A 62,184-nucleotide genomic window follows, 5' to 3' on the forward strand; every position below is an offset into this window, starting at 1 on the left:
TTACTGTACTGTAAGTAGGAATAACAAGATTATGCTAACACTTTTTACACAGTTATACTATTAAGAGTTAATTTCAATACATTACTTTTTTATTGTCTTATATATTTTTGTAAACACAGTGTAAAATATACTTGTATTATTTGCACTGCATGGGGTTACAACATGTGAGACAGGCAAAGGAGAGTCTCTGTTCTTCAGGACAGATCAGGATAGAACTCTTCAGGATAAGGTTATCAATGCTGGGGTGCTGTTTACAGGAGTTACAGTTGCGCACAACCTGACATTATCAGTGGCTAACATGCAGGTAGTTTGTTTCGCAAGATGTTTGCAGGCAGCGAGACAGCAAAGCATTAAGCCTGTTCTTACACAAAAACATTTGCCATTATAAATAATGCACTTGAACCAAAGTGTTTCCAAAACCTGTTCAGCATATTCTGTCAGAGAATAGACTGTATAGTCTTATGATAGATGAGAGTAATGACACTGTGAAAAAAGAATGCTATCCTTGCAAGGCACTTTGATGAAAAGAAGGATCAAGTCAGTGTAGGCTTTGTAGATATGTTTATCTGTAATTCAGTAAATGCGGCAAATATATTCAGCTATATATCATCATCACTGGAAGGGAAGAGAATCTTGGGCTTGGTATTGTTGGGTCCCTGAAATCAATATCATAAACTTGGGCTGTCTGTATTGTTGGGTCCCTCAGACTGTCTCCCTGAAATCAATCTCATAAACTTGGGCAGTCTGTATTGCTGTCATTTGCCATTATAAATAATGCACTTGAACCAAAGTGTTTCCAAAACCTGTTCAGCATATTCTGTCAGAGAATAGACTGTATAGTCTTATGATAGATGAGAGTAATGACACTGTGAAAAAAGAGTGCTATCCTTGCAAGGCACTTTGATGAAAAGAAGGATCAAGTCAGTGTAGGCTTTGTAGATATGTTTATCTGTAATTCAGTAAATGCGGCAAATATATTCAGCTGTATATCATCATCACTGGAAGGGAAGAGAATCTTGGGCTTGGTATTGTTGGGTCCCTGAAATCAATATCATAAACTTGGGCTGTCTGTATTGTTGGGTCCCTGAGACTGTCTCCCTGAAATCAATCTCATAAACTTGGGCAGTCTGTATTGCTGTCCACCCCTACAAATTAGTGCAATTGGGCACTGACGCTTCAAAACCATGAATTGCTAAATAGGACCCCTTCTTTGACCCTTATTAGTTACAGTGGTAAAAACATCAAAGTTATTATTATTATTTTTGGTAATATTATTTGCTTATTTAGCAGAAACGTAGTAAAGAACAGTAAAGCAAAGGCAATCATGGCAAAGCACAGATAGCTATAGTTAACCTGTAAAATCCAAGCCCAATAAAATCCAACCATAAGAAAAGCATGAACATTTACTATGTGTTACTTTGTGAAGGGGTTGCGTTTACTAATGTTATATTTAAGCTCTGTTATAGCTCAGGAAAAAAATACATATTGGATCTCCATTTTCCACATACTATTTTTTTAATTTTTTTAAATCAATTAAATTAAACTTGACTGCAAAAGCCTGTCTAGAATCTTCATAGAACTGTTCTTTTGCGCAATGAAAGGGAAGCATAATCTTGGTAACGTACAATGTTCTTTATTCAATTTGCTGTTCAATAGTGCTGCTACTTAGTTTTAGAAATGTAGTATTGTGCATGGTGTGTATAATGAAGACTCTTTCCTGCAATAAAACTAGCAAGTAGGCTTTTGAAATTGTTTTATTTTGCATCTTAGTTATACAATTTGGGATCATTAAAATAAATTGTCAAGAAACTGTTCAGTGGTTATTCAAAGTAAATTCTGAAAACATCAGTTGTAAATCAGTCAGTTTTCATATAAATATCTAGCAAGAAACACAATTGATTTCTTAGGTGGACTGACGCTTATTTTGGTTAGTTAATTTTGCATACAGATAAAAGATTCATCCTATGTTTCCTCAATTATCAGTGACTGCTTAATTAGTTGTGTTTGTGTAAGATATAGGAAAAGGAAATCCATACAAGTCCTTGTGCCTCCCCCATCACCCCACACACAGTTCTTAACCTTGATGGTGTCCGCACTATCGTACATCTTGTCCCAAAATTCTTCACTTTGCCCTGTGACTGAGGTCAGAGGCAACTGTAAAGGTCAGAGCCTAAACCTTCATGCCACACTCACTTCAATAAACCCACTCTCTGAATACAATTAGTCACATCCTGGGACTTTAGCAGCATTGTTCATGTCAGCAAGAAGTCTCTTTTTGCACTATGGATCTTTCCATTATTTCCCTTCTTTGCTATAACATTGTCAACGCAATGCTATTCAGTAAACAGAAAATGGAAATCAGGTTAACCACAAAACCAAATCTCCAAATACAGTACAGCCTTGCTGTACCGGACAGTGTTGGCATGCTTTAAATAGTTTTCTAACAGGGTGTTGCCACTTAGCCTTGTCATTAGACAGACTGTTACATCTATAGTATTTTAACTGTTTGACATTAAAAACATACTTTACTTACACAAAATCGAAAACAACTGTCATATTATCCCACCATTTCTTCTTCTTCTTCAAAAAAATCTTTATATCGCATAAACACCCCTGAACTGGAGATAAAACAAACAAAAAAAAACAATTAAAATCCTTTGTGACAGATATACACCATTAAATCATTTCTATATCACATTAAACAAAACCAAATTCTTTTCAGGTAGCTACCCAAAGTTTCAATATCCATAGTTTTATATTTACATAATTGAGATTGACCATTCTCAACTATGCTTTACTGCACTTTGCTATATTTTAACCATGGTACAACTAAGTAAACTAATAATATTATAATATTTAAAGATTTAGATATTGAAACTGTGAATACCATAGTGAATATGGTAGAAATTCCTAGTTTAATTGGCTGATTTCAATTCAGATTGTTTAGTACAGTTGAGTTGGCAAGTTGAAGTCATATTCTAGTTTAACATTTCCTTTTCGTGGAGGAAAATAACATCCAAGGTGTATACATACGGTAGTACAGAGGACATAACAAATGGCAAACTTTAGAAGCATATCTGTACATATCTGTAATTTTGAAAGTGTATAAAATGACATGGGTATCTCACATCTATAATGGTAAATCCAGTAAAAAAAAAACAAAAAAAAAAAAAAGAATGTATATTCTTACATGACTCCCACTAAAGGTAATACTAACACCATACATTAAGCAGTAAAGGTAGGTCACCATAACCATCCACCAAGCTCTCATAATAAATAGTCATGCAGTTTAATCAAATTATGGCAAAACATGGTTCCCTAAGATGGAGCCTCTAGTATTTCTGCCATTTAACATTAACCAGTGATATACGTTCATTTTATGTGGAAGAACTACTAACTAATGCATAGTTTCAAATCAAAACCAGTTACCAAGACATAGCCTGCAATGCAGGGGTGCGGGAACAAGGGGTGCTGGGGGTGAAGTTAGTAGTTGGAACATGCCTGTATACAGTAGAATCATATTCAATAGTTTTCAACTTAATTTGCTTACAGGCTTCAACATAACACAAGCTTCTGACTTTTTCCCCCCACTTTTTTTTTTTTTTAGATGCCTGGGGTTTAGTGACACGAGTTTTGTGATTTTAACCACCCCCAGTTGATTATCCACACCACAAACCACAATATGGTAACATTCTGCAGAATGGAGGACTGTGCTTCAGAGGCCCTGTACTGAGTGGGGTGTTTGGTCAGGTTTAAAGGTTGCTTTTTGAGTTTTGAAGGGAAGTTCCCATGGTGCCTTCTGGATCTGATCCTCACCTTTCATGAGCTCTAAAATCACAAATTCTGAAGACAACTACATTTTAAAAAGAAACGCTAAAAACTGAAGTGAAAGCCAACATATGTTGACTGGATAAGTCATGCTAGACATTAATATTCACGGGGAAAACAATGTACACTGGGAAAGACACTTTTTGTAAAAACTAAAAGTAACATTTTTTCTTGCCAAGAGTTCTTAGTATTATAAAGCAGGTACCAGTTTCTAAGACTCTTTCACGGTTGTTGAAAAGCCTTTTCGTTTGTAGTTTTTGAAAGCAGTTATTAATTTATTTTTTTAACAAAAAATATTTTATTTTGGTCATTCGCCACTGATCTTTTATTTTCGCGGTTTGTAGACATTAAAACGACACTGTTTATATTATTACGAAACTAATGAAACAGACTGCCAAACAGACGTTACCCGAAGGGGTCTGGAATGCCCATTGTTAGATACTCGGTAAATAACCTGACATGGCTTGATTTGTTGAAGGATACCGCTTAAAGAAAACGTTATCTTTAGATAAACATTTCTCTTTGATCGCATCTTTAACATCTCGTTCTTCAGTACAGAACTGTACACTTACGTAGTTATAACTACAGATAGCCTACTGTAGCGAAACTATTGTGAAATCACCGACTCTTTTATATCACACCATGCATGTCAATTCTTACGTAGTAAGAAAATTAAACTCACTCGATGTTTCACTGCAAGTTCTGCCTAAAGTTGCACAGTCCAATTTATTTATGATTCTTACGAACTGCTGTTAAAAATGTTGGCACATGCGGAACTTTTTTTTTTTTTTTGGCAACCTAATGTTTTGACTCTTCCTGGTTTAACTACAAAAACGCGGATATTGGTTTAAGCGTGTTAGGTTCATATATATATATAATATATATATATATCACAATATGTATATACTAAGGATATCATATATATTATGACTATATATATTGAATAAAAACAAGCAAGTGTGCACTGAATAGCCACAGGTTTGTCTTTGTATTCTTTTGTATTTTTCTCTCTCTGGGGGAGGGAAAAAAAAAAAAAATAATCTTTGCAGCTGGCAATGTGTTTGCAATTAAGAACTTCGAGTGACTGGGAGTAAGGCGAGTGTGTGTTGACGGCTGATTTGACCGAAGGTGGTGACGTCACTGGCACACAGCAGCCCTCGCAGCCGAGCTGCACAGCGCTTCAGAACTGCAGAAGCCGAAAGCACTGGTCAGAGAGGAAAAAGAGGCTCCGCTGAAGAAATCACAGTCAATACTGTTTCTTTGGAAATAAGATGCGCCTATCACGTCTAGTGCGTCTAAATTTGAAGAAACCAGCCAGTGACAGTTTGGGAAACTTTTAAGAAAAAAAAAAGACAACGCAGTTTATTTTCTTTGTCAGTTCTGGAAGTACTGTCCAAGTGAGGATTGTGGCATACTGTCTCAAAAGGTAAACACTTTTTATACGGTTACAAGGCAAGTGATTCCACCCGCGTCAGTTTTGGCGTTAGGAGTAACCATTGAAAAGATGTGCCACCTGAGTGTCTTGCTTGTAGTCATGTCCATGACTTGAGTGTGTGAACTGCTTGAAAATAGATCGGTGTCAATTCTAGTGCATTTTGAACCAATAATGGCAGTGCCAAGTTGATATCAACGGGTAAAATCTATAACTTTGCATTCAGAATTAATTTTGTAACTTGAAGTTGTGTACCGTTGAAAATCGTGACAAAGGAATCTAATTAGCTCAGAACCTTATGCTCAAAGCTTAGTGCTTTCTTGCAACAATTTTGAAAACATTTATTATTAGCAGATTAAAAAAAAAAAAAAAACAAACAAACAAAAAAACAAACTGCACGACTCTCAAGAATAACGGACTTTCACAAAAAGGTTTAACACTGTTTAAAATGTAATAGTATTTTCGTGGCGTAAGGTCATACATTGCAGAACCCGTTTTCTTATGATTATGTTAAGGTGGCACTTGCCAGAATTGTTTCCCTTTTCTTATGGATTTGCTTAATTTACAGTATTTTAAGAAGTGTAATCACTTTTGGTTGGGTTGAGTGAGGTGTTAGAAAGGAAAGGAAGTTTGGCACTGACCCCCTAAATTATAGCCATCGCATTATAACATGAAACAGATGCTAAGTTCTTTTTCGCAGTAGGCATTTTGATTTAGGAATTTTTGTTTTTTGAGAATATTCTGTAACCCTTATTGTGTGCATTTTTTCCTCAGCATTTATTGTTGCTATAGCATTAGGGTTGAATTATGGTTTTGTATTTATATAATACATTTCCATCTTGCTCAATATGTAAAACAAAACAAAAAACACTGTTGATGCTGTGCCATTAACTTTAACAAAGGGTTGCGTGTTGTGAAACACACCAATACACATAGAGCGCAAACATATTTTCTTGTCATTAATTTAAATATGGAATTCATATTAAAATACAGTATTTTTCCACACCTTTAAATTATCTCACTAAAGAATACAGTTTTTCTGTCGATTTTATGCCCAAATGGCATCCGTTAATTGTTGTTTAACAACTGTTTTAAGCAATGTTTATACATCTAAAGGGTTACAACTACATGCTATAACAATGTCTTTTGTTTGCACTTCATTTAATCCTTCATAAATAGAGCAGCCCTATGCTGTTTTAATATGCTCAATAAACACAGACGTTAAGTCTTTCTTTTTTGGGGGTTGTTTTGGACCACATTAATTTATTATTGTTTTTATTTTTGAATCACCCCCTGTGGATGGTGCATATTTGAACTACTGTGTAATTTTCACACATTGATTTTGGTTTATAAGTCTGGCTTTATTGCTTCTAAAACCTGGCTAACCAGGTCACAATCCTGCCTAGGGTGTAACCTGGGTGACCCACCTTGGGATATGGGTTGACACGTATTGACCCGGGTTGAGGGAGACAAAATGCCTCTGTGAAAGTTTCACTTCCACAAGGAAAGTTTCTTTTTAGCCATATTTTTGTTGCTTGAGTCACAGCATGAGTCAGATTGTAGCAGGCATGAAGAAACATTTTCTCTAATCAACATTTGGGCAGGCGGTTCAATCCAGAGAAGCTTAGATGGAAGCATCTTTAATAGCATACGTAAGTGTACCTCTGTCTGTCACCCAGGTCAACCCTGCTTTATCAAAAGCAGTGTGAAATCACATACCCAATCCGCATGGTGCCGGGCCTTGCCCTGAAGTTTATTAAAAAAAAAAAATATATATATATATATATATATATATATATATATATATATATATATATATATATATGTTTTTGCAGAGACACACCTCTCCATCTCCATTTGTATGGTTTTGTGGTGCGTATACTGATCAGGCTAGAGCATGTGTGTCTATGTTATTTGCTTAGGCATGTGGGAAGTTTGAGGTGCAGTGGTCGTCATGCTAATTCCTGTTCCTGTGGGACCAGCTCCCTGTGGGATGTTTAAGCTATTTAGTCTCCATGTCAATCCAGTCCTTGTCTGTTCAGTGCTAGGGTCTCAGAGGTTTGTGAATTACTGTCCACTGTGGGCTGCACTGACTGCCAACTCATTTTCACTTGTCAGATTAGCCAAATCCAGTCCCAGTCCACAAGATGTGAAAGACAATTTGACCCATCGTCTGCTCCACCCTGCCCCTATCTGCAGTATATTTAACCAGCACACCAATTGGGAAAGGAGCAGTTGCACATTTGAATCATGTTGTACATTTGTCATTTGTATAGAAATCTGACTTTTTACAGTGATTATAGTATCTGTAAAGTATCCATTAGGGGTAACAATGACTAGCTGAGTAGAAAAGTGACAGTTGATCTGTGGTTGTCAACAGATCACATATCATGCGGTAGAAGTAATTGTGAATCATACGGTTTCAGATGGATGGAAACACGTGTTTGGGTACAATCCAGTACAATATAAGTAGGGCTTCTGTTTTTATTCATTTTCAGTGCTTATTTTTTAGCTATTTGAGTTTTATGCAAATCCACTTTTTTTTTTTTTTTTTTTTTTGGGGGGGGGGGGGGGGGGGCTTTCACTTTTTATATAGAAATACTTTAACTACAAAACACCCCAATGAAGGGTGGTACTTGGTAAAAACAAGAAACGTGTATTTTAACATGGAAGAACCCTTACTTTGGCCTTCTGGGGGCTGTGTTTCACAACTAAATCCTTATAGTCACGGGCACATTCTTCAAGGGTTTTTATGTCGGCATTTTTTACATTTTGCCACAATGTGCAATTCTGTTTTAAATCCTCTGTCTTAACTGTAATACAGCTTTAAATCCTGCAAACAAGCCTCCATTCCTAATCTCGTTTTAAATCTTGCAAGTGGAGTCTCCAGAAGAAATGCAGGAATTTGCTGCTAAGTATTCAGAACAAATCAATGATAGATACATTACCCAGCTGCACGTTTTTGTAGTAGGTTTTTTTTTAAATAGGAAATGGGTGTAGTCAACGTAGATTGAGTAACCATTTCCAGATTTATTGGTTATACACCTGTTTTTTATCAGTTAAAACCGAATGTCAGGTGCCCTAAATATAAGTGACGTCTTTTAACATCAACCCATTTAGAACATCAGTGCTTCATTTGTCTCATCTCAGAATAAGGTTATCTGATTTTTCTTGCAATTTTTAGCACATAGCTCCAAAACTACCTCAGCTACATTTGTGGATTGTAGAAGGTAATATGTGGTTTATTCAATTGATCTAAACCCCATCAGATGTGAATGCCACCACTGTTTAAATTAAAATACGCCCCATTACGTGCAGTAGTTTAGAAAACATGTGTTTGTGCATGTGTCTCTGTAGTTTATTACTGTCTCTAAAAAATGATAAAGCTCTTGGAGTAACACTTGAGGTAACATTTAATAGGTAATGCATGCGTCTTTTAGGTTACTTCCCGTTGATCAGTGCTGCCAGATTTGGTGGTTTTCCAGCCATTTTTGGCTTGTTTGGAAAGCGTCTAGAAGGTAAATGTTGTCTTTGGTGGTTTGGTTATTTTTGGCTATTTTTTATCATGCATGGTTTGTTCTACTCCTTTCGATTTTATGAGGTTATCTTCAGCACAGAACTTTAATCACCATGATGCCCTGTATAGTATATCACCCTGTCTTAAGTATTACAATATCCGTTCCAGTACCCACCCCTACTGTATTGGCATGTCATTTTGAGCAGATACTAGACGTTACATTTTACTTGATTGAGGCGTGTTTATTGCTAAACAGTCTCTCCCATTTAACTAAAATATATTTGGTTATGAATGCAATGTATGTTTGCCCCCAGTTTATCCTAAAGGAAAATGATATGCTTCTAGAATTTTAGGAGTTGTAGTCCTGTATTATCAACTGAGTTGACTACGTTGTCAGAGTGGTTAGGTTTTGATGTACAGAAAGTTGATACCGTTACTGTATGTTTCACTTATCATGTTACCTCTTCAATATGTGTTTGGAAAAGAAGCAAACAACCATTTACATGTAGTAAGAGTTTCATTTACCCTGTAGTTAATGTTGACATGTTTTGATTGTGGTGACAGTGGTAGAACTGATCTGTGGGAAGTCAGACGTGTTCACTGACAGTGTTCACTACACCACTTCGATATTACTTTGTTTTTTCAGCCTTTAATAGCTAGTTAAATGTAATTAAGGTAGACTAACTGCACTATGTAAGCCAAACAGAAATGTCCCTGAAAACCTACAAGAAACATGTTTGTTTGTTTGTTTGTTTGTTTTTTAAATTTTTTATGGAATCAATTATAAATACAAACACTGGATTTCTGCCTTTTTTGCTAAAAGATGACTATCTGGGTTGGTATACCAGGTTATCAAATGTGCAATCTGTTGCTTGTATCCTATTGGAAAAGTGTCAGTTTAGTATGGTAAATATAAAACAAACTGGACAGTGAAACCTTCGTTGGGGTTATTGTGTAAATATTCTAGAAGACAATAAATATTTGCATAGTGGATTGGTCTTACCAACAGGATATGCTTGCTGAAGTGGAACTTGTAAATAGTGACGCGTTGTTAATCCTGCTTCTTAAGGAACAAACATTTAACTTGTTTAGTCATGTATGGTATGGAGTTTTGGAACCCAATGTCTCTCAAGCAATTCAGTGATATATGCTTGGTTGAAATGGATTATTAGCCATTAGCTTAAACCCACTGCATTTTGCAGTGCAACTTACTGTCATGTTTATGGTGTGCTAATTTGGCCCAACAGACTTTTGTAATACTACTAAATACTAAAGTTAAGGGACATGCAGTTGAAAGTGTTATCAGAATGACAGATGTTTCTAGTGAATGAAGACTACACGACCTGTTACCAGCTGCATCAATCAATACCTTTTCAGACATAAATGTTGAAGCCAACCCTCCAGCCTGACCTGTTTTCCTATTTGTTGTAATGATATTTTAAAATAGCTGAATCCACTTATCAAAATGTAGTAGGGTTATTATTATTCAGTAATAAAATGTAAACCTATGCAAAATAAAATAAAATCTGTGAAGAAAAATTAGAACAAGTTGGATGTTCTTTGGCTATTTCTTGTAAGACACATTTAAAATTAAGTAGTCATGGGGGCTCCCGAGTGGTGCATCTGGTAAAGGCACTCCGAGTGGAGTGCAGGATGTGCCCTATTGTGTGGAGGCTGCCTGTTCGAGTCCAGGCTATTCTATTGCCAACTGTAGATGGGCGCTCCCAGGGGGCGGCGCACAATTGGCCGAGCGCCTGTCCTCGGCTCACCGCATACCAGCGACCCCTGTAGTCTGGCTGGGTGCTGGCGGGTTTGCCTGTAAGCTGCCCAGAGCTGCATTGTCCTCCGATGCTGTAGCTCTGAGGTGGCTGCGTGGTGAGTCTGCAGTGTGAGAAAACGCAGTCAGCTGATGGCACGCGCGTCGGAGGACAGCGTGTGTTCGTCTTCACCACTCCTGAATCAGCGCTGGGGTGGTAGCGGTGAGCTGAGCCTAAAAATAATTGGATATGCCAAATTGGGAGAAAATAATAAAATAATTGACGATTTAAAAAAAAAAAAAAAAAAAAAATCAAGTACTCATTAATTTTGTAATTGCTTGTGTTATTTTATGAGTTTCTTAAATTCATATTGGTATTCAAAACTTGCTTAACACTTTGGGTGCTGAACTTCATACACCAATTCCTGACTTCCATGTGGAGCTACTGCCTACTGATTTTATATAACTGGGGAATAAAACCATACAGTCTGGCTTTCCTCATCCTTGCCTTGTCAGAGTTCACAATTAATTCATTATGCCTCACATACACGTATTTCCGTAAAAAGGTTCTGGGCACTCTAAAAAGGTTTCACTTTTAATTTGTACAATGTTATAACAGGGATTTACACTTTCACATAACATGTCCTGATGGCATCAATCTTTTGTCACTCAGTTAAATAGATTGAAGGTGAAAACTAATTTTAAACTAGGAAAGAAACACTTAAAATAGTTTTTTTTTCATTTATCTACACCTCCTACCCCACAACTTCCAAGTGAAAAATATTCTAGAAATTTGTAGAAAATTTATTAAAAATAAAAACTGACATAGCTTGGTTGGATAAGTGTCCACCCCCCTTGTAATAGCAATCCTAAATTAGGTCAGGGGTAACTAATCGCCTTCAAAATCACACACCAAGTTATGTGGCTTCCACCTCTGTTAAATTCACATGATTTCAGGATAAATTCAGCAGTTCCTGTAGGTTCCCTCTGCTGGGTAGTGCATTTCAAAGCAAAGACTCAACCATGAGCACCAAGGCGCTTTCAAAAGAACTCCAGGACAGAGTTGTTGAAAGGCACAGATCAGGGGATGGGTATAAAAAAAAATAAAAGGCCTTGAATATCCCTTGGATCACGGTCAAGACGAAGAAGTGGAAGGTGTATGACACGCCCAAGACCCTGCCTAGATTAGGCCATCCCTTCAAACTGGATGACCAAGCAAGAAGGAGACTGATCAGAGAAGCTACCAAGAGGTCAATAGCAACTTTACAAGAGCTACAGGCTTTTATGGCCAAGACTGGTAAAGTTTGCATATGACAACAATATGCCAAGCACTCCACAAATCTGGCCTGTATGGTAGGGTGGCAAGAAGGAAGCCATTACTCAAGAAAGCCTACTTTGAATCCCGTTTTGAAGTATGCAAAAAAAAAAAAAAAAAAAAAAAAAAAAAACACTGGAGATTCTGTAGCCATTTGGCAAAAAGTTTTGTGCTCTAGTGAAACTAAAATGAAACTTTCTGGCCTAAATGCAAAGCGTTATGTTTGGCGCAAACCCAACACACTGCATCGCCCAAAGAACACCATCCCTACTGTGAAGCATGGTGGTGGCAGCATTATGTTATGGGGATGTTTCTCATCGCCAGAGACTGGGCACTTGTCAGGATAGAAGGGAAAATGAATGGAGCAAAGTACAGAGAAGTCCTTGAGGAAAACCTGCTGCCCTCTGCAAGAAAGCTGAAACTGGGTCGGAAGTCCACCTTTTAGCATGACAACGACCCAAAGCACACGCCCAAAGCTACACTGGAGTGGCTAAGGAACAAAAAGTAAATGTGCTTGAGTGGCCCAGTCAGAGCCCCGACCTAAATCCAATCGAAAATTTGTGGCAATACTTGAAGATTGCTGTCCATCAACGTTCCTCAATGAACTTGACAGAGCTTGAACAGTTTTGTAAAGAAGAATGATCAAATATTGCCAAATCTAGGTGTGCAACATTGGTAGAGACCTATCCCAACAGACTGACAGCTGTAATTGTTGCCAAAGTTGCTTCCACCAAGTATTAACTCAGGTGGGTGGAGACTTATCCAGTTGTGATCATTCACTTTTATATTTTTAATATATAATGCTTTTTTCTCAATAAAACCCTTTTTTCCCCTCAACAGTGTGGAGTATGGTGTGTAGATAAGTGTGGGGTGGGGGTGGGGGTTCCTCATTTAAATGCATGAAACTCTGAGGTACTGACGCACCAAAATGTGAACAAAGTTCAAGGGTGTGTAGTCTTTCTATAGGCACTGTATATAATATATTATTACACATATACACACACTGTTTCACTGTTGATGTAATACATTGCTAATATTTTAATTGCTCAGTTCACCTCTTCCTCTGCCTAAACTCTCCAGGGCAGCAGTCCGTTTGAACCAACAAGTCTAGCACATTTCATCTTAAACAAACGGCTGAAAATGCAAATTTAAAACATGCGTAATGCTAAATTACTGCGCTTATCTGCATCCAACAGGGTCTTTGAAAAATGTTTAATGTGTGAAAACTATGATCCGAGATCACAGGGAGCCGACATCCCAGACTTGTTGTTTAGAAGTACTGTGGATATAAAAGTAGTGTTCTAAAGATCAAAAGCATGTTAATCTTATCAGTGGGGTCAGGGGTCTGGTGGGACTCACTCAGGCAATTAAAAGACTTGCATGTCTATGGTTTGATCAAGCTTACCATAAACCAAAGCCATAGAGCCCAGTGAGGGGGGAAACAAAAAAAGATACCCACTGAGGCATATTCTAATGGTCAAATCAATAACAATATCTGGAGGTTAAAAGACATTAAGAGACTACCTTGAAATTCTAAGCACTTGTTAATGAGGTAAGAGAGGTTAAAGACTAGGCCCCTGCCCTGTAACCTTCTTTTTTATTGACAGAAGAGAACCATGACAAATATAGTTTTCTGCATGGATAAACCAGTGCCCTTGTTGCAGCTGTTCGGAACAGCAGTGTGACATATTTATCACTCCACACAGTAAATTATGTGTGGCAGAATTGTTTGCTTTGAAATATTTTCTTCATGAGAAACATTTTATGCTGCATATTAAAATGCAGACTGTTTGGCAACAAGGCTGGTAACTTATTGGATATCTACCAAGAAAGAAACTAGATGGATGACTCTGTGCAGTCAAACCTATAAAGCGCATTAACAGATAATCAACTTGAACAATGTTTTGGCTTCCTTTGGGTGGCTGTATGATTTCTCACTTTTTGTCTGCCACTGTTTTTGTAATCACATCTATGTATGGCTTAAAAAGGGGTTATCATCACAAACATGAAAAGTAATACTTAAAAGTATATGTATTATCTGGAAAATGCTGATCATAGCACTTTGCATAATAACTTTGCATAAGAACTAGAGAGCGTCCCTAAATCCCTTGTTTAGAAAGTTACAGGGTATTAATGTTTGTGACAGGGTAGCCGTATGTGTATGTGCATTTGCTGCTGAGTGAGAGGCAGGAATTCAAGACGAAGGTTGAAGTTGATACGTTTGACTGCAGATTTATTTGCCTATCAACACACTGAACAGCTCAGGTGACACAACCATCCATTTTAGCATGGAGTACGTACAATACAGTGTACAACATTTTTTCTGGGATCTACAATCTCTGATCTAATCTTCTCTGTTCAATAATAAACAAACTCTGGCTACTCGTCTGACTGTCGCCGGTTTTGACTTGCTTACTCACTCTTTGGTATCCAACCCTGGTTTTGGTTCTCGCTCACTCACTCACACTCACACACACACACTGCCAAAGAGCTTGATCATGATGGATATGCGACGGGCAGATACGCGACGGATTACTGTATTCATTATTTTTTTCAGTTTAGACATGGAAGTATTTATATATATATTTTTTTATTTTATTTTACTGGCAGTAATAAAAGAGAACGCTGAAGTAATGTGTTGTGAAGTAATATTTACTAAGTGATTCTCTCATTTGGGGACTTTGTAGGATTAGTAACACTATTTAGAGAGATGGAGTGTGTATGTTATAGTTATAAAACTAGTCTATTCTGTTCAGAAATTTGCCTTTGCCCTTGCTTGCACTTGTTTGACATAGAGGTAAATGTTTGCATAAAACCTGTGCTGATTATTATAAAGATGTCCACTACAGCTCCCTGTGTTCACTTTTTTTTTTTTTGTTTTGTTTTTTTGGAGGGGGGAATGGAAAAATTTTTGAAAGAAATCGGTCCTCACTCTTGAATGGAATCAGATAGTCTGGATACCATGTGTTTCCAATGTAAGCAGTACAAAGGCAACTCTGAAAATGTCTGTTGTTTATATTAGGCAAGCTTTTCAGCAGGCCCAGACAGCATGGGACCTAGTGTTCTGCAATGTGTTAAAGATATCTGAAAAGATGTCGAACTTCTTTCAAAGAGGCTTATAAGTATGGGGGTCCAGGGTCACCCAGTAGGGGGAGTGTGGTGTTGTTCCTCTTCTGGCATTATGAATAGTTTGTCTTCTGTTTCCAATCAGAGGTCAAGGGAGGCATCATGAATTCCATATGGAAAGTTTTAAACATTTTGCTTAACGAGAGATCTGGGTACAGAATATAAAACATACAAAAATAGGAAGGTTGATCCCAATATCTGAATGCAGGCTGATGTTGTCAAAGACTTGCATGACAGAATGAAGGCCATTTTTTAATAAAAAAACAAAAATAATTCTGTTTGTGCTTTTGAACAGAAAATTTTGTAATTCAGAACTAGGAGTGCACCGATAATCGGTAGCCTATGGCATGGCACCCGTTTGATAAGGAAAAAACAAAACACAATTGGCTATCAGCAGTTTTTGTTATTTTAGCCGATTTTAAAGTACACCGATATTCATGCTTGAACTTCTTCCAGCACATCATTTACTGTTTGGTTTGGTGCGCTTACTAATGACACAAGAACACTGAGACAGTCCTTTTCCTTGCAGTACTGTATAACGTGCAATCAACCTGCAGGAAATATGTCACAAAAGAGCGTGTGTAGATTTTTTTTTTTACATATCTGAAGACAGCAATAGGATAGTGAGTTGTGTGCAACAGAACAAACTTGATGCTACGTAAAATTCAATGATGATCTGTGAGTAGAATATTATTCTAATGTCTTAAAAAAAAAAAAAAAAAAAAAAAAAAGTTGAATCATGACATAAATGACATTGATATTATTATTATTATTATTATTATTATTATTATTATTATTATTATTACTACACAATGTACTTCAAAATTACCTTTTGTAATTTTTGCTCTTGCATTGGTTGCCGATGTGTTCAGCGGCATTTTGAAGCAGTAATTGATCATTGTGACGTCTTTTGTTAAGTATCAAATTAAAGTTTGAGTTAATTTTGTAACCTGATACTTTTTACATCTTTTTGTTTTTCATTAAGTGAACAATTTAAGTTGTCTGCATTTTTAAGCAGTGTCTTTTCTACTGTGCAGTATAGGTAGAGCTTAAAATACACATTGTGTGACAGCAAGTGGCTATAAAAGTTAATGTCACATGATACATTTTTTCCTACAGAAGTGTTTTTACTAGTACAAATGCAAAATGTTATTTTTACGTGACTGATGTAAAGCTAATGTATAAGTTGTTGTCAAACACACAATATAATACTACGTTCTTCTTTGTATTCATTTTCTGAAGTAAATGCAACAAGTAAAAAATACCTGTTCATTTTTGTCATAAATCAAGTAAACAATATCGGTTTATCGTTTATAATTATAGAACAGTTTTGCCCTATGTCTTGTTCTAATAGTTTACAATAGGTGACCTGCCCCTATTCTCAATGTTTCTTATGTTTCATACAGGTATTTGTCTGGTCTTGATGTTCCCCAGAATAAGAACAGGCTACAGTATGGCAATTTGCTTATAAAGCATTTTATGTTTTGAGCAGCTTATATTCTAATATTACCCCACGTCGGGAAATGCATATACTAGCTCTGTGATATAGTGGAGGCTGACATATTTGCATGTGTTTGTGTGTTGCATTTTAGAGTTTTGTACATTTACAAATCATCAATCCAATTTTGCTGAAAGTTATTTATCAGAATAGAGGCCTAGTATTAGAAAATGAGAAAATAGAGGCTGTTTGTTAGTCTGCCTGACCATCTGTTTGTATGTCACGCTTACATTTTACATATATCTGTGTGTGTAATTAGCATAGCAGTTTGAGCCAATCAAGATTTTCATGTGAGTGTATTATGTAAGAAATAACCCACGACAGGGTGTGCGGTAAGACAATTCTTACCACACACCCTGGGTGCGCTGAGAGGCACGAGGCCACAGACCGACTGCCTTCAACCACCCAAGAATTGCGGTAAGAATTGTCTTGCCGCACACCCTGGAGTGGGTTATTTCGCTTATAAAATGGAAAAAAAATTATATATATAAAATAATTACACGAACTGGCTAAGGAAAAAAATAAGAAATATATTATGTATCCTTCCACTGAAAAAAAATAGTCCCTGAAGGCTGTTTGATTGTAACATGTATTTTGTGCTTTTTTCATTTGCCATGAACATTACATTGAACATTGCCACTTATAGTAAAAATTTTTTAGATGAAATGACATTTGTGAATTGAAAGCAGACTGATTTCCCACTTCTGAGGGAGGATTCAAGGAACAGCCAAACACTCCTCTGGATTGGCACTCGAGGGAGGGGCTTATGGTTTTTTTTTGTTTGTTTTTTTTTTTTTTTTTTTTTTTTGTAATAAAAAGTCTTCAAGAGAAGCTGACAAATAATTTATGATGCTGTTTTCACACCGATGCCGGTAACTGGCATAATTTCCCTTGGTTGTAAACCAGCATTAGATGATATCTGGACTAAACGACTTCTGAGTCAGTTTGCACAGTGCCGCGGTCCTTCCCGTCTGTGGTGAGCACAATATAATTCTATACAGAACCTGACCTTGTTTAAAAGCCCAACGGTTGTGTCAGCAGAGAGCAGGAGAGATTTTAATTTTGTTTTAAAAATATGCTTTTGAAATCGGAGGGTAGTGGTGAGATGTATCTGTTGTGTTGAGTTTAAATATTGCATACTCGCTAGTCAGTTTTATAAGGCGCTATTTAGTTTAATAAGCAGATGCAGCTGCTTTATACAGTATATTACATGAGTGAGACTTGCATGTTGATTTCTCAGATGGCTTTTGAATAGTGTTATTGCTACTGCTTGCCTCTGAGTTTTCTTTGTTCTGTTCTCACTATATAAATATACCACAGTATATTTGCCAATTTTTATGTAATTCTTAGTAACAGAAATGAAAAAAACAGATTGTTAAATGATTTAAATGCTATTTCAGCTGTATGTTGACATTTTTACCTACAGAAACACTGTAGATAGTTGTTACTATTAAGGCATAGTAATATTAATAGATCAGGTAAGTAAGTGGGCCTATGATGTTATAGCTGTGTGGTAAGACAATTTTTACCGCTGGGTCACGTGATCTTGTTCAGCCAATCATAGCACTTAATTTGTCCAAGCCATTTTATAAATACTCTTTAATCTAATCAGGACTGGATCAGCTCAGAAGTGAGTAATAATGTATTCATTACATAATTGTTACAGTTGTATTTCTTTTGTGTCCCAGTTATGCCATGTAGTAAATGTATGGTTTGGATTAATGCAGCATTAGGAGGGCCTTTCCAGCTCATTCACTCTTAAAGTATGCTTTTAAATATGGAGCGGCCTGAGGGCCTGTTAATTGGGATCATTCCACTTGTTTTAGGAAGAAAGGGCCCAACTAGGATTGTGTACTTTAGAGTCCATGTCATTAAAGCAATTGGCAATAATTTGTGAAAGTAATTGTGAAGTGAGAACCCTTTTGAAGTAAACCTCACTCACAGCTTGCACACAACTCCAATGGGAGTTCACACTGATGTGAAGTGGCCATTTACAGGCAGTGTAAAACAAAGTCAAGTTTCATGATTCTGGGACAGGATGGTGGCTAAACAATGATTTCATTGTGTTGTAAGGTCTGCCGCCACACCAGGCCAGACAGAAATGCTGAAATTGATCTAGGATTGAAAGGATATTATACTTCATGGGTTTTTTTTTTTTTTTTTTTTTGGAGTAGATTTGAATCATTGAAGGCCAGCATTTTCTGTGCTGCATGTGGTAGAATATATGCTAGGGGAAAAAAAAAAAAAAACCTAGATATAAAAGTATATGAAATGTTTCAACTATTTGCTGGTACTCCAGCAGTCAGTACTAGCATTACATGCATTTGAAGGTCAAACAAATAGGCCAGTGTTCTGCAAATAATATCCCTAAATATCCAGACATTTTTGTCAGTATGAACTGAAGACTTAGATAATGTATCAAATAATTGCTAAGTGAGGCTGTGCCTATCACTTGCATGATCTAAGAACTTAATAGTAAAAAACAACAATGTTGTAACATTTGACGAATAGTCTTCTGAATGTACAATACGTTCCTTGTTTTGTAGCTGGCAGAGAGATTAAATTTAGTTAAAGGAAGGCTTTGTTGAATTGTAAAGTAGTCATTGGTAAGTTACAAATAATGTCCACATGGTCATTGTAAATAGTTATTGTAAGCTGTTTCATGGGCTTTCAATTAAATTAAAAACATTTTCAAAGTAATTTCTTCATAGAAAGATTGTGTCTGGTGTCAGAAAGTTGATATTCATAAATACCTTAAAGTTTTTAGTTAAAGTTTTAAAGTTTTAAATGTGCAGTGTGTAGATGTAATTGATATTTTGTAATTGAAAAGCAGACACATCAGGTGCCAGTTAACATAAATGTATTCCAAACAATTCTCTCTCTCTCTCTCTCTCTCTCTCTCTCTCTCTCTCTCTGTCTTCTATATCACAATATCTTGGTGATTGCAACAATTATATAAAAGCCGTCAGTCCAAGTATTTGCCTGTAGTCTCATTATGTGGAAGACCGTGACTGATGGCCATCTTGATTGTGTATAGTTCTGAAGTGTGGCAAAGGTGTCAATCACTTCCAAACTCTCCTTATGGTACTTAGGCAGAACAAAAACAAATTTCCTGCTATTGCAGTTCAAAAACAAGTATACCTGTGTCACTTCCCCCCTCTGTTTTTATTTTATATTTGGTGCACAATTCAACTGTTTTTATTTTATATTTGGTGCACGATTCAACTGTTTTTCAGTGGTCTTGTCACACAAATCATTTAGAAAACAAATTAAGTGGTTGCCTTAATTTTTCATGAGTGACTTTAAATTATAACCATGGGTTAAATAATTGTCCTTTTCACGCCGAGATCTCTCCATAGGTACTGTAAAAAATGTTCTGCCACTGTATTGTCTTATTACAGCATTATTAAGCATGAAGTAGTTTGAAATGCTAAAGACTGTTATATTCTTGCGTGTTAGTTTTGCCAGTAAACTAATTGGCTAACTGTTTATTTTGCAGAAACTACAAGGTTACATGTATTTTCCTTTCTCTGCCTGTAATTTTTTTTTTTATAAATTATCTCTAAACCGCAGTGTAAGCCATTACAAATTAATGAAACAGACTTGTTTATTACACTAGAAAGTTAAGTGGGGAACTTCAAGAAACTTGACGCTTACTTTCTGTTAAGCTTATTTAAATTTTCACTCATGGAGTAATACCTTATATGGTGAAGACCATACAGGATGCATTTAACACCAGATGTTATTGGATGTATAAGTAGAAAACTTCTGATCTTGTCTCTTTTTATATTTCAAGTTTTGCACAGCTGGATTACAACAGGCTTGGCTCTGAGCTTGCTATGTCTGAGTAGACTTTTTATGGTCTCCAGTATAAACACACTCTCTTCTACAGTCCAGTATATATTTTCCTGTATTTCAGAAACAACATTAATGTTCATTTTAACTCTACATGATAATAAAAGTAGATATGGATTTCAATGTATATTCTACATTTTAATATTTTAGTTATGGATGAATTATTTATAGTGCCACATAAATTAGTAAAAATGTGTAGTGTCTTGTAATGTATTCACAACTACAGTAGTTATACAAATTGAAAAAGCAACAGTGTACTTTGGAGCCCAAAGGCAGTGGGTAAACTGTTGTAAAAGTATAACATTTACAGGGGATCAGAGCAAACATGTGGCACACTGTCACTTATCATATCTTACTTTTGATCACTTTCAATTCAAATCTGTTTTGAATATGAATAATATATTATTGGAAGGCATTCTGGTGCCCTGTCAACAGATCTTGACTCCAGTCTGACCCAGACTTGCAAGCAGGGACTCCAGTTTCCAGCAGCTGACAGTTTAAGTTCAGACCACAGTGATACACGAGTAGCAGTAACAGACATATACTTTACCCTACCAGCCCCATGGTACAGTGTGTAAGTGGGTTGTGGAGGTGCTGTACATTCCTTTTGATTAGAAGGAAAATGTATATTTTCCATGTTGTGGATTTTGAATGCTAAATTGTATTTCACCCTAATAGTCTGGTTGTTACCTCGAAACAGCTTTGCATCTCCATCCTAACATTGACAAACCTCTTCAGAAGTAAGATTTCATTAAAAAAAAAAAAAAAAGTGGTACATTTGAAAAAGTGATTCTAAAATGTTTTGATATGCAATCATATTACTTTGCTGTGAAAAAACATATATAATGTGTGTGTAGTTTTTGTTTTACTAATTAAAAAAATAATAATAATAATCTAATTGGAATGTTTGTCAACCAATACAGGATGCTGCTTCGACTACGGCCTGTCAGCAGCCCTTGTTAGAGCACCGTCTCTAGAGATGTGAACATTATTTGTAACTTTTCAAAACGCAAGTGCACTGTTTTCTGAATAGGTGTTCATAATTACGTTTGTCATTTTAATAAAATCAAATGAATCTTGTATATTCGTGTGAGAATATAACTGGTTTAGCTATGATCTCATTAGCGACCATACAGATGTTTCTTATACAATGTATGGCACTAAATAGTTATTTCCAAACCTCCCATGATGTTAAACATTAATTTGCTGAGTTTACTTTGAAGCCAACAAGACCCCTCCGCCATAATTGTACTCTTACCGAGCAAGCACTAATCTAAAGCCTATGTTAACAAAATATGAAATCTAAGAATTTTCCTGTATCAGTACAGGGTACATGTCAAAGTAATTCTCAGTTTTTGAGAGAGATGACAGTCTTTAGTGCTGACTATGGTATCAAGAGAACATCTGCAAATTGAAGTATTCTGGAAAAACTGGGTACAGCAATCCGCAATAAAGGTTTGGGTTGAAAGTTTTTTCCACCACTTTTTTTTTTAATTTTTCAATTATAACATTAATAAAAAAAATAAAAATGAATTACGGGATATCACTTAAATTTTAGAAATACTGAAAATACATCTGGAAAAAACATTTTGAAAAAGACATATAGCCTAGTTAAAATGTTTGTCATTAAAATTAAATTTAATTTAGCGCTGTTGAGTGTTATAATAGTTATGAAACTAAAAATACTTTTTAAATTAAAAAAAAAAAAAAAAAAAAAAAAAAACTAAAATCCTGGTACTAGTTACTATTTAAAAGGAGAGTAAAAACATTTCTTATAAAAAAATAAATAAATAAATAAATAGTCATAGTAATCATAACGTGCAGTAGCTCAATGACAAAGTTGGGTGCTTTAACAGAATTTGTCTCTCGATACCATTACCCTGAGGCAGTATAGAGTAGTTTTACATCGTTTAAACCAATTGGCAGTATTAGTATCTCTCTCCTCTGTGGAATTATTTTTGAGTCTGAGTGGGTGGAAGCATTTAGTCATTATAGCCACTTTTAACCAAGTAATATTTTATGTTCCCTTTTAACAAGCAAACAGTGAGTTCACAATGCATGATTTATGTCTAGGTTTACTCACCCCCTGAACTTAAACCTAGCCACAACTTTTTATTTTCTTCTAAAGACACCCTTGATATCCTCTGCCATTCCTTAGAGATTTATAGGATAATATACAGTTTGTATTGTGGTTATATATTACTATGGTTATATTGTAATGTCTTTAAAAAATAAATAAATAAAGAAATAAATAACGTAGCATTTTTCAGTGTGAAGAAAATGTCTGCAGCCAATGTTAATGAAATCTGCAAAAATACCTTAACAGGCCCCTTAATAGTTGGTGTGATTGCTCAAGCAGATGCGCTGGGTTTAAGTCCGCAAAGAAAATTCTGCAGTGCATCAGCTAGCTTTGTGAGTCTGTAACTTAGGTTGGAATAGGAGCACACCCAAAAGACTTATTTTTCTTTCTTCTTTCTTTGAAGAATGGATGCCATAATGTTTGAATCTGTTGGATAATGAAGCATTTAGCACAACAGGGGGTGGGTTGACATGATATCACCACAAGCTTAAGTCATTTTAAGGCACAATATGAAACATAGTGCCTTTTAACCCTTAAGTATATGGTTATAGCATGTCAACCCACCATCTGGAGTGCCTTTTAATGCTATTATAAAATTATAACATTATTAGGAAGGCTGGGGCGATGCATAATTTTTCACTATTGATATGTCATTGTCCAGAAAGGCAGATGCAAGGATTAATTATGAAAGGATTAAAAAAAAAAAAAAAAAAAAAAAAAACCTGCAGTAATACTTAAGAACGTAAAGGTTACAAACAAGAGGAGGCCATTTGGCCCATCTTGCTCGCTTGGTTGTTAGTAGCTTATTGATCTCAGAATCTCATCAAGCAGCTTCTTGAAGGGTCCCAGGGTGTCAGCTTCAACAACATTGGATTTTGGAAGAGTTGGTTCAACCACATTGGGAGTTGGTTCCAGACCCTCAATTCTCTGTGTGAAAAAGTGCCTGCTATTTTCTGTTCTGAATGCCCATTTATCTAATCTCCATTTGTTACCCATGGTCCTTGTTTCTTTTTTCAGGTCGAAAAAGTCCCCTGGGTCGGCCTTGTCAGTACCTTTTAGAATTTGGAATACTTGAATTAGATCACTGCGTAGTCTTCTTTGTTTAAGACTGAATAGATTAATTTTTTTTAGCCTGTCTGCATATGACATGCCTTTTTAAACCTGGAATAATTCTGGTCGCTCTTTTTTGCACTTTCCAGTATATGTCTGAGCGAATTTTGTTGGCCTTTTTTTTTTTTTTTTTTTTTTATAGCTTCCCTACATTGCCTAGATGAAGACATTTCTGAGACATTTCTAGGTCTTTCATAGATTCCTTCTTCAGTTTCAGTATCTGCCATATGGTATTTTATAACTGACATTTTTATTGCGTACATGCAGTACCTTACACTTTTCTCTATTAAATATAATTTGCCATGTGTCTGCCCTTTTCTGAATGCAGTCTAGATCACTGCTGTTTTTGTGTTGTCTACAATTTTAACAAGTTTGCTTACTATACCAGAATCTAAGTCATTACTGTAGATTAGGAAGAGCAGAGGACCTAATACTGATCCCAGTGGTACTCCACTGGTTGCCTCGCTCCATTTTGAGGTTTCTCCTCTAATCAGTACTTTCTGTTTTGTACATATTAACTACTCCCTAATCCATGTGCATGGATTTCCTTGAATCCCTACTGCATTCAGTTTGAGAATTAATCTTTCATGCGTGACTTTGTCAGACGCTTTCTGGTAATCTAAATGAACCGTGCAGAACTGTGCATTACTGTGCAACATTGCTAATAGCGCTTTAAAAACTATTCTGCATATTAAATTGATTACATCTGTTTATGCATATAATTTTTTTTTTCACCTTGTTTGTGTTGATTTCTACCAGTTGGGGGTCAAAGCAAAATCCCCCCCCCAAAATGTTTAAATCCATAAGAAATTCAATCAAGAGAAGAACAAAAAAAAACTCATTTGAAAAAGTTATCACTGTCCACAGCAGTTTAGTAACAAGGACATTGCCCAGGGCTTATATTTTAATTGTGTTAAGGAACATGATAGTGTCCACATTTTGTTTTAATTTTAAGCGATGACTGGCACTTTCTTACAATCTGCCCAGCATTACTGAAGTACTTGATCACTAGGAACTGATGTTTTCGGGATGCTTAATACTTCTGACCAAAGATGCAATTTGTGGAACAATCTTGGTTGTTTTTACTCCAGGGTAGTTCAGATGAAGAAATGCGGATTTTGATTGAAGTTTTGTAGGGTGCCATCTCATTAAATGGTCACACAGATTAGTTGTGTTACCGGAGTATCCGAAACATTACTTTCTTTACTTTATTTTATGTTCTTGCCATCTTATTGTAGAAAATAATTGCCAAACACCAAAAGGTATTGTATTTGTAGTTCGATACAACACTCTTAACTTGCTCTCTTACTTTGAAGACTCCTGCACAGATGCAGTCCCGTCAGTAAACACTCACAGGGGGCGGGGCAGGGGGGAGAAGGTGAGCTCAGTTGCAAGCAAAAAATAATTGTCGATTTTAAATACAAAAAATAATTGCAGATTCCAAATTTGAAAAAAAAAAAAAAAAGAAACTTTCCTTTGCTTAAACCCTTTACACAAAAATGATGCACAGTCTTTACTATCTATAGTATTCTATAAATCTATCTATAAATTGATGCATCACCTCAGCCTTAATTATTAGATGTACGTGCGCCACAACTTAACATTTGCCATTCCCATTGACTTCAGTAACAAAGGCATTGTTTATATTTGTTAAGCACGCCATATATTTCGGGCAAACTCGGCTGTACCATTCACACAGATTGAAATAACAAACGCACTGCTTTTATACTGTAGTAATCGCTCTTACTAATCCATAAATCAGTTGATTTCACCTTGTTACTTTGCCATTCACATATATTTCAATATAAAAGGCAGCACTATACTGTAGTAAAAGAGCTTGACAGATCGATCAGTCAGCTTTTTGCACCTTGTTATTGAGCGATTACCACTTTATTGTACCTTGGCTATTTAATCCCTGTACGCAATGTCAGGTTTATTTACAGTTTGAAAAAACAGCACTGACTGCAACAGCAAGCAAGCATGGCTGGAAAGAGAAAAGCAATCGGCATCAGCACGAAAATTCGGTGTAAATAAAAGCTTTCTGTTAGATGCTGTGCTCCTGCCTGTGTGTGAGTGCGTCACTAAGGTGGGTGGAAACAGATCTGACATGACCAGTCAGAAATAGGGTGTGTTGGACAATGAGTGAGGAACGGGGAGAGACTTGGGTGTGTGTGAGGAGATGACAGTTTGAAAGAGAGAAGCAGGATCTGTCGGCGGGAGATTTAAGAGTTGAGAGGTTGAGGTTGAGTTTGTGAGAGAGGAGAGGAATGAGAGCCATTGTTCCCTAAAAGCTAAAAAAACCCACCAAAAACCATTGGTTTCCTACTGCTTTGAACCGCAACTGTTGTAGGTCTCAGTAAGTAGTAAAGAAGAAGTAAGTCCTGTTTGCCTGCGGGGCGTATCAACTTCAGCCTCCGTCTCGATCTCCTCCCTGTCACTCAGCAGCAAATGCACGCATCCACATGGCAGGTGGCTACTCTTTCACAAGGGCATTAATACCCTGTATCTTTCCAAACAAGGGATTTAGGGGAGCTTCTTAATAATAGCTGAATCTCCAATAATATAGTGCAGTAATTGTTACAGCTGTGTGTAATGGTATTTAAAACAGGATTAATTTTTTACATATCCGCCCTTACTCTGGTCCCATCGCAGTCGGATACGTGATGGATTACTGTACTTTTTATTACATTCATAGGTTTTAATAGATCTTGTAGTGTAATGAGTGACAATACATATTTTAACCGCATTCCCGCTTGTTTGTTTTGATTACTGTACTGGTGATTGGGGGACATTTTGAATGTCAGGTTATTGTGTGGGAGTTTAACCGTCCATCACTTTCTGCGGGTGAGTCACGTTAACACAAACACACTTGCTCTAAGCAGTGGCGACTGTATTTACTTTTGAAATTAACACAGCAAATTAAAACAAATCTTTTCAATAACAGTAAAGATCACTACGCACAACAAAATAGTTTCAGGGAAAAGTAAACATTTGTACTGAGTATATCATTTCTGTATATCAATTATATTCACATATTACTTGCTAATTTACTATTTAATTAATGGTATTCATATCTAAACTTAGAACATTACATAAATAGATCTGATAAAGCTTTAATTGTAGATCAGTGATTTTTAGAATAAATGTTCACTTGAAAATTGACAGGTAATGTGCAATTTGAAAAACTGCCAGAAGGGAGCTGCAGGTGAAAGCAGTGGCTTCTGTGTGCCTTATGGGAATTTATATATTTTTTTAAACTAAGAAAATGTGTATTCCTTGTGTTTGAAAACTAGTTTACAAAATAAGTGTCTCCTTTTAAGACAAAACTGTGTTATAACATTTAACGTCAATGGAAACCCAGCCAACAAAAACACAATTGCTTTAACAGCACTGTTTTAACGTTTTCAGATTGTTTTACCAACTTCCAGTGCAATCAATTTAAAATCACACACAAATACACATGCTTAGAAAAACACGCTTATTTGAACAATTATTTGCTCTATCCATATCCTTAATAAGTGAGCCTAATAACCCATCAACCAAGCCCTTTGTGCCTAGTCATTTAATTATCTCTATATACCTTTAGTGGAATAGCTTTTCAGGACTGGAAATGGCCTATTTCTGTTATAAATTAATACATTGGCCAGGACTGTGTGATATCGATTGTTAGGCTAGCAAGATAGCTGATTTATTGATGTATATTTTTGTTGGTTCAATCATGGGCCAAACTGCCGAGGTTGGTAAACAGACAGAAAAAAAAAAAAAAAAAAAAACTTTTGATGTTTCCCTCAAAGACTGTTCTGAAACAAAATAAAATTCTCTTTAGAACTAGAAACTGGTACAGTTACACAGTGGTTAACAGTTTTCAGGCTTTAGAATTAGCAGTCGTGGGTTGCTTTTCTGTATAGTATTGTTTTTTTTTAGTTAGTAAAGCATCTACTTAAAGCTCTTATTTGTCATACACATAAAACGTTACATTTACTTTTTCTGCATCAGCTGTTTGCTTCGAGTATATTTTTACTAAGACCTGATGATGCATAAGGGGTGACTCCAGTTAACTCCCTCCTTGGTTCTGAAAGCAGCATGTGGGATTGCTCATTACAGTGCTTCACAGGATTTGTGTCTCCTTGTGGATTTTACCTCATTTGTAAGGTAATTGCTGTGCAAAGTAAACACTACGTAGTGGCTATTTAATTATCTCTCAAAACTCATGACCTGTTGGTTTGCATCTCTGTACCTCTGGTTTGATGTGTTGTTTTATGGAGAAATTACACATTTGTGGATGGTTCATACATTTCAATAAAACTCTTCCATGTCTGTTCTTCCTGAGATATATATATATATATATATATATATATATATATATATATATATATATATATATATATATATATATATATATATATATATATATATATATATTGTGTCAATAGTTGTGAAAACTAATTGTATCAGTCTGTTCAAAAGGAAGGTGCAGTACTGAAGTGTACAATAGCTAGCTAGTGGTAATTATTACGGTATACTGTATTTTTAGGATCTCCCTACCAATAACTGTCTCTACTTTGAGTTGCGTGATTGTATGACTCCCATGATTCCTTGCAACTAAATAATTAGTTTTCTGATGACTGGGGATGGGTCAATGAACCTGTCAATTAGGGTTGTTACCTTGCTGCATTTCTAATTCAGCTTATTATTTATTTGGTTTTGTTTAAAGTTTGTTGGTTCCCATCTGGACCCATCTTTCGGGCTTTAGTGCTTTCCCACAGAGAACAATTTATTACCTTCTTGCCCAGAGAATTTTAGGAATGTCTATTATTTCCTATGGGAGTTGCATGTACATTTTTAGGTTGTTGACAATTAAGAGGAGTTTTTCTGGTCCAGACCTCCTCCAGTGTGCCCCCAGATTAGCATTATGTTGTTTATTGCCAGACAGCTGAACATCCATTGAATCAAGATTTGTTTATTAGCAGCAGATGTGATGCCTGGTGTCACTTCTTAGAGACATCAATAGAAAAATAAATTGGCCAGTTCCTTATGTAAACACTTAATCTATCAAGTAGAAGGGGGAAAAACCCTATAGTATGCTATTACAATACATACTGTACATTTCTTTTTCAAAGTTCTTTTAGAAGACAATTTTTATGCTACTTCTGAATCAGGACTAACAAAGTGTTTCTCGAGAATTTAACCACAAAGAAATACTGTTCTGGGAACTCCTGTTAGTAATTAAGGCTACTTACTCAAATTTGTATTTTCTCTGATGTCAGTACACTGGGGGTGGGGAATGGTTGCATACTTAAGGCAACATTTTGAAGCCAAACATTATAAAGCAAGCAAAATGAATTCAGTTTGTTTACAATGAATGAGGTAAGTGACTTTAACGATGGTAGGTAGCTCACCCTGTAGGGTCAGTATGTATTACGGGTGTGCAGAAACTCGTTACTTGTAAGTTTACGGCCTTGATGCTCCAGTACGGCAGTAAAAATGTCCACCCTAGATAAGTGGGAAAATATTCTTCCAAACCCCTTTTTAAAACATTGAAGTTAATTGCCATTGATTGGTTCTGAACTGTAAAGCGAGGGATGTCATATTTTCTTGCTCCATCTAGTACAAGCAGGCAGTTCATGTGTTGTTGTTTTTACATTTCCTTTTTTCACATACGCATTTAAATATTTTACATTTTTTGTGCAATTACTGTAGAAAATTATCATTTTTGAATGTGACCGCTATTTTTTGTACTTCTAATAAATGAGAGAGAGAGAGAGAGAGAGGAGAGAGAACCCCCCTTCTGTAGTATTCAAAGGGTCTCATCAAATTTTATAGATTAAGTACAGTGAACAGTTACCTTCAACAGTGTGTTACCCATTGTTATTGTTGATGGGGGAGGGTGCAACATATCATTAACACATGTTTAATTCCAGCACACGAGTAAGACATACAATAACACTTTGCTGTTATGCAAACGGTGTATTTGAATTTGCACATTTATCAAAATATGTATAGAAAAAAGCTTTGTTTTTAGTAAAAAAAAAAAAAAAAAAATCTGTTTTCCATTTTCTTTTCAACTTGTTTCTGTTTGTTAAATTACAGTTAAAGTTAAAACGTATATCTAAATACTGTATTAGATTGTTGTAGTACATTCTTGTAGTACTAAAGTACAAGATTTGCTCCTGAATTTTTGTGAACGCAATTGTAAAAGTATATATATATATATATGTATATATATATATATATATATATATATATATATATATATATATATATAGTATTTCGACGACTGTGACAATTCAGTGAACTCTTTTCGAATTGAGAGCCAGAACTGATCAACAGGCATAACTTTGACATTATCTCTCAAAACATAGTCACCAGCATCATCAATCAAATTCTCTTTTAGACTCACAGCAGTCTTGGCCTTTGCTACAAAGTTCTCTGAAATTTGGATTTTGAACCCAGGCAAAATCCTGCAATTCATCTGAAGACGGTGTTGGGAACATAGTTATATCATCTTTCATCTCACAGCCACTCCAAAGCACAAGTCTTTTAGGAAAAGCTGTGTACATTTTCCTGTGTGATGCAAATGTTACAGTGCTTAGCTTGCAAAGAAATGTTAAGTTCATTGAGCTTGTCATATTTGTCAGCCAAATAGCCTAGTAAAACTTGAAAGTGCTGCTATTAAGCTTGCATAGTGGAGCTGGAGCAGAGCTGGAGCTGGGTTACTGGAGCGCTCCGGACTGTGGAGCCAGCGCAGAGCTGGAGCTGGGTCACTGGAGCACTCCGGAGCGTGGAGCCGGCGCAGAGCTGGAGCTGGGTTACTGGAGCGCTCCGGACTGTGGAGCCAGCGCAGAGCTGGAGCTGGGTCACTGGAGCGCTCCGGAGTGTAAAGCTGGAACTGGGTCACTGGAGCGCTCCGGACTGTGGAGCCAGAGCAGAGCTGGAGCTGGGTCACTGGAGCGTGGAGCCAGCGCAGAGCTGGAGCCGGGTCACTGGAGCGTGGAGCCAACGCAGAGCTGGAGCTGGGTCACTGGAGCACTCCGGACTGTGGAGCCAGCGCAGAGCTGGAGCTGGGTCACTGGAACGCTCCGGAGCGTGGAGCCGGCGCAGAGCTGGAGCTGGGTTACTGGAGCGCTCCGGAGTGTAAAGCTGGAACTGGGTCACTGGAGCGCTCCGGACTGTGGAGCCAGAGCAGAGCTGGAGCCGGGTCACTGGAGCGTGGAGCCAGCGCAGAGCTGGAGCTGGGTCACTGGAGCACTCCGGACTGTGGAGCCAGCGCAGAGCTGGAGCTGGGTCACTGGAACGCTCCGGAGCGTGGAGCCGGCGCAGAGCTGGAGCTGGGTTACTGGAGCGCTCCGGAGTGTAAAGCTGGAACTGGGTCACTGGAGCGCTCCGGACTGTGGAGCCAGAGCAGAGCTGGAGCTGGGTCACTGGAGCACTCCGGAGCGTGGAGCCGGCGCAGAGCTGGAGCTGGGTCACTGGAGCGCTCCGGACTGTGGAGCCAGAGCAGAGCTGGAGCTGGGTCACTGGAGCACTCCGGAGCGTGGAGCCGGCGCAGAGGTGGAGCTGGGTTACTGGAGCGCTCCGGAGTGTAAAGCTGGAACTGGGTCACTGGAGCGCTCCGGAGCGTGGAGCCGGCTCAGAGCTGGAGCTGGGTCACTGGAGCGCTCAGGAGCGTGGAGCCAGAGCTGAGATTCCGAAGAAGCTCTGCTAATTCCTGCCTTTTCATATTTAAACAAATAATAATTCCTGAATTATTCAGTTCAAACATTTGAATGAACACAATAAGTATATAAAATACCTAAATGTAAACGATAAGTACTTTAATGTACATAATATTTCTGTAGATATAAGGGGAGTTTAAAATTATCAACTAGAATCATGTATTCTGGTATCTGCAGCCATTACCTTTTATGAAAGCCAGTACAGGCTTACAGGCCCCTTTCACACTGCCACTCCTATCTGGGTCCCAGCGACACACCTCAGGATGTGGGTTGACACTCTTTGACCCGGGCTGAGCGAGACAAAATGCTTGACGGCCATTTGCGAGCCAATGCAGTAACAAACAGCCATGTCTGCATGAAGTTTTCATTTCCGCAAGGAGCATTTCTGTTTATGTTTAGCCAGATTTTTGTTGATTTTGAGACACAGGGATGTAGAAACATTTGCTCTAATTTAACATTTATCAAACGTAGTGTGAAATCACGTACCTGACCTGCATGACACCGGGTCCAGTGTGAAAGGAGCTATGTAGAGAGGGTCCTCGTAATCAGAGGACAGTGAGTGAAGATTATAAGTAGGCTTGCAGCTTTTCAATATTAATTGGTAAAGCTCGTTAACATTGAATTCCCAAAATTACTGAAATAAATGTATATGTGATAAATGTCGGTAAACCGCTCTATGTTTATTTTGTTACCAAAAATAATCATTTAGAAATCCTCTCTAGTTTGTGTAGCTTTATACTTGCTGTCTGTCTTCTCTGTTCCGCTCTGAATGGCTGGGGGTCGCTGTCAGTTATCGCAGTGGCCTGTTATTACTGTAGTTTCACACTCTTCTGACAGATCTTGTTGACTGAAGTGGTGCTAGAATGCTCTCATTTGTTTAAATGACTGCCAGTCATCAAGACCTGCACCGACTGTGCACTTTTCTTTGCCAGCTACAGCGCCTGTCATGCAAAGTGACTACTTTGAAATTAGCAGGTTAAGGTGTATGTAAGCATTTGCTTTAGCTATGCGGTGACAGTTACTAGTTTGATTTGATAAAGGGGCGCAAGAGAAAAACACTTAATATTGTGCAAAATACCCTGGCCGACGGCTGAAGTCTCCGCGGCAGGACAAAGTGCACCTGTCTGCCTTGAGTGACTCGGAGTCCAGCTTTACTGAAGGGGTGGAGCTCAGACTCTGAATAATAAGTGCAAGTTAGTTCTGTTCAACTGTCTAATGTTTTGCTCTGCGCATATTATTTTTACATGTAAATGTATGCTATATAAGTCGGTGTAATACACTCTTATATACTGTGTTTTAATTAAAAAATAAAGATCGAAAACAGTAAATTCTTTCTAAAATAAATGATGATATTAATCGTCGATTTGGCAAAAAAATTTAAAAAAATCGAATAGCAGCAAGCCTAATTGTAAGTGATTTATATTTTGGTGAAAAGTGCCATATAAACACCCTAACATCTACCAAATAAAACATGGAACATCTCTGGGTATCATGCTTGAAAAGGGCAGGCCAGTATGTATCATTTCCTAAGGATACTAGCAGAACTGATGTTGGCTGAGGCTTTTCCAAACAACTCTGTTTCATGCTGAGTGACCTCAGTCATAAGGAGACTCAGCTGTTTCTCAGAAAACTTTTGTTTTCCATGCACCCAGAGAACTTTGCTGCCCTTCCCCTGTCATATATATTTGGTTTGTATTATCGTGCTCCACAATGTCATACAGCGCCTGCTGCTCTCTGTACTCCTAACTCCGTCACCTCTGGGATGCAAGTGCGGCCGCTAAATAGACCGATGCGCTTGAGACCCTCGTTATCATAAATACGGACCCTCTATCATAAACTCGGATCATCACTTCTGTTGTTAATCATTCAATATATCTACTTTTGTTAAATTTAATTTAAATCGGGTTGCTTTTAAGGTCGGTCCACATGTAGAGCACCCATCATTTAAGTATAAAATCTGACAGAAAAGGCTGTAACACAAAGAACACTGCGTTTGGGAATTCAGTTTCACTTTTTACATGCTGTCATTTTTTTTTTTTTTTTTCCCTGATCTGCCCTCGAGGCAGTGGGCACCTTAAACAAGTCCAGGCTAAAGTTACTGATCTACTGTATTCTCGTAGTACACGGTAAGTTATGGCAAATGTGCATAACCCCGATTTTACATAGCAAGATTTTTTTTTTTTTTTTTTTTTTTTTTTTTTTTTAAACTACAGTACTAGTTAACACAACAGTAGGTCTACTAGTGACGTTGTATCATATTTTCCCATCTGTATGAAACATACATGGTTATAACTTTGGAGGAACAGTTTATACTTAAAATTAAAAAAATAAATAAATAAATTAATAAATAAAACACTCATTTAGTTTCAAATCACAAACAACAATTCCAAAAAACAAAAAAGCATACTTTTTTTTTTTTTTTTACACTTTACTATCATGTGAAAATTAGTGTACTATCCCCCATTGAACGATCACAAAGCAGTTTTAAGCTCAACAGCATTATTTTTTTAAGCAGTTAAAAAAAAAAAAAAAAAAAAAAAAAAATATGTACAGGCAAATGCTTTTTTTTTTTAACAAATTAAAAATAAACAAAAAAAAATTCTGCTGTTTACAAAACTGATGCTTTAGTTTAAGTCAGCCTTCATTTGTGCAAAACTTGCACGTAAACAAACAAACCGCTTACCGTACTTTTTTTTTTTTTTTTTCAACATTTACTGTGGTTTGTAAAAGTCACTTTTTAGACTTTTTCAGGTTGAGCAAATCTACCTGTTCCATCAAGGTAAGCCATTTGTTTTTATCCATTAGAATGTCTACAATTATCCTTTGATTATGTCTCACTTAGGCGAGGAAAATATTTGCCAGGTCTTGCTGACTTGCTTTTTTATTTTCAGTTGCATACATGCAGATTTGTTTCTTTTGCTCTGGTGTTAAATGTAAGGTCAACTCGCCATGTTGTACTTTCTGTTTCGCTTTGGGAGCGGGAATGCTGATGACATTGGTATGAATGTTCAGTTAACAACGAGTTAGGAAAGCGAGCCAAAGATTAACTGCATAACTTCGTTGTTTTAATTGGCCATGATTATTTCACTGGCGTTACAATGAGGGGAAACTACAATGCTTATTTACGCTTGCTTGGTTTGGGAAGTTGGCAGATGGCGGACAGCAGGGTGGCGATATAACTGATACAAATAGCACTGTTTTTATATTGGTACGTTTGTTCAGAGAGAATAGCTGGCTGTATTCGAGGGTGGCTTTATAATGTGGGACAACTGTACTTTTAGCAAACAATATGAAATGCTAAAATGAAATGGCAAGCCCTTTTTCTAAGTGTTATGTTTGAAATCGGTAATACTATAAGTTAATTGCTGAAATGATTGTTGTGATTTTCTGTTGAATTGTTCTGACTGGTTTCATTGACAAATCAGCAGTTTTCTGTTGATTCGTAGCACAGACTGGATTCTTTAATGTGACAGCGCGGATTAGCCATCACTAAATTAACACCCGTATTGTTCTTACATTAACCGCCTGTAAGCATGGATATTATAGACTATGTATTGATGACCTGTGCCCAGATGGCCGGTAAATGTAGATTGAAAATGCAAAACTGTCCGAAATAAATCCAGGTATGTCAAAACCAGTATTTTATTTTAATGTAAGGTGCACGTTTTCTTTGAAATGGCTCTAGGTAAAATAGTTGTAAACTCCACTGTTTTGAAAATGGTTGAAAATTAATGGTTAAAATGTAAAATAATACTGGAACTTACTGGAAGTCAAAACATTACAGCCCTCATTAGTGGGAACTGAATTAGAGGCAGGGGCACCCATGCATACTTGGCCTCATGAGCGAGCATCATTGACTACAATGGATGGTAGGGGGGGGTCTACATGGTCAGGCTGATAAGTGCCTTTCAATGGTGAGACATTTTAAAGGGTAACCAGAGGATTAAAGCTGCAGGTTGTACCTTGATTTAAAGGTGACATAAACTGTACAGTGTGTTCATGTTTTATTTACCCTCCATGTTGGTTTAGCACAGAGGAGCAACCAAGAACCAAGGGCCAAACTATATTCAGACTGGGTTCTCCCATATAGAGAGAGCAGAGTCAGAGCGCTAATCTGCCTAGCCTAAGAGGGGGTACAGGTGTAGATATGTGTCCTCAGGAAAACCCTTGCAGTGAAGAGACCTGAGGATAGCTTGTTATCCTGTTTGTTTGTTTTTTTTTTTAATTATTTTCTATTTTGTTAGCGTATCAGTTCTGAGTTCAGCGGTACTATAATAAACAGTGCACTTTCATCAGTAAACCTCACTCTCCAGTTTGCCTCCTGCATTACCAAAATCCCTTGGTAACAATACCGTTACAGTTAATCAACAATATATCTGCAACACACACCCCTTCTCTTCAAAGCCACATAGCCACTTTTAGTTAGAAGATTCGTAGAATGAGTCAATCAAAAGATCAAAGAGTGACATCACAGAAATGTTTTAAGCTTCATAAATTTATTTGGTCTGACTAGCAAAGTGGAACACACACGATTGCTTCTATAAAGTTGTTTTTAACAGGGTTGAATGTTGCTCAGTTGTATAATTGTTTATTATAATTTAACAGCAGCATTGTTAGCATTGTAGATTTTTTTCAGCTGCTTTGAGAGTTGCTTTCTAGGAAATGGAGCAGTGTAAACCAGAGTGGCTGTGAGTTGATGTGGAAAATTAAAAACTGCAAATAAAGCTGATTCTAACAGCTTTAATAAACAATTTTAAAGGAGAAATATGAAGGAGCATTTAATAGTGTTGAAATTGGAGAGGTTAATCAATGAACATCCCTTCTGCAATTGTAAATTATTTTTTTTTTTTTTTTTTTTTTTATTGACATCAAATCCATAAGCATCTCCTGGCTCTCCCAAGAAGAGTCTTGTAATTGTCAAATTGTGTCATTGTAAGATGTGACCTGTTGTCAGTGGAGGACATACCATCAAACATTTGTACAACTACTACGGTTTTCTAGACAAAACATAAGTATGGTTTTGTTATAAAATGTTTACTCCAATGCAGCAGATATAACATTGTCTCATTTTTTCCCAAACCTAGGTTGACATAATGGAAGAACAGTGCTACTACAACGAAACAATCGCCTTCTTTTACAACCGCAGTGGGAAATACCTAGCCACAGAATGGAATGCAGTCAGCAAACTTGTGATGGGACTGGGCATCACTGTGTGTATCTTTATCATGCTGGCCAACTTACTGGTAATGGTGGCCATCTATGTAAACCGGCGCTTCCATTTCCCTATTTATTATCTTATGGCCAACCTGGCGGCTGCGGACTTCTTCGCTGGATTGGCCTACTTTTACCTGATGTTCAACACAGGTCCAAACACCAGGAGGTTGACTGTAAGCACATGGCTCCTGCGCCAGGGTCTCATTGACACTAGCCTCACTGCATCGGTAGCGAACTTGCTGGCCATTGCCATTGAGAGGCACATCACAGTCTTCCGCATGCAGCTGCATACCCGCATGAGCAACCACCGGGTTGTAATCGTGATTGTAGTCATCTGGACCATGTCTATCGTCATGGGTGCCATACCTAGTGTGGGCTGGAACTGCATCTGTAGCATCTCTTCCTGCTCTAACATGGCACCGCTGTACAGCAACTCCTACCTGGTCTTCTGGGCCATCTTCAACCTGGTCACCTTTGTGGTTATGGTGGTCTTATATGCCCACATATTTGTCTACGTGCGCCAGAGAACCATGAGGATGTCACGTCACAGCTCCGGGCCACGCCGCAACCGGGACACCATGATGAGCCTTTTGAAGACTGTGGTGATTGTGCTGGGTAAGCTTTTCATTGTTGCCGCACTGTTTACTCTGTTAGAAAAGGAAAATATTGGTCTTCTTTCACAGCTGCTCTTTTAGCAGTAAAACTTCAATTACAAGGCAAGTATGGCAGTCATACCTCCCATCTGTCAATTTCAAATCTGATGTTTGGCAAAAAGTTGTCAGATTGGAGGTTATTGTTATTCAGCAGTGATTATTACCAGCTGTGTTAGTTATTCTGTAAACTGTGTTTCTTGCATTTTATTCAAACACCTAAATATGGGTAGTGGTAAACCATGTAATAGTTTATTTAATTACTAAATGAAGGCAAGTAAATATAGGTGTTAATGTTTCTGATTTAAAGTGACCCTTCATTTACTTAGTAGTTTTATATGAACAGATGTATGAAACACTAAGTAAGGGTTAGATGCTGTCTATAGTCTCATTTCCTATCTTCTTCATATGTTGGAATGAGTTGTGTAATCACACTTTTTCAAGCGTTCTTATCCAGATTCAATCTACACTTAGGAACTTGGCTGGTCAGTGATATGAAAATGTGTAAATCAGCTGACATGTTGACTTTCCACATGCACATCTGACTGATTTGGTTAAAATGCAGATATTTCCAAGAACTGGCAGTTTTCACACACACAAACATGTCAATTAAAAGATGGTGAGTAGGTGTTGAATAAACTGAAGATAGTGTTGTATAAACATTTGCATACAGAGTAGCCAGTTGTTTAAAAAAGGCCCCTTTCTGTGTCTCCATACAGGTAAACATTGTTTACCCTTTTGTAAGTTCATGGGTAACAAATCCTAAACAAGTAGTTGTAAGTCTTGCTACCAGTGATAGCTTGGACAGATAATACTTTTACTATTGAGTTATTAATGGTGATGTGTGCCTTTGCACACTAATGTATAAATCCACTGGAAAATAGAACATCCCCATGTGTATTTTAGATATGTTTCAGAGCACTTATTTAGAGAAAGACTTCTGAGTTTTTCTTTTACTAGCAAAAAAAAAAAAAAATCAGAAAACATTTCATTGTGTCTGTTGCAAAACAGTGAACAATGGGCCAATATAGCCAAGTTGTTGCCATTATGTGTTTGAGTGTTTATCCGTTCCAGTGTTCGTCTAGCACTGTGTCAGTCAGCGTGAGGTCTCCTCATTTCCTTGCGTCTCAGTGGACAGATAATGGAGAACAAACTTGGACGATATCTGTGCAGTGAGAGTGTTGGGGATAAAACAATGCTTATTTTACAATGTGTGACTTGTAGCTCAGTTCAGCTTGAGATGCTAGTGTCTAATCAAATGAACTAGAGACTTGCATGCACTATTTGTGTGTCAAGGTTATACATATCAAACATTTAAGAGCTCTATTTGGATTACCACTAGCAGTATTTACATCTGCTGCTAGCTAGATCAATTGAATAATCCCAGTTTCTAGTTTTGGAAAATATTTAATACCATCAACCTTTTTGTGGTGGACTGAAGCTGCTTGTTTAATAATGTTGCTGCAATGGAAAACACACTAATACCATGTGTAAATGATGAGGTTCAAGGTAAACTGCATAATATTTGAAATGGCAAAGGAAATGGTCTTTGTCCTGTAATAAACTTTAATTGATGCAAAATCCAAGTCTAGTAGTCTTTCGCGTGTTCAGCCGTTCGGTGCAGTAAATGGGCAGCTGCAGTATCCAATCGAAAACAGTTTTCAGATGAAACTCTTACTCCTAGGTAAATATTATCTGCCAGAGGGATGACACTAAACACACTGTGCTACCATTCATTAACTCTTCATCATAGATGTGAGGGCACATCTAGCAGGTATGTATGGAACACTGAAATTTGCCTAAATTGGGCTTCCATTTTTTTTATCTTATATCTTGGAACAAGCTGTGGGTTCATTCTCTCTTATCAACAAATTCATTCTATTCTTGACAGCAGTTTGTCATCCTATATTTGATAACGAGCAATTCCGGAATAATAACGTAGGATTTATCATTTTACAGGACAGTTTTTTGAATTAGGCACAAGTGTGTTTTCCAAATAAAAAATACCCTAATTTTATCAAAATAGGTGCAGTGCAACATTTGGACATCATTTTTATTTTTTTATTTTTATTGAATTAGTGGAACATGTCAAAGAAAAAGTCACCTGTGGCATTTACAGAATTACCCAAAAGGTACTAAAGATAATTCAGATCATCACTGTCAATTGTTCTCCAGAACTATTTTCAACATTTTATATTCTTAGTGTAACAAAGTTACTTTAACAACAATTTCCCCTGAAACATAATGAAATATATTTTGGATGAATAAATATGGTAAGTAGAAATTCAAATTCAGTTAACTGTGAATTTTTATACCAAGTGACTTCATATGGGTCAAATCACACACTTTTTAAAAGGATCTCTGATAATGTGCAAAATGTTAAAGAGGAAATGCTATGTTGCCGTGCTGGCTTCTCTTCATTTGCTTTAAGTAAGATTTAGAGTTGATTTATAAGGTTCTACTTTTGATTAACAAAACACTTCAGGGCCTGGCACCTGATTATCTAAATAAGTTTTTGTCCCTTTATGTTCTAAGATGTGCTTTAAGGTTGGCTGATTAAGGTCTTCTGACCCTCCCAAAGATTAAGACAAAAAGGAAAGGAGAAAGACCTTTCCGTTACAATGCTTCCAGATTGTGAATAAAATACCATCTGACATTAAAGATGCAGAGTCACTTAATATTTTTAAGTCAAGATTAAAAGCTCTTTTTTAGACTAGCATCTTAACAAAATGTCATCTTCTCCTTTTATTTTTCTAGTAATATTTAGGTTGTGGCATGACTGTATAGATAAGTTATGACTGTTCAACTAATGGTTTATATATGAAACATTTTATAACATAGTAGTTAAAATAAATTGAAAAATAAAATTAAAACACCAAACTTGAAACACTAGCCTGTGCTTAAATAAAATGTAACTTCTTAAGTTGTGTTTTTTGCCATGTTGTCACCCCACAGCCAAACATTTTATGTTGTTATCACTCTGTACTTGTTTATTATGCTTTGGATACCACATCTGGAAAATAAAGTGATGTGAGATATTTAACTCAATGTTTTTTGCTTATGTATGCAAGTCAAGTTTGTTATAATAGTAGAAAACACTAGTGGAGGCTTTGTGTAACTTGTTGATGCTCATAATGCAACATGTCAAACTTTTGCACAGCAGTATATACGTATGTGTGTATGTTAGGGATGTGGATCGGACCAGATTCAGTGAGTGGTCCGATCCAAATCGATGGAAGTCCAGTACAGGTCTGGTACACATTAAGTCCGATACAGCGAGTGGACCGATATGTGGCCGATCCATCACACAAACACTGGGCCAGCAAGCTTTTTTCTCTCGGTTTTAAAAAGACTAAAACACTGCATACTCTTAAGACGTAACATTAACTTTTCTAAAAGATCTACAGTAAAAAACAAAAAAACAAAAACAAAAACAAATCCCAAGAGGCTTTAATGAGAAGTTATGACAGTATACAACTCAACAAGCAACATGTTGATTTTATATATTGTCATGTAATAAACCAGAGCCTCTGAACATGTCATATGATCTCTTAAATTATTTTTTCCCATGGGAGATGGGACAGTGTTTACCCTCAAGAAATTATCTTTTTAAATGATACAGTATTTTAATAAGTTGTTCTCTGTCAAGACAATGAACAGGATATAATAACATTCAAAATAGTAGAACATTAATACATCAGTAAACAGAAAGCTATAGACTTTCTGTTTACTGATAAGACCAAGATATTGTCAGCTGTCTAATTTGGTATCCCCTGTGTTTCTCACTGTCAATACTAATCTTGTGTACTGTATGTAAAGTAAATATATAAACAAATATCTGTAAACAGTAAGGTTGTATGAAATACATTATGCACTTTTAATATAATTTAGACAGCTTCATGTTTAATCTAGATAACAGCACAAACCACAGAGCAACAACATTTGTGAAAACTTTCGTGATCATTTACTTTCAAGTTTTGAAATCCCAAAAATATATAAAAAATAGGCTACCTTGAAATTGGCACGCTAACAACTGCTGCATGTGCACATCACTCGTATTTTGGCTGTGGGACGATCCCATTTTACGCATACGCAATGCTCCAGGGATACAGATTTCTGAGGGTGGTACAGGGCTGAAGTGGATATTGGGCCATTTTTTGAGGTCCAATATGCATCCCTAGTGTGTGTGTGTGTGTGTGTGTGTGTATGTATCTATATATGGGAATGGGAATTTGGTCTTTTTTAAAATATTTTTATTTTAGTAAACACATTTTTAGAGAACAGTTATTCTTTCAGGCCACTGTCAGTCACATATCTTAAAACACAAGACAGCTGAGCTGCGTTTCCAACATCAGTTGTTTAATCCCCATCTAGTGGAACCTGAGGCACTGAAGAGATTTAAGCCGTTCTGAATCTTGTTAGAGGTACCCAAGAATACTGTGGCTATTGACAAGTGATTGCTTAACATGATGTTGTAGTCACAAATTGGAGAAAGTAATTCCACATCATTACCTCCATTTGAGGAATTGGTGTCTTCTGATGCCAGTTCTTACTTGCCAAGGTAAATAACAGAATCAATCAAGCGTTTAAGAACTTCAATTTTTTCTTACTTACTCATTGTGATGTATTGTATCCCTACGCTTCTGCTCATTGAGTTGAACATCAATCTAGGTTCGTCCAAAAGTTTTGAGTGTAACAGTGGCTCGCACGGGACTTTGTGAATGCTTGTGCTTTTGTGCTGACTTCGATAGACATTCTAGATTGCTGTAGCCAGTGCTGCACCAAACCACCTTTTCTGTATTGAACAAAAGACAGTTCCAGCAGTATTCTTTTTTTTTTTAATTGACTGCTACCAGTAAGCCATAGATACCTTTTGTAATTTGAATTGTGGAAGTGGCGAGTACATCCCTTCCCTTCCTGTGTCTGGGTATTTGTTGTGTAGGTCTATACCTCCCTTTTTTTAACTCTTCAATTTTTCTAAGAAAGGTCTTCTTGAAAATTGATTCGTAACCAAATCGACTACGATGTCTCTGTTGTCTGACATTTTATATTTTAATTTGTAAAAAGCCATTCTAAATATTAATCAAAAGATCAATATAATTCTAAATAATAATAAATAATAATAATAATAATAATAATAAAGTTCTGTAATATTAGCAATATAGCATGAAATTCAGCTATTCTTACTACTTATGCTAGCATATTTGTGTCCCGCCTCTGCTCACTAATGATTGGATAGCTGCAAAACCAGGGCAGATCTTTGACTCTCCCATTGATTAATCCTACTCAAGACGTTCAACTGTTTGTCCCGCCTCCACTCACTTATGGTTGGACTGCTGCAGAGAAAATGAAGATCTTGGTTGATTTTATTTTTATATAAAAAAATAACATTCTGCATGATTTACTTCTTAAAAAAAAAATAATAATAATCTAGATGATCGGAGCAGACCTATATATGTTTTAGAAATTAAATTAATTATTTTTAAATGAAAAATTCAAGTGCGGACCTTTTCTCATTTTTTCACTAGTTTAGAATATCACAGAATTAATTACTTGCGTGTATTAAAATGTCGATGTTTTTGTTGTCCTTTGCAATAGAAAATAGAACTAGAAAGTTTTTGTTGGGCCTGAAACAAATTGTATGCAGATGATCTGGGAATGTGAGAGAGTGACACCTGCAGCACCAATCAAAGCCACGATCTTCAAAGTGAATATCTGGCAGGTTCTCAAACGGCTTCACTGTCTCTGTATGAAGTTTGGTGTAGTTTAATGATGGAATGACTTAGTTACACAGCTAAGAAGGGACGCATAGTGTGGAATCAAACATGGTCAATGGCAGCAACCCAAGATCCACTAGGGAAATCGAACGTAACCGATGGAAACATTAAAGGGGTAAAAGTAAGGCTTCTGTTATTTCAGTTTTGTTATCCATCAGGGGTGAGACCGAATAGTCGAACAATCGACTATTCGATAACTGTGGCACCTATCGACAAGTGAATCCAACGTTCGAAAGTTTAAAAAAAAAAAAAATGTATATATTGATTTTATTTTAACGTTTTTTTTAAATAAAATGATTTTATTTTAATGAGTTTTCTCTTTTTCCGGAAAAAAAAGACGACTAGAGACCTATGCTTTACATCCGCAAAGGGTTAAAGCCTGTACTGCTTGCTGATTGGCTGTCTATGTAGCGTTAATGAAGATTAACTGGAGGGTGGGATTTGTTATTTCTTGTCTGTGATTGGCTAAACTAGAATGTACCTCAGCTAACAATGGCTTCCTCATAGAAAAGTTATTCATGGAAATACAAAGTAAATGAAAACACTAAGTGTAAAATATTTGCAGTGCAATTAAACTACCACAAATCTACAACTGGTATGTTAACCCACCTAAAAGCCAAACACCCTTCTGCGACGCTAGCGAGGATAGCAACAAACTGCCATTGTATCCTTTGCGGTGAGGTCTCATCAGTGTAACAACATACGTGCTGAAAAAACATCAGCCCCTATTGCTAATATGGTGGAAATGGACATGCTTCCTATAAGTTTTGTTGAAACTTGTCAAAGGCTGAGAAGGTGGTGATTACTACAGATGCGTGGACTGCACTGACTACCGAATCCTATAACGATTCTATCACGATAACCATTTCATAGAGGATGTGGAAATGAAAAGTGTAGTTATACAGACTCGCGCCATGCCAGAGAGGCATACAGCAGAGTATCTTGCAAATGTGTTGAATACCACTGTAGACCATTGGGGTTTTACGGGGAGGACCCCCATACCCCCCTGCCTTCTACTTCAAATGAAAATAAAGACTGAGTTCTAAAGACAGAGTGTAGGAGCTATTTTAAATTTTAAAATGTTACTTGGTTTTGTTTTCTTTTTGTAAACCATTGAGCCATTTTATAAGCACAAAAACCCATTCCAGGGTGTGCGGTAAGACTCAACCCTTTGCGGTCTTATGTTGGAATAGGTACGACATTACAAATTTTCCCTTTCCAGTCTGACGTCGGACCCTGACCAACATCATCAGAAAGACGTAAAGCACAGGTCTCTAGTCGTCTTTTATCAGGAAAACAAGAAGACCTTTCAATGGCCGAGCGAGACCGATAGGAGCCCAATGAAACTGCAAAAAAGGGGCATATCTCATAGCCCCATTCACTACAGAGATTACATGGACATAACAAAGGAGGTAGCTACTTCTGCATCTAGCGCTCAAAGAATATCACAGACATTTTGCAGATCTTTTTGGAGATGTTATAGTAATAAACGAGTGTTTACAGTATTTCAGTGCCTTTTAAACGTGTTTTACTCGGGGGGGGGGGGGGGGGGGTGGGGGGGGGGGGGGGGGATTTTAAACAGTACATGTAAAATAAACCTCATGTGTGAAAATAAATTGGACCTGACGTGCCTGACAAGCACTGAATAAATCGACTGCAAAGGGTTAAGCCTAGGACATACATGAGTGGAATGGCAAAATGCCGCACATATCACTCGCCTTTTATTTCAATTAGATTAACACACATTGACGAAAAAATGACGTTGCGGAAAAGTGTCGCAATGGCAGAATTTTAGAACGCTTAAACGTTTTCCCGCCGCAGCAAATCGGGGTCCAGCCAATCAGGTCCATGGTGTGGGATACGTCATGTCTTGATGAACTTGAATATCCATCAACATGGAGGCGCTACTGATAGCTGAAGTTTCTCAGCATCCTGAGCTATTTGATTATAAAAATAAGAATTTCAAGGACGTTAATGGTCTATTGAATGATCCAAAATAAGTACTACTAAGTAACTTTGTCAAGTACTAGTTACTTGACATCCTGTATCATTTGTTAGATATATGAGGTTGTGTGGTCCAGTGGATAAAGAAACAGGCTTATAACCAGGAGGTCCTTGGTTCAAATCCCAACTCAGCCACTGACTCACTGTGTGACCCTGAGCATCTCATGTAATTAACATGATTGTTGTGTACACAACTGCAAAGAATGTGATCCCTTTTTTCCTTAACAGCAGCTCCTATACAATGTATAGCTACAGGTACAGTACCACAGTCCAGTCTTGTTAAGTTCGGTGCTGGATATATAACAGTTGTTTCTTTGTAGAAAAAGGCTTTCACTTTGTATCCCAAAATAAATATCATATTTTACATACATATTCTTAGGTAAATAAAAGGCAAATATTTCTGAGCGGTGTTCTGATATGGGAACTTATAACGTTAGATCCTGATAACAATTTCTGGGGATGGACATGGTCATTCACTCTGGGTTCAAGGAGTAAAAGTTGAAGAATGATATACATTTTTTGGGTTGTTGTGAAGTGGTGGACTTTTTTGGGTTTTTTTTCTACCGCCACTTCCCAGCTGTTCTTGTGTGTCCACCAAGCAAAGCTGTATTGTCGTGCGCCGCCCCACTTCGCTCCCCACAAGTGGTGCCGCGCCGCTCATGCATGTCCAAGGCTTTACGCATACAGATGTGTGTAAAATGTGCCTGAGAAGGACTGCTCGGAGATCTCAGCGGCATTTTTCCTTTCAAGACTGACCTGATCGGACAGCGGTGTTCAGATAAGTACAAAGTTGCCTCTATCCTTATATATTTAGCATTTTTGTGTTTTTACACAAATATGTGATATTTAACGAATCACTGTAATAGGTTTCTATTACACGCGTATTTGTGTGCACTACAGCCTGTTGCTTGTTACGTCACACTGTAGCCTTGTGCCCCTCTTGAAGCCAGCAGCTCAAATTGCTTCTTCCCAGGGATCCAGCAACATCAGGCTGCATAGTTCAAGCTGGAGCTTATTTTATTTCTCATTTTTGCTTTTAGCGTTTTTTATTATTTATGTAATTGTTTAATTACTGTTTTTTGTTGAGTATATTGTCATTGTGTTTTCTCTGTTTTACAGATACTACACGCAGGCCTTCTGCAACGTGGTGTATCTTGATGCTGTTTTGGGGTCAGCTTTTTAGCATCACCATTGCGAAGGCTGTTTAGGTCATTCCAACAAGCAGGCTTCCCCAGTCTCTTGTTGGTACTGACTGAGTGGTTTTGCCGATTTGCTTTTACAGGTGGGCAGTCCTGTACATTGGCACCCACAGTGACTGCGAACCAGTGGTCCTGTATTAATGGTACCGTAGTCACCGACCTGGGACCAGGGTTAACGAACCAGTGCCAGTGCCGACCTGGTGCTAAAGTCACCAGACCGGTACAGACCTGAACGTTGCCAAAGCCACCGAACCGACCTGGTGCCGACCAGGTACCGGTCTGGTATCGAGCTGGTCCTGCTTGAGTCGATATCTGTAAGCAGATTGAGGCAGCAACTGTATCTGTACACTACATTGCTTGCTCCTTGCATCATGCCCGGGTTCTGTCACTGTGAGATATGCAAGGCCAATCTGACTATGGAGGACAAGCACGGCAGATGCTTTTCCTGCCTGGGGCCAGAGCATGCCAGGGAGGCACTGGCTAATCGCAGCATCTGTGAGGTTTGTGCCCTTCTCCAAGCGCATGCTTGAGAAAAGGTTAAACCTCAGCTCTAAGGAGTGTTCTATATGATACCTTGTGAAAAAATGGTCATAGTTTGTTTTTTAGGAAAACACAGAACATTTGCCTTTTAACCAGGTTCAATTCTGATATGGTGATAGATGGACATCCACTCCATTTAATTTCCACAGAAAACATCTTAGAAAAAAGCCTCAGTAGTTACAGCAGGAATAGCAACAACACTGAACCGTTATGCACTGTATGTTATGCGGTTGAATCGTATATAAAAATCATGGTCCATTGAGTAAGAAATCATACTTTCCATGGTACTGAAGAAAGTAGTTTATATTGAGTCAAAGGTAGACTTCACATTTTGTGAACTGAGATAATCCCTATGGGCAAAGCTTCTCACTATCGTATTTGCTACACATATACTGTATAAAAGTAACTAATTAAAAAAATACTTTCTAGTTCATTTATTCATGTTAAATTCAGTTCAGTGCATCTGTACTCACCACAATTTTATACAAAAGATTTTTCTGCACAAGGAAACTTCCTTTGCAAGGCATGAGAATCTTCTTCCCAAAGTAATGTATAAAAATGCAATACCATTTCCTGCCATGGGGTAGCAGCAGAGATGACTCTAATTGTATATAATGGGTGTTTGAATAAAAAAAAAAAAAAAAAAAAAACTTAATGTTAGGAGTCTATGAATTTGATGTCACATATTTGCTACACAGGGCACAGTTCTTGCTAATCGTATCCTATTTACCACAAAATGTACTAATAACATGTTCTGCTTTGGTAGACAAAACGTGCACCCCGAGCTGCTTCTGTTCCACTCACTCTTGCACGTTCTTACAATATGTTTGAAACATGAATGAACCCTTTCTTTCACAGTACAAATTACACTCTGTTATACTGTCTAGTTGTTGTACATATATTTCTACATTTCTCCAGTACATGTAGATATTATGAGGGTATGTATGATATGCTTTCTGTTAAGCTGCTCTGGCCTTGAAATTTAGAATAGGTTTTTAGGAATACTTTCAGCATTGGGGGGAGTAAACGTGTTGGCTTCAGGGGTACTTCTTTTGTGTCTGGGAACGTTTACAATGAGAGTAAGACATCCTATTTCACTTTTGAGGGAAAATCCATTAAGCTGATATTTAAACAGACTTGTATAATTGTTTTTGTATTTTATCTCATTTATCGGCCTGGGAGGTGCAGTGGACTTCTCCTTGCCTAGGATACAAACATTCCTACTTGGAGCTTGGTCCTAGTGGTCTCAGCTGGACATTGAAATGGCAGCCGTCCGTGCCTGTTCAGTTCTGTGCCGAGTACTACTGTATACAGTGATCATTATGTTTGCCTAGTTTATGAGATTTGAAACACATGCTTTGCTATATTTCTGAGAGTTTTTGTTTATTCTAAATTTTAAAGTTATATTATCAGTCTGGAATTTATTCACAGCATTTACCCAAAATGAAAACCAATTTGCCTCATGTTTTTGGAGTTCTACTTAAAAATGAAACCAAATGTGACTGTACATGTTATTATTCACTGGTTGTATGTATGTGTGTATTCTTCCATGTAATTTCCAAATTGAATAGAAACTGTATTCCAAATTCAGCAGGACCAATGCCAAATTTGGGTTTGATCCCAAGTTTGTACTTTTCAGTAGTGTTTGGCACAGTTCTGTTTTGGTTGTATGTGATTTATTCATCTATTTATGGAAGACTTCAAAATTAAAAATGGCAGTTTGCAAATTGTGAATGTCTCTGTTTTGTGTAGAGCATTACTCTGTACCCAAACAATATAAGATAGATTGATGAGGTAACATTTTGGCTTGGTACTCTGTGTTGATATTTTGGAAACCATGACAATTGGCAGTTTTTGTTGTCTTGGCTGTAGTTTTTTGATAAGATTAGACAAGCCTTTTCCAACCAAAGGCTAAAAAAGAATATAGGGAAGTACTCATGGACACAGCCAGTATTTAATAGAAGATCCACTATCATGGCTAATTAGCACTTTCATTCTATAGAAAGTGCATTTTAAAACTGACACCTCAGCACAGTGTTGATACAGGTTCCCTTCACACCTTTTGTTCCAGACCAGGCACAATATATTCAAACTTTTTCATTATTTATCTCCCAAGGGTCTCCTACGGCATTTGTGTTCTTTGCTTATTTGTATGGGTTATACACATGGATATCTATCTCCATATATTAATAGGAGCAGAACAGTTAAATATTCTACACACGAAGTACTGAAGCGGTGTTCTCCCTGCCCAAGAAGTGAGGGGTCTGTACTTGTGGTAAAGACAGAATACACACAGAAAAAAAGTAGTCAATCTGTACAGTTTATGGAGATTCTGGTGTTTAATTTGAGACGCAAGATCCATACAAGGCTTTTTTAAACGCAGTGTGAAAAGCTCAAACTTTGTGCACGCTGCAGAGGGCTTGTTCGAGGCTGTTTGAATTCCAGACAAAACTTGCTCTAAATACCACCTGGAATATTTTTTTAGCAAGAGTAAAAATGTGTATGGACTTGCACTTGCCAGAGTGTAGCGCTAGTGATCCCCATGTATTGGGCAGGAGGAACAAGTAGATAGGATGTAAACAGACTGGAATGCTAGGCTTGAGTGTCCACAAAGAATCCACGTATAAACGGTTCCCAGAGAAACTATAAATAGTAGCTGCCCGAGTTCCTCGCAGGAGAATTTCGCGTAGTGGCTGAGGATTAGAGTGCTGTCAGCTGCAGAGCCCAGGAAAAGGACTGCTTTCCCCCTGTGTCTACACCAGGCCACAACACCTGTCTAGTTGTATAACCCTTGCTTCTCTATGTGACTAGGTTTAGCAGTTTTTTAAAAATAAATATAGAAAAAATGCAAAGGAAATCAATTTTAATATTGTAAAGGCTTCTGAATTAATCATTTCAGCTGGCATGATGAAGCCCGAAGGCCACAAAACCACAAATAAAATTCTGAACAAACTGCATTCATGGAATAATGAGGACAAAGTTTCTATTAGCAACTAACACTGCTTACAATTTTTTTTTTTTTTTTTTTTAAACGCAGGTGTGCTCTCTAATTGCAACAGAACCCTCTATAGGCCTTTACAAATGAATGTATATTAACAAAATCTTTGGAAACTGCAGTATGGATGATGTGTGTTTTTTATATTTTTCTTGAAATATATTTTACATGTTTTATTAATTAATATATACTGCGGGAAACAAACTGTTTTAGTGGCCACTGAATCAGAAGTATGTGGCATGCCAAGCTTTTGAGTTTTTGTGCTATGTTTTTTTTTTTTTTTTTGTTGTGATATACTGAAGACAGTTTGTTTACATTTATCATAGCATGAGTTTCATATGAAATTGCTTCCAAATGTGTTTTTATGTTATTCCCTTTATCCAGCTACCGTGTGGGTTCAATCAGTTTACCTAAGTAGTGTATAACCCTCGCCATTCTAACTTGTGCATGAAGTAATACTTTTTTTTTTTTCTTTTCTAAATGAAACACCTTCATTGGCAGACAGTTTAAATACTTGTTCAGTGAGAAATTAGAACTATATCAGAGAGGTACCATTATGGTACATAGCTAAACAAATCATGTTTTATTTTTATAAAGTGTATTCGCTAGCTAGTTTTCATTTGCTATTGAAATTAGTGAGCTATTTATTCTTCACTGTTTGTGTTGCCTCCAGACTTGTTTCTGTCTTCCGCAATTAGTAGGACAATTAGGTTCAATACAAAAGTGCTTCATGTATTCTTGCTTTCTTGCTAAAAAAGGTAAATTGAGAAAAAACGGTTATTGAAACAGTTGCTGTTCACGACTGTGCTCTGAACAAATAATCAAGAAAACTAAACCAAAACTTAAATATCAATTATAAAGAAATAATGTAGTTATTCCAACTTTTACAAATCGAAGATAACATCAACTGTAATTGCATTACTGCACGGGCAACACGTGGAAATAGAAACATTTTTTCTAGACTTGCTTTAAATAACAACAAACATTTTGTTTCTCTTATATATATATATATATATATATATATATATATATATATATATATATATATATATATATATATACATATACACACACACACACAAACACAAAAACTACCGGTCAGAAGTTTCAGAACACCCCCATTTTTCCAGTTTTTATTGAAATTTAAGCAGTTCAAGTCCAGTGAATAACCTGAAATGGTACAAAGGTAAGCAGTAAACTGCCAGAGGTTAAAATAAAGTTTAGGTTACCAAAAACTGAAAAATATTGTACATTTCAGAGTTATACAAAAAGGCATTTTTCAGGGAACAAGTAATGGGTTAACAACTTACAGCTGTTCTACAGCAATGGAAGTAAGTTAAGCATTGAAAGTTGATGCTAACAATTCCTACAGGTGTCCCAAATTTTGCTGATTACTTACAAATCCTCTGTCTGTATAAAAACAGTGTTGGAACAGACTGTTACTACACTCTCTTAAGCATTATTTGGACAGTATTGTACTGCAGGAAGTAGTATATTGCTCTCATAATGGTGAGAAAAAGGCAATTAACAAAGGAAGACAGACAGGCCATTATAACCCTTTAAAGTGTATGTCTTTCCTTTAGAGAAATTGCAAAGAAAGCCAAGGTGTCAGTGAGTACAGTTTCCTACACCATCAAAAGGCTTGCCTGGGCCATGAAGCACTGCCAGTGGACTACTGAAGACTTGAAGAAGGTCTTATGGGCCGATGAATCAAAATTTGAAATCATCGGTTCACCACGCAGGGTTTTTGTACACCGTCGAGTAGGCGAAAGGGTGGTTCCTCGGTGTGCGACACCAACTGTCAAACATGGAGGAGGAAGCTTGAATGTCTGGAGCTCTTTTACTGGATCCAGAGTCGGCGACTTGCACAGAGTGAGTGGCACCCTGAACCAAAACAGCTACCACAGCATTTTGCAGCGCCATGCAATACCCTCTGGTATATGCCTAGTTGGTCAGGGGTTCATCCTACAGCAAGATAATGACCCAAAACATACCTCCAGGCTATGTCAGAACTACCTTAGAAAAAAAGAACAAGACGGTAGGCTTCAAATCAAGCTGGTTTGGGAAAAACTGGACAGAAGGGTGAAAGCAAAGCAACCTACAAATGCAACATATTTATGGGAACTTCTGAAACAGTGTTGGGAAGAACTTTCCGAACAATATTTGATTTCCATTGTAGAAAGAGCCACGAGTGTGTTTGGCTATTATATCTGCAAAAGCTGGCTACTTTGAGTCAAAAATTTAGATTAGATTTTGTTAAACAAAACAATTCTATGATTTATTTTTTATCTCCAATTGTTTATTTGTTCTATGCTTTAATTTCAAAGTACAATGAAACATTAAACTGCGTAAATTTCAAGAAAAACTGGAAAAATGGAGGTGTTCTAAAACTTTTGACCGGTTAAAACTTTGTCTATATATATATATATATGTGTGTGTATATATATATATATATATATATATATATATATATATATATATATTATTGATCAAAATGACTTTGGTGCTTAAAAGAGGGTGGCCGTTATACGAGGGTGACCTGTATTAATAATACTACGATATTCAAATGCTGCAATATTTTACTACATGATTTATGACATTTTTGAAGTATCGCGGTCACTTATTTTCTGTAATATGGTAGCCTACCTGTATGTAGCAGCGTGTGTGGCTAACCTACTTTGACTACAGTACATTTATCAGTGACAATTACTGAGAGCCTATTAGGTAGGAGTTGGAAGGTCAGGAAGTGCTGTACCAGTGAATCAGGAGTGTGTATTGGTTGTTAAGGGGCGGGACAATGCTGGTGTGGTAGTTACGTCTAAGAATGTTACATAAATGTTTTTCTGCACCAAAAATTACCTCAGAATATCAGCTTGATTTCTATAAAAACTACAATGTATCCTATGTTGTTAATGTTATTTTTTTTGTCTCACTATAACTTGCTTTTTTATAATTTCTCTGCAATAGAAACCAAAACTAAATTTTCTCATAGATAGTAAGCACATTGTTTTTATTTGCACGGGATTGAGTACGGGAATTACAATTGAACTAAAAACAAAACCACCTATGAGAACTTCAGAAGGACTGCTGTTCTCTACATAGTTTATCTTGCATTTTCTTTCAGAACTGTACTGCCATAAAATAAAATGTGCTTACTATGTGTGCGTACATTAGTTTGTAATGTACGTGCTAGATTGAGGCTCCCGTCTCTTCGGGGGTGTTACATGTACATAGTTTACACTGAACAAAAATATAAACGCAACATGTAAAGTGTTGGTCCCATGTTTCATGAGCTGAAATAGAAGATCCCAGAAATTTTCCGTATGCACAAAAAGCTTATTTCTCTCAAATTTTGTGCACAAATTTGTTTACATCCCTGTTAGTGAGCATTTCTCCTTTGCCAAGATAATCCATCCACCTGACAGGTGTGGCAAATCAAGAAGCTGATTAAACAGCATGATCACTACACAGGTGCACCTTGTGCTCGGGACAATAAAAGGCCATTCTAAAATGTTTTGAGGGAGCGTGCAATCCACCAGAGCTGCTGCCAGAGAATTCAATGTTCATTTCTCTACCATAAGCCACCTCCAAAGTCGTTTTAGAGAATTTGGCAGTACGTCCAACTGGCCTCACAACCACAGACCACGCATAACCACGCCAGCTCAGGACCTCCACATCCGGCTTCTTCACCTGCAGGATCGTCTGAGATCAGCCACTCGGACAGCTGATGAAACTGTGGGTTTGCACAACCGAAGAATTTCTGCACAAACTGTCAGAAACCGTCTCGGGGAAGCTCATCTGCGTGCTCGTCGTCCTCAGCAGGGTCCTGACTGCAGTTCGGCATCGTAACCGACTTTAGTGGGCAAATACCGGGCAGATGGCAGACAGCGTGTATGGTGTCGTGTGGGCGAGCGGTTTGCTGATGTCAACGTTGTGAACAGAATACCCCATGGTGGCGGTGGGGTTATTGTATGGGCAGGCATAAGCTACGGACAAAGAACACAATTGCATTTTATTGATGGCAATTTGAATGCACAGAGATACCGTGACGAGATCCTGAGGCCCATTTCAGCATGATAATGCACGGCCCCATGTCGCAAGGATCTGTACACAATTCCTGGAAGCTGAAAATGTCTTCCAGTTCTTCCATGTCCTGCATACTCACCAGACATGTCACCCATTGAACATGTTTGGGATGCTCTGGATTGACGTGTACGACAGTGTGTTCCAGTTCCTGCCAATATCCAACAACTTCGCACAGCCATTGAAGAGGAGTGGGACAACATTCCACAGACCAAAATCAACAGCCTGATCAACTCTATGTGAAGGAGATGTGTCGCGCTGCATGAGGCAAATGGTGGTCACACCAGATACTGACTGGTTTTCTGATCCACGCCCCTACCTTTTTTTTTTTTAAGGTATCTGTGACCAACAGATGCATATCTGTATTCACAGTCGTGAAATCCATAGATTAGGGCCTAATGAATTTATTTCAATTGACTGATTTCCTTATATGAACTGCAACTCAGTAAAATATTTGAAATTGTTGCATGTTGCATTTATATTTTTATTCAGAGTATTTGTTACTGTTTACAGAATGTGTTTTTTTTTTTTTTTTTGTAGGGGGAGAAAAGAAAATACCTTAATGTTTCTTTATTGAGAGATGCGTTTATTCGAGGGCAGCCTCCGTTATAAAGCTTATATATGACTGCAGCTAACTCAACCCAATTAAAGGGATAATTAGGGTCAGCTGTTTGAATACTTTGGTTAACAATCAGGCCTGATTTGGGCCAGTCCTGCCTAATATAAATCTAACTAACTTTAACCCTTACCATCAGAGTGAAGTTGTCAGTATACAGTTTCTAGAGGCAGATCATACCAAATTCCTGAAGACCGCCGGAAAAAAGTTGATGCCTATCAAAAGTGATGCCTGTCAGTCTGGAAAAGGGTTATAAAGCCATTTCTAAGGTTCTGGGGCTCCACCAAACCACAGACAGAGCCATATTGTCCAAATGGAGAAAGTTTGGCACAGTAGTGAATCTTCCCAGGAGTGGCCGTCCTGCCAAAATCCCCTCAAGAACAAGTAAAATCGTCCAGGAAGTCACAAAGAACCCTAGCACAACATCCAGGGATCTGTAGACCTCTCACCTAGTCTAAGGTCAGTGTTCATGACTCCACCATCAGAAAGACACTGAGCAAAAATGGGATTCCTCAAGAGTTCTGGAACAGTCAAAAGTGGAACTTTTTTAGCCAACATGGACCCTGTTATGTCTGGCGAAAACCAAACACTGCATTCCACAGTAAGAAGCGCAGCTGGGTCATGCAAGACAATGATCCGAAACAAATAAGCAAGTCTACATCAGAATGGTTGAAGAACAAGAAATTTAAAGTTTTGGAATGGCCTAGCAGTTTATGCTCGAAAACCCACAAATGTCACTGAGTTGAAGCAGTTCTGCATGAAGGAGTGGGCCAAAATTCCTCCACTGCGCTGTGAGAGACTGATCAATAACTACAGGAAGCGTTTGGTTGCAGTTATTGCTGCTAAAGGTGGCATAACCAGTTATTGAGTCTAAGGGGTCAATACTTTTTCACACTGGGCCATTGGGTGTTGCATAACTTTCTTTAATAAATAAATTAAATAAAGCATCAAAATTTTGTGTTATTTGTTCACTCAGGGTCCCTAATATTAGATTTTGGTTGAAGATCTGATAACATTCAGTGTCAGAAATATGTAAAAATGAAGAAAATCAGACAGGGGGCAAATACTTTTTCATGTCACTGTACATACATATACCGTATTCCTTTGAATTTAAGATGGAGCCCAAATTTACCATCCTCAATTTGAGGAAAAAATAAACCATAAAATAAATAAGCATTTACAAAGACACGAAACAACTGACACAAAACAGTGTTGTTGTAGATTAACCACAGAGCTTGTTTATTGTGCTGAGCACCGTATAATACTTAAGATGGCGTCTCTGTCGTACACACACCACCACTCACTTACGACATCACACATCCTGACAACAGCAAGCACGACATAACACTCCACTCTAAATAATTATAAGTACTCACGCACTCATTTTATTACTCGAGTACTTGAAAAAATATAAATAATATCTCTTCATGAATGTAAGTTCAATATTTTGTAGCGACCCGGTCACAGTTCAGGTTGGCAAGTCTTTTGTTTTGTCTCGTTTGTTTGTCTTGTTTCATCTGGTCCTGTGTCTTCACATTATCTGTATTGTTCCGAACAGGGACCATACTACTAGTTTCGGTAGTGTGGGGTGTGTGTATGTGAGCTGCTCTTGGGTGCGCACCATGTTATCTAGAGTCCCCCCCCACCCCCCTTCCCCATCCTCCATGAGAGTAGTGGTCCACTCTCTTCTCTGTGTGTGAAATGATAGATGTTTTTAGGATAGACAGGATGAAGAATGTATTGTTTTTGTGGTGTGGTCCTGACCCAAACACAGCCCCTGTTTAATTAATAAAGTATTGTAGTTATGTTAGCCCCTGAATCCCGTCTCCATCTCCAGCTTTGAGCCTCAAGACTAGGGATTGTTACAATATTTTACTCACGTATACCACCTTAACACAGCAGGCTGCTGCAGCTCAACAGCTGTATTCTGTGCTGTGAATGGCACACACAAGAGATAAACACATGATACTTTCCTTTTTACAATTTTGTATGTACTTATGTACCTGTTTACACGCTAGTTTCTTTTTGAAATGTTTATTTTATTATAGTTTTTAATTTTTTTTAATTAGTGCTTTATATGTGGCAAGTTAAAAAAAAAAAAAAAAAACCCTTTTATGTTTATGTTCATTTAAGTACAGCTTTTCAGCTGTGCAGATGTTTGATATGATGTAGTTAAATAAAACTTTTGAGTTGTATCGGATAGTTCTCTTTCATTTTAATATTGATATTGTTTAAAATGTACCGTCATTATGACTGTCAGCAGTGGGTTTAGATATGAGTATCCACGACGGTTCAAGTGTTAACTTATGGTAATTTTTGTGGCGCATATGTAGAATAATATTGTCTGCCATTAGATTCAAGTACTCAAATTTTTAACGCTCAAGTACTCGAGCACTAAATTACTCGAAATTCCCATCCCTAACATCAACCACAACAGCATTGAACTGTGGTATTGCTTAGCATGTCAAAAAATACGGTGGGCATTTCTGATATGTTCAGGATGGTACTTCTCTACTTTTGTCATTTTAATATCAACCCTAACTGATGCATTAACGTTTTTTGCAAAGAATGTATTTAGTTTTTGAGAATATATTTATAGCTAGAAAGACTGTATATTTTATTTAGAGCACAAAAAATAAACGTGACTATATTTATAAACTTGATTAAACACATCACATGTTTTATATATATATATATATATATATATATATATATATATATATATATATATATATATATATATATATATAATATATTATTATACACTAGGGTTGCAATTTATTTTTTTGTTGGGGCTACTAGTTACAGCATTTAGCTACTGGAGAGAGAGACAGCACGCAGACAACTATTCTACAGATACATTTCTGCACTAAGGGGGAAATAATGTAAAGAACAGATACTGGATATCATTTATGAAATCTCAGTGATCTGTATGCTCAGCTTGATTTTAAAAACATATTTCACACAGATAACAAAACAATATTAGATCCTAGTTATTATGTAAAGTGTGTGTTGTGAAAAAATATGACCTAACCACTGGTTTAAACCGAAATTGTGAAGGAGCTTTAAAAGTTTTGGTAGACTGAACTGTTCTAGGGATTGTCAGTCATCAGCTTTATCATTCATTTCTTTCACACAAAAAACAATGTCTTGCCTTTGTGGCTTTATCTTTCTTTTACACACTGTTTCATTACATAGTGTTGTTACTTTAGTTGCATTATATCTGCAGGTTATATCCCATGACAAGTGTTATTCTAATGATGATAAACTGTACTTACATTTTTAATGACCTCTGTAATCAAATGTGACATATAGCATAGGATGGTGCTTGTTTATGTGTATGCAATTTACACGGTGTTGCAGTGTGTCAATAAAAAATTACAGTTTATTTTAAAATAGACTGCATATTCCAATCTTATTTCCTGAATGGTGAACACACTGCTTATCAGCTCTAATTAAAGGCACATAGGGCCGATGTAAGGATCCGTGCTAAGTGATTTTCAGCTGCAAAACTCCCATATTGCTGTCAAAAAACATTTTTAGCTGACTTTAGTGGTCGCTAAAATTGCGGCATAATAATGGTTTTCACCTGGCATTCTGCACCTCTATCAAATTAGTACTTTGCCATCATTAATCAATTTAAATGATTTCAAAATGTATTCAAATGAAGAACAGAGCATGGCATTGGGTGGGGATCTGGAATAGTAAACAGGCGCAAACATCATAATGAGATGTAAGGATTTTGCCTTGCACTTGGGGAATTGCTGACCCTCCAAAAACCTCAGGATGGCTGTTGTGGTACGCTGCCTGATGCAGCAATGCTTGGTTCTTGCTTAGGACATACAGGAAAGCCTTCAGAGGAGAAGGCCAATACAGAGAAGAACCTCCATATTCAAACCACTTTGTTTGGGATGGATTGTTCTCTCCACTTGCCCCTCCAGCTGTGTCAGCTATGATGTGGATGGCTGCCCTCCTCCTGTTCCTGCTGCATGCCTGCGCTGCGTTACGAATTTCTCTTTTGTATGCCGCCACAGGTCCTGCCACCTTTTCATCAGGACTTTGCTGCCCTTACTCTGACATTTTTGTGTTTGGTTTGATTTTCAAGCTCCACAAATCTCATACAGCGCCTACTGCTCTCTGTACTCCTAACTCACCTCACCTGTGGGCTGGAAGTGCAGCCACTAAATAGCCTGATGCACAAGCGGCACTCATTGCGACCCTAATTATCATGGCTGTAGCTCATTATTTGTTCGTGTTCACTAATTTGCATTGCTCTTAGGCTTACAAAATAATTGCCTGTCCACTAGGCAATTTGGATTTTGCAGCCGTGATTGTTTGCACTGCTCCTGTCCTTACATCAGCCCATTAGTGTGAAAGTCACCCCAAACACATACAAAATATGTTCATATAGTGAAAGTGTTTGAAGGGGCTGAGGAACAACTCAAATTGCTATGTTGGTAACAGAATGTTGGAGCTTCTTACTCCTGAGAGCCCCCGCATAACTGAGATAGACATAAATGCACAAATTCAGGGACATCTGTGTTCAGAAACAGAAACCATAACGTTTTAAGAGAGTTTGTACTCCCACTCAATATAAAGTCGAGGTTGTGGCCAAGAGAATTATCTGCAGTAAACTGGAACCTCGCCACATGCAAACCTCCAGCTGGTGCTAACCCTTTCCTGGTTATTATATAAAAAGATTGTCTTGGCTGGACAATGAGCAGGGAAGCCACATATGATGTACATCAATAGTGTAAACAGCACAGTTGCAAAGGTGTAGGGGTTTTTGATGATTTTTAAGCAAGATACTTCATAACCAGAGATTACAAATTGAAAATGATTTATGCTGGCCTCTTGAGTCAAAAAATAATAAAGGAATTCCTGCAGTGTTTGACCTCCCACCCCTTTTTTCCTAAGTTTGTATATTGGGTGTTTTTTTAAATGCTTTTGTTGAAATAAAAATGACCCCAGAGAAATTAAACTTGCCAATTTTAGAATCATATTGTAGCAGGCTCCTTTAAGCTTAATAGACACCACTTTTCTCCCAAAAGTTTCATCATTGATAACATTAAAAATTGTGGAAAAAGCAGACCAAGTAGCCTGCTGAATTCGTAACCACCCTGAATTTAAATAGTGATATTGTATACCTTAATTAGCCGTTTTAGTTATAGTTTGCTGGATGAAGTGCCAGTATTACTATTGACAGAAAAAACAACCAAAAAAAGAAAAAAACTGTACAACTGATTTTCTTCTATTGGTTCAACTATTTCTTGAAACTATGTTAATTAATTTCTTTCTTTGTTTATGTAGGCGCCTTTATCGTCTGTTGGACCCCTGGTTTGGTTTTGCTGCTGCTGGATGTGTTCTGTGCTAAATGCAACATTCTGGATTATGAGAAGTTCTTCCTCCTCCTTGCCGAGTTCAACTCCGCTATGAACCCCATTATCTACTCCTATAGGGACAAGGAGATGAGTGCCACCTTTAAACAGATCCTGTGCTGCCAACGGCAGGAAAAGATGAATGGGACAGCTGAAGGCTCAGACCGATCAGCCTCATCTGTCAACCATACCATTTTGGCAGGAGTGCAGAGCAATGATCACTCTGTTGTGTAAACAGAGCCCAGTTCAAGACAGAGAGGGCATATCAACATTGAACAACTTTCAAGACACTGTTTATCAAGGGGAAACTCCACATGTTTTAAGACATTCCATGAAATGCCTAAGAAGAACTAAAACGTTCACCCAGGCTTTGGAGGCCCCTGATAGTTGAAAGTCTCCTTTTTCCATAATGTCTTACCTTCTGCAGCTTGGCTTAAGAACTGCAGTATTCAAAGACAGTAATTGCCTACCCTTCTCATATACAGCACCTGTTATTGCCTAACACCAATTGGTATCCAACTTCCTTTTAAACTTATACCAGCTAACCTGCATTTACATGTAGAATTTATATGCCTATTAAATAAATAAAATTAAATTAAATAAGAACACATCATGTAATAAACATTTATATCTACACCATCAGCATGTTTGTGATGGATACTTCCTGAATAGTATACATTATCTTTTTGTTTGTTTTTAGCTACACTGCCAAAACCGCTAAAGATATATTTTTCTATTAAGCGAAGATAACAAGATGACAAGATGTAATTTGTGTTTGTCTTTGTTTAAACGTGTGTATGAAATTAATTGTGTTTTGTACTTTATATATAACTCTATATGTCATGATGTTTAACAAAAAAGGGAAATTTTTGTACATAAAAAAGAGATAAAAAAAAAAAAAAACAGGACTGTATACATATTTGTTTAGGTTACGTAATTAAACAGGAAACTGTTTTCTCATATTTTTATGCAATTTTTCCAATCAAAAGGAGCCTAATGGCAACACTAATAGGAATGTGGTTTCTTCTAAACGTACTGAATCCTAACAGTGCCGTAGCCAGATTTAATTTCTCAATTTTCTGCCCATGAATTGCTGGGTTAGTTTTATTTAGAAACGTGCCTCATTGTTGTAATGCCTGTCTCCTTGAGGGGAAAATCTAAATGATGTTCATACTGTAAAAAGTACTATCCACTTCTGCTCACTGTAAGGCTGGCCTGACTGAGGAAAATAGCTGGAAACCTTGCTGTGTACTTTTAATGTGTGCAGGCCTTGTTCTAATTGGTACAAGATCAGTTCACCGTAAGGTAAACATTAATGGTATTTATCGCTTTCTGTGTAAACTTGTCTCTTTAGATAACTAAGATATCAATCTGCCAGCTGGGGTTATGTAAAACTAATTAAATATCTTCTAGTATATACAAAATAAAACTTGGTATCCATTTTTTTCGCAGAAAATCTGTTGTGGGTTACATTTAACATATAACAAGTAAAATATCTTTATTGTTTGTGTTCTGTACAGTGTGTATCTCACAGATGTGAGGATGAAACCCTTCTTGATATATTTATTAGCCTATCCCTGAAACTCAATAAAAAGACCCGCTCACCATTATGGCCTCTCTAAGTCAGTCCATTACAGTTAGGAGACACTCTATCAACACAATTTTATCAGTGGCTATAATATCTAGTGCACAGTATCTCATTTTTAACAATGGTATACTTTTCATATAGTGGTATGTTTTCAGCTTAAAACCCAATCACAGCTTTTCAGAAAACAGAACATTGTGTTTGCTACATAATACAGTTTAAAGTTTATTAAAATAATTATATTTTTTCTGGCAAACTATTAAAAAAAAAAAAAAAAAAAATGTATCTAGCATGTATGTCATATTTGCCAATTTAAATAATAGACAAAATGACCAAAACTTGTAAGATGTGCTGTTTGGTGCATTAATATTCATCATTCTCAATCAATGACAAACGTATATTACAAACAGGCAGAGGACACAAAGGGTTTTATATTTCAGTAACAGTTATCAAACAGTTGCAAACCGTTCATCGATGAAAGCACAAGGGGCTGCTGGAATAAAAGTGCAACACATACAACGCTGAGCTATGTTAAAATTTATGAAATCAAAGATATCTTTTTTACACACACCTATTCCCTTTCTCCAAAAGCTTTAATTCCAATATTTTTTGGTTAAAAAATAAGTATTTGGACAGGACAGACTCACTGGCTAGGGGTAGTTCTTAACCCTTTAAAGACCAAGCACTGTTCAGCATTATTATTCAGATCCGTTTTTTTATGGCTGTATTTGACACACTGGGGAACATTCTAAAATACTTCAGAAACCATAAAAAATAAATAAATAAATACATTTCAGCACTATTTAGTATTTTAATTTATTTTTAAAATGTTAAGTGTTTTTAATGTGATGTATTCTGCCTAATTTTTCAAAGAGATACAGTGCCTATAGAAAGTCTACACACCCTTTCAG

At 37.1% G+C, this 62,184-nt stretch overlaps 1 protein-coding gene across 1 annotated transcript; it reads left to right on the forward strand.

Annotated features, from left to right (window-relative positions):
• The first annotated feature begins 4,929 nt into the window (after positions 1–4,929).
• LOC121298561 (lysophosphatidic acid receptor 1-A-like) lies at positions 4,930–60,734 on the forward strand. Its single transcript, XM_041225690.1, has 3 exons — positions 4,930–5,254; positions 36,317–37,061; positions 59,621–60,734. Exons 2-3 carry the CDS (start codon positions 36,326–36,328, stop codon positions 59,920–59,922), a joined length of 1,038 nt encoding a protein of 345 aa, XP_041081624.1. The 5' UTR covers positions 4,930–5,254; positions 36,317–36,325; the 3' UTR covers positions 59,923–60,734.
• The last annotated feature ends 1,450 nt before the right edge of the window (positions 60,735–62,184 follow it).

This window comes from Polyodon spathula, chromosome 2 (genome assembly GCF_017654505.1).
Source record: "Polyodon spathula isolate WHYD16114869_AA chromosome 2, ASM1765450v1, whole genome shotgun sequence".
Taxonomy (NCBI): domain Eukaryota; kingdom Metazoa; phylum Chordata; class Actinopteri; order Acipenseriformes; family Polyodontidae; genus Polyodon; species Polyodon spathula.

Excerpts from the sequence above, each read along its gene's own strand:
- LOC121298561 (XM_041225690.1), top strand. The coding sequence starts at position 36,326 with ATGGAAGAACAGTGCTACTACAACGAAACAATCGCCTTCTTTTACAAC. Across the intron at positions 37,062-59,620 it reads GACTGTGGTGATTGTGCTGG|GCGCCTTTATCGTCTGTTGG; the intron begins GTAAGCTTTTCA and ends TTGTTTATGTAG.